The 72089-nt window shown below is 39.8% G+C and overlaps 2 protein-coding genes across 3 annotated transcripts; one reads left to right on the top strand and one right to left on the bottom strand.

Annotated features, from left to right (window-relative positions):
• The first annotated feature begins 34939 nt into the window (after window positions 1–34939).
• Window positions 34940–49165, top strand: ttc14 (tetratricopeptide repeat domain 14). Of its 2 annotated transcripts, none has more exons than XM_088912845.1 (13): window positions 34940–35064; window positions 35366–35549; window positions 38673–38794; window positions 39841–40040; window positions 41203–41287; window positions 42205–42334; window positions 42529–42669; window positions 44544–44615; window positions 44830–44949; window positions 45873–45995; window positions 46281–46398; window positions 47300–47409; window positions 47584–49165. In XM_088912845.1, exons 2-13 carry the CDS (start codon window positions 35416–35418, stop codon window positions 48500–48502), a joined length of 2274 nt encoding a protein of 757 aa, XP_088768971.1. In that variant the 5' UTR covers window positions 34940–35064; window positions 35366–35415; the 3' UTR covers window positions 48503–49165. The 2 variants fall into 2 exon arrangements, with proteins under 2 accessions (XP_088768971.1, XP_088768972.1); XM_088912846.1 differs by having other exon boundaries at window positions 34946–35064; window positions 35403–35549.
• On the bottom strand, window positions 49042–62739 carry ccdc39 (coiled-coil domain 39 molecular ruler complex subunit). The gene is made up of 20 exons (XM_088912847.1): window positions 62650–62739; window positions 62036–62155; window positions 61372–61518; window positions 60192–60350; window positions 59710–59802; window positions 59217–59345; window positions 57266–57457; window positions 56519–56622; window positions 55912–56044; window positions 55550–55744; window positions 54852–55016; window positions 53945–54082; window positions 53535–53743; window positions 53045–53168; window positions 52674–52833; window positions 52380–52486; window positions 51341–51481; window positions 50817–50996; window positions 50293–50384; window positions 49042–49452 (listed from the first exon to the last, which is right to left on the bottom strand). The coding sequence occupies exons 1-20, from the start codon at window positions 62737–62739 to the stop codon at window positions 49263–49265; spliced, it is 2868 nt and encodes a 955-aa protein (XP_088768973.1). The 3' UTR covers window positions 49042–49262.
• Window positions 62740–72089: the final 9350 nt, after the last annotated feature.

Below are 72089 nucleotides of genomic sequence, written 5' to 3'. Positions count from 1 at the left end.
TTGTTTCCCACTCATTCCTTTTGGTTTGGGAAACATGTCAAAATCCCATGCCCAGAGAACTTCAAGTAGAGTTCGCGGAAATGCTCAGTGGACAACCCAGGCAGGGTAAGGATCAGTATTTCCACACTACTCAGAGAATTTTTATTTTCAAGGATGGATTTTTAGCCCAATTCAAGTTGAAGAAAAGTGGTTTCGTGAAAATCGCAGAAAATTTTTTTTCAGAAACTCCGGGGTGCCTGGAGGTCGCGGTGCACCACGCGACAGTTGTATTCCAAAACTGAGTCACTCATGTCACACGAGTACCCAAGCATGCTTGAAACACATTCAAATGCAAGAGCTTCTATCTGTTGTCTTGATTGTTTCCCACTCATTCCTTTTGGTTTGGGGAACATGTCAAAATCCCATGCCCAGAGAACTTCAGGTAGAGCTCGCGGAAATGCTCAGTTTACAACCCAGGCAGGGTAAGGATCAGTATTTCCACACTACTCAGAGAATTTTTATTTTCAGTGATGGATTTTTGCCCAATTCAAGTTGAAGAAAAGTGGTTTCGTGAAAATCGCAGAAAATTTTTTTTCAGAAACTCCGGGGTGCCTGGAGGTCGCGGTGCACCACTCGACAGTTGTATTCCAAAACTAAGTCACTCAGATCACACGAGTACCCAAGCATGCTTGAAACTCATTCAAATGCAAGTGCTTCTATCTGTTGTCTTGATTGTTTCCCACTCATTCCTTTTGGTTTGGGGAACATGTCAAAATCCCATGCCCAGAGAACTTCAGGTAGAGTTCGGGGTAATGCTCAGTGGACAACCCAAGCAGGGTAAGGATCAGCATTTCCACACTACTCAGAGAATTTTTATTTTCAGGGATGGATTTTTAGCCCAATTCAAGTTGAAGAAAAGTGGTTTCGTGAATATCGCAGAAAATTTATTTTCAGAAACTCCGGGGTGCCTGGAGGTCGCGGTGCACCACACGACAGTTGTATTCCAAAACTGAGTCACTCAGATCACACGAGTACTCAAGCATGCTTGAAACTCATTCAAATGCAAGTGCTTCTATCTGTTGTCTTGATTGTTTCCCACTCATTCCTTTTGGTTTGGGGAACATGTCAAAATCCCATGCCCAGAGAACTTCAAGTAGAGTTCGCGGAAATGCTCAGTGGACAACCCAGGCAGGGTAAGGATCAGTATTTCCACACTACTCAGAGAATTTTTATTTTCAGTGATGGATTTTTAGCCCAATTCAAGTTGAAGAAAAGTGGTTTCGTGAAAATCGCAGAAAATTTTTTTTCAGAAACTCCTGGGTGCCTGGAGGTCGCGGTGCACCACGCGACAGTTGTATTCCAAAACTGAGTCACTCAGATCACACGAGTACTCAAGCATGCTTGAAACTCATTCAAATGCAAGTGCTTCTATCTGTTGTCTTGATTGTTTCCCACTCATTCCTTTTGGTTTGGGGAACATGTCAAAATCCCATGCCCAGAGAACTTCAAGTAGAGTTCGCGGAAATGCTCAGTGGACAACCCAGGCAGGGTAAGGATCAGTATTTCCACACTACTCAGAGAATTTTTATTTTCAGGGATGGATTTTTAGCCCAATTCAAGTTGAAGAAAAGTGGTTTCGTGAAAATCGCAGAAATTTTTTTTTCAGAAACTCCGAGGTGCCTGGAGGTCGCGGTGCACCACGCGACAGTTGTACTGAAAACTGAGTCACTCAGATCACACGAGTACCCAAGCATGCTTGAAACTCATTCAAATGCAAGTGCTTCTATCTGTTGTCTTGATTGTTTCCCACTCATTCCTTTTGGTTTGGGGAACATGTCAAAATCCCATGCCCAGAGAACTTCAGGTAGAGCTCGCGGAAATGCTCAGTGGACAACCCAGGCAGGGTAAGGATCAGTATTTCCACACTACTCAGAGAATTTTTATTTTCAGTGATGGATTTTTAGCCCATTTCAAGTTGAAGAAAAGTGGTTTCGTGAAAATCGCAGAAAATTTTTTTTCAGAAACTCCGGGATGCCTGGAGGTCGCGGTGCACCACGCGACAGTTGTACTGAAAACTGAGTCACTCAGATCACACGAGTACCCAAGCACGCTTGAAACTCATTCAAATGCAAGTGCTTCTATCTGTTGTCTTGATTGTTTCCCACTCATTCCTTTTGGTTTGGGGAACATGTCAAAATCCCATGCCCAGAGAACTTCAGGTAGAGCTCGCGGAAATGCTCAGTGGACAACCCAGGCAGGGTAAGGATCAGCATTTCCACACTACTCAGAGAATTTTTATTTTCAGGGATGGATTTTTAGCCCAATTCAAGTTGAAGAAATGTGGTTTCGTGAAAATCGCAGAAAATTTTTTTTCAGAAACTCCGGGGTGCCTGGAGGTCGCGGTGCACCACACGACAGTTGTATTCCAAAACTGAGTCACTCAGATCACACGAGTACTCAAGCATGCTTGAAACTCATTCAAATGCAAGTGCTTCTATCTGTTGTCTTGATTGTTTCCCACTCATTCCTTTTGGTTTGGGGAACATGTCAAAATCCCATGCCCAGAGAACTTCAAGTAGAGTTCGCGGAAATGCTCAGTGGACAACCCAGGCAGGGTAAGGATCAGTATTTCCACACTACTCAGAGAATTTTTATTTTCAGGGATGGATTTTTAGCCCAATTCAAGTTGAAGAAAAGTGGTTTCGTGAAAATCGCAGAAAAATTTTTTTCAGAAACTCCTGGGTGCCTGGAGGTCGCGGTGCACCACGCGACAGTTGTATTCCAAAACTAAGTGACTCAGATCACACGAGTACCCAAGCATGCTTGAAACACATTCAAATGCAAGAGCTTCTATCTGTTGTCTTGATTGTTTCCCACTCATTCCTTTTGGTTTGGGGAACATGTCAAAATCCCATGCCCAGAGAACTTCAGGTAGAGCTCGCGGAAATGCTCAGTTTACAACCCAGGCAGGGTAAGGATCAGTATTTCCACACTACTCAGAGAATTTTTATTTTCAGTGATAGATTTTTAGCCCAATTCAAGTTGAAGAAAAGTGGTTTCGTGAAAATCGCAGAAAATTTTTTTTCAGAAACTCCGGGGTGCCTGGAGGTCGCGGTGCACCACACGACAGTTGTATTCCAAAACTGAGTCGCTCAGATCACACGAGTACTCAAGCATGCTTGAAACTCATTCAAATGCAAGTGCTTCTATCTGTTGTCTTGATTGTTTCCCACTCATTCCTTTTGGTTTGGGGAACATGTCAAAATCCCATGCCCAGAGAACTTCAGGTAGAGTTTTGCGGAAATGCTCAGTGGACAACCCAGGCAGGGTAAGGATCAGCATTTACACACTACTCAGAGAATTTTTATTTCAGGGATGAATTTTTAGCCCAATTCAAGTTGATGAAAAGTGGTTTCGTGAAAATCGCAGAAATTTTTTTTCAGAAACTCCGGGGTGTCTTGAGGTCGCGATGCACCACGCGACAGTTGTATTCCAAAATTGAGTCACTCAGATCACACGAGTACCCAAGCATGCTTGAAACTCATTCAAATGCAAGTGCCTCTATCTCTTTTCTTGATTGTTTCCCACTCATTCCTTTTGGTTTGGGGAACATGTCAAAATCCCATGCCCAGAGAACTTCAGGTAGAGTTCGCGGAAATGCTCAGTGGACAACCCAGGCAGGGTAAGGATCAGCATTTCCACACTACTCAGAGAATTTTTATTTTCAGGGATGGATTTTTAGCCCAATTCAAGTTGAAGAAAAGTGGTTTCGTGAAAATCGCAGAAAATTTTTTTTCAGAAACTCCTGGGTGCCTGGAGGTCGCGGTGCACCACGCGACAGTTGTATTCCAAAACTGAGTCACTCATGTCACACGAGTACCCAAGCATGCTTGAAACACATTCAAATGCAAGAGCTTCTATCTGTTGTCTTGATTGTTTCCCACTCATTCCTTTTGGTTTGGGGAACATGTCAAGATCCCATGCCCAGAGAACTTCAGGTAGAGCTCGCGGAAATGCTCAGTTTACAACCCAGGCAGGGTAAGGATCAGTATTTCCACACTACTCAGAGAATTTTTATTTTCAGTGATGGATTTTTGCCCAATTCAAGTTGAAGAAAAGTGGTTTCGTGAAAATCGCAGAAAATTTTTTTTCAGAAACTCCGGGGTGCCTGGAGGTCGCGGTGCACCACTCGACAGTTGTATTCCAAAACTAAGTCACTCAGATCACACGAGTACCCAAGCATGCTTGAAACTCATTCAAATGCAAGTGCTTCTATCTGTTGTCTTGATTGTTTCCCACTCATTCCTTTTGGTTTGGGGAACATGTCAAAATCCCATGCCCAGAGAACTTCAGGTAGAGTTCGGGGTAATGCTCAGTGGACAACCCAAGCAGGGTAAGGATCAGCATTTCCACACTACTCAGAGAATTTTTATTTTCAGGGATGGATTTTTAGCCCAATTCAAGTTGAAGAAAAGTGGTTTCGTGAATATCGCAGAAAATTTATTTTCAGAAACTCCGGGGTGCCTGGAGGTCGCGGTGCACCACACGACAGTTGTATTCCAAAACTGAGTCACTCAGATCACACGAGTACTCAAGCATGCTTGAAACTCATTCAAATGCAAGTGCTTCTATCTGTTGTCTTGATTGTTTCCCACTCATTCCTTTTGGTTTGGGGAACATGTCAAAATCCCATGCCCAATGAACTTCAAGTAGAGTTCGCGGAAATGATCAGTGGACAACCCAGGCAGGGAAAGGATCAGTATTTCCACACTACTCAGAGAATTTTTATTTTCAGGGATGGATTTTTAGCCCAATTCAAGTTGAAGAAAAGTGGTTTCGTGAAAATCGCAGAAAATTTTTTTTCAGAAACTCCGGGGTGCCTGGAGGTCGCAGTGCACCACGCGACAGTTGTATTCCAAAACTGAGTCACTCAGATCACACGAGTACCCAAGCATGCTTGAAACTCATTCAAATGCAAGTGTTTCTATCTGTTGTCTTGATTGTTTCCCACTCATTCCTTTTGGTTTGGGGAACATGTCAAAATCCCATGCCCAGAGAACTTCAGGTAGAGTTCGCGGAAATGCTCAGTGGACAACCCAGGCAGGGTAAGGATCAGCATTTACACACTACTCAGAGAATTTTTTATTTTCAGGGATGGATTTTTAACCCAATTAAAGTTAAAGAAATGTGGTTTCGTGAAAATCGCAGAAAATTTTTTTTCAGAAACTCCGGGGTGCCTGGAGGTCGCGGTGCACCACGCGACAGTTGTATTCGAAAACTGAGTCACTCAGATCACACGAGTACCCAAGCATTCTTGAAACTCATTCAAATGCAAGTGCTTCTATCTGTTGTCTTGATTGTTTCCCACTCTTTCCTTTTGGTTTGGGGAACATGTCAAAATCCCATGCCCAGAGAACTTCAGGTAGAGTTCGGGGAAATGCTCAGTGGACAACGCAGGCAGGGTAAGGATCAGCATTTACACACTACTCAGAGAATTTTTATTTTCAGGGATGGATTTTTAGCCCAATTCAAGTTGAAGAAAAGTGGTTTCGTGAAAATCGCAGAAAATTTTTTTTCAGAAACTCCGGGGTGCCTGGAGGTCGCGGTGCACCACGCGACAGTTGTATTCCAAAACTGAGTCACTCAGATCACACGAGTACCCAAGCATGCTTGAAACTCATTCAAATGCAAGTGCTTCTATCTGTTGTCTTGATTGTTTCCCACTCATTCCTTTTGGTTTGGGGAACATGTCAAAATCCCATGCCCAGAGAACTTCAGGTAGAGCTCGCGGAAATGCTCAGTGGACAACCCAGGCAGGGTAAGGATCAGTATTTCCACACTACTCAGAGAATATTTATTTTCAGTGATGGATTTTTAGACCAATTCAAGTTGAAGAAAAGTGGTTTCGTGAAAATCGCAGAAATTTTTTTTTCAGAAACTCCGGGGTGCCTTGAGGTCGCGATGCACCACGTGACAGTTGTATTCCAAAACTGAGTCACTCAGATCACACGAGTACCCAAGCATGCTTGAAACTCATTCAAATGCAAGTGCTTCTATCTGTTGTCTTGATTGTTTCCCACTCATTCCTTTTGGTTTGGGGAACATGTCAAAATCCCATGCCCAGAGAACTTCAGGTAGAGCTCGCGGAAATGCTCAGTTTACAACCCAGGCAGGGTAAGGATCAGTATTTCCACACTACTCAGAGAATTTTTATTTTCAGTGATAGATTTTTAGCCCAATTCAAGTTGATGAAAAGTGGTTTCGTGAAAATCGCAGAAATTTTTTTTCAGAAACTCCGGGGTGTCTTGAGGTCGCGATGCACCACGCGACAGTTGTATTCCAAAATTGAGTCACTCAGATCACACGAGTACCCAAGCATGCTTGAAACTCATTCAAATGCAAGTGCCTCTATCTCTTTTCTTGATTGTTTCCCACTCATTCCTTTTGGTTTGGGGAACATGTCAAAATCCCATGCCCAGAGAACTTCAGGTAGAGTTCGCGGAAATGCTCAGTGGACAACCCAGGCAGGGTAAGGATCAGCATTTCCACACTACTCAGAGAATTTTTATTTTCAGGGATGGATTTTTAGCCCAATTCAAGTTGAAGAAAAGTGGTTTCGTGAAAATCGCAGAAAATTTTTTTTCAGAAACTCCTGGGTGCCTGGAGGTCGCGGTGCACCACGCGACAGTTGTATTCCAAAACTGAGTCACTCATGTCACACGAGTACCCAAGCATGCTTGAAACACATTCAAATGCAAGAGCTTCTATCTGTTGTCTTGATTGTTTCCCACTCATTCCTTTTGGTTTGGGGAACATGTCAAAATCCCATGCCCAGAGAACTTCAGGTAGAGCTCGCGGAAATGCTCAGTTTACAACCCAGGCAGGGTAAGGATCAGTATTTCCACACTACTCAGAGAATTTTTATTTTCAGGGATGGATTTTTAGCCCAATTCAAGTTGAAGAAATGTGGTTTCGTGAAAATCGCAGAAAATTTTTTTTCAGAAACTCCGGGGTGCCTGGAGGTCGCGGTGCACCACACGACAGTTGTATTCCAAAACTGAGTCGCTCAGATCACACGAGTACTCAAGCATGCTTGAAACTCATTCAAATGCAAGTGCTTCTATCTGTTGTCTTGATTGTTTCCCACTCATTCCTTTTGGTTTGGGGAACATGTCAAAATCCCATGCCCAGAGAACTTCAAGTAGAGTTCGCGGAAATGCTCAGTGGACAACCCAGGCAGGGTAAGGATCAGTATTTCCACACTACTCAGAGAATTTTTATTTTCAGGGATGGATTTTTAGCCCAATTCAAGTTGAAGAAAAGTGGTTTCGTGAAATTCGCAGAAAATTTTTTTTCAGAAACTCCTGGGTGCCTGGAGGTCGCGGTGCACCACGCGACAGTTGTATTCCAAAACTGAGTCACTCAGATCACACGAGTACCCAAGCATGCTTGAAACACATTCAAATGCAAGAGCTTCTATCTGTTGTCTTGATTGTTTCCCACTCATTCCTTTTGGTTTGGGGAACATGTCAAAATCCCATGCCCAGAGAACTTCAGGTAGAGTTCGCGGAAATGCTCAGTGGACAACGCAGGCAGGGTAAGGATCAGCATTTCCACACTACTCAGAGAATTTTTATTTTCAGGGATGGATTTTTAGCCCAATTCAAGTTGAAGAAAAGTGGTTTCGTGAAAATCGCAGAAAATTTTTTTTCAGAAACTCCGAGGTGCCTGGAGGTCGCGGTGCACCACGCGACAGTTGTACTGAAAACTGAGTCACTCAGATCACACGAGTACCCAAGCATGCTTGAAACTAATCAAATGCAAGTGCTTCTATCTGTTGTCTTGATTGTTTCCCACTCATTCCTTTTGGTTTGGGGAACATGTCAAAATCCCATGCCCAGAGAACTTCAGGTAGAGTTCGCGGAAATGCTCAGTGGACAACCCAGGCAGGGTAAGGATCAGCATTTACACACTACTCAGAGAATTTTTTATTTTCAGGGATGGATTTTTAGCCCAATTAAAGTTAAAGAAATGTGGTTTCGTGAAAATCGCAGAAAATTTTTTTTCAGAAACTCCGGGGTGCCTGGAGGTCGCGGTGCACCACGCGACAGTTGTATTCCAAAACTGAGTCACTCAGATCACACGAGTACCCAAGCATGCTTGAAACTCATTCAAATGCAAGTGCTTCTATCTGTTGTCTTGATTGTTTCCCACTCATTCCTTTTGGTTTGGGGAACATGTCAAAATCCCATGCCCAGAGAACTTCAGGTAGAGCTCGCGGAAATGCTCAGTGGACAACCCAGGCAGGGTAAGGATCAGTATTTCCACACTACTCAGAGAATTTTTATTTTCAGAGATGGATTATTAGCCCAATTCAAGTTGAAGAAATGTGGTTTCGTGAAAATCGCAGAAAATTTTTTTTCAGAAACTCCGGGGTGCCTGGAGGTCGAGTGCACTACACGACAGTTGTATTCCAAAACTGAGTCACTCAGATCACACGAGTACTCAAGCATGCTTGAAACTCATTCAAATGCAAGTGCTTCTATCTGTTGTCTTGATTGTTTCCCACTCATTCCTTTTGGTTTGGGGAACATGTCAAAATCCCATGCCCAGAGAACTTCAAGTAGAGTTCGCGGAAATGCTCAGTGGACAACCCAGGCAGGGTAAGGATCAGTATTTCCACACTACTCAGAGAATTTTTATTTTCAGGGATGGATTTTTAGCCCAATTCAAGTTGAAGAAAAGTGGTTTCGTGAAAATCGCAGAAATTTTTTTTTCAGAAACTCCGAGGTGCCTGGAGGTCGCGGTGCACCACGCGACAGTTGTACTGAAAACTGAGTCACTCAGATCACACGAGTACCCAAGCATGCTTGAAACTCATTCAAATGCAAGTGCTTCTATCTGTTGTCTTGATTGTTTCCCACTCATTCCTTTTGGTTTGGGGAACATGTCAAAATCCCATGCCCAGAGAACTTCAGGTAGAGCTCGCGGAAATGCTCAGTGGACAACCCAGGCAGGGTAAGGATCAGTATTTCCACACTACTCAGAGAATTTTTATTTTCAGGGATGGATTTTTAGCCCAATTCAAGTTGAAGAAAAGTGGTTTCGTGAAAATCGCAGAAAATTTTTTTTCAGAAACTCCGGGGTGCCAGGAGGTCGCGGTGCACCATGCGACAGTTGTATTCCAAAACTGAGTCTCTCAGATCACACGAGTACCCAAGCATGCTTGAAACTCATTCAAATGCAAGTACTTCTATCTGTTGTCTTGATTGTTTCCCACTCATTCCTTTTGGTTTGGGGAACATGTCAAAATCCCATGCCCAGAGAACTTCAGGTAGAGTTTGGGGAAATACTCAGTGGACAACCCAGGCAGGGTAAGGATCAGCATTTCCACACTACTCAGAGAATTTTTATTTTCAGGGATGGATTTTTAGCCCAATTCAAGTTGAAGAAAAGTGGTTTCGTGAAAATCGCAGAAATTTTTTTTTCAGAAACTCCGAGGTGCCTGGAGGTCGCGGTGCACCACGCGACAGTTGTACTGAAAACTGAGTCACTCAGATCACACGAGTACCCAAGCATGCTTGAAACTCATTCAAATGCAAGTGCTTCTATCTGTTGTCTTGATTGTTTCCCACTCATTCCTTTTGGTTTGGGGAACATGTCAAAATCCCATGCCCAGAGAACTTCAGGTAGAGCTCGCGGAAATGCTCAGTGGACAACCCAGGCAGGGTAAGGATCAGTATTTCCACACTACTCAGAGAATTTTTATTTTCAGTGATGGATTTTTAGCCCAATTCAAGTTGAAGAAAAGTGGTTTCGTGAAAATCGCAGAAAATTTTTTTTCAGAAACTCCGGGATGCCTGGAGGTCGCGGTGCACCACGCGACAGTTGTACTGAAAACTGAGTCACTCAGATCACACGAGTACCCAAGCACGCTTGAAACTCATTCAAATGCAAGTGCTTCTATCTGTTGTCTTGATTGTTTCCCACTCATTCCTTTTGGTTTGGGGAACATGTCAAAATCCCATGCCCAGAGAACTTCAGGTAGAGCTCGCGGAAATGCTCAGTGGACAACCCAGGCAGGGTAAGGATCAGCATTTCCACACTACTCAGAGAATTTTTATTTTCAGGGATGGATTTTTAGCCCAATTCAAGTTGAAGAAATGTGGTTTCGTGAAAATCGCAGAAAATTTTTTTTCAGAAACTCCGGGGTGCCTGGAGGTCGCGGTGCACCACACGACAGTTGTATTCCAAAACTGAGTCACTCAGATCACACGAGTACTCAAGCATGCTTGAAACTCATTCAAATGCAAGTGCTTCTATCTGTTGTCTTGATTGTTTCCCACTCATTCCTTTTGGTTTGGGGAACATGTCAAAATCCCATGCCCAGAGAACTTCAAGTAGAGTTCGCGGAAATGCTCAGTGGACAACCCAGGCAGGGTAAGGATCAGTATTTCCACACTACTCAGAGAATTTTTATTTTCAGGGATGGATTTTTAGCCCAATTCAAGTTGAAGAAAAGTGGTTTCGTGAAAATCGCAGAAAAATTTTTTTCAGAAACTCCTGGGTGCCTGGAGGTCGCGGTGCACCACGCGACAGTTGTATTCCAAAACTGAGTGACTCAGATCACACGAGTACCCAAGCATGCTTGAAACACATTCAAATGCAAGAGCTTCTATCTGTTGTCTTGATTGTTTCCCACTCATTCCTTTTGGTTTGGGGAACATGTCAAAATCCCATGCCCAGAGAACTTCAGGTAGAGCTCGCGGAAATGCTCAGTTTACAACCCAGGCAGGGTAAGGATCAGTATTTCCACACTACTCAGAGAATTTTTATTTTCAGTGATAGATTTTTAGCCCAATTCAAGTTGAAGAAAAGTGGTTTCGTGAAAATCGCAGAAAAATTTTTTTCAGAAACTCCGGGGTGCCTGGAGGTCGCGGTGCACCACGCGTCAGTTGTATTCCAAAACTGAGTCACTCAGATCACACGAGTACCCAAGCATGCTTGAAACTCATTCAAATGCAAGTGCTTCTACCTGTTGTCTTCATTGTTTCCCACTCATTCCTTTTGGTTTGGGGAACATGTCAAAATCCCATGCCCAGAGAACTTCAGGTAGAGTTCGCGGAAATGCTCAGTGGACAACGCAGGCAGGGTAAGGATCAGCATTTCCACACTACTCAGAGAATTTTTATTTTCAGGGATGGATTTTTAGCCCAATTCAAGTTGAAGAAAAGTGGTTTCGTGAAAATCTCAGAAATTTTTTTTTCAGAAACTCCGAGGTGCCTAGAGGTCGCGGTGCACCACGCGACAGTTGTACTGAAAACTGAGTCACTCAGTTCACACGAGTACCCAAGCATGCTTGAAACTCATTCAAATGCAAGTGCTTCTATCTCTTGTCTTGATTGTTTCCCACTCATTCCTTTTGGTTTGGGGAACATGTCAAAATCCCATGCCCAGAGAACTTCAGGTAGAGCTCGCGGAAATGCTCAGTGGACAACCCAGGCAGGGTAAGGATCAGTATTTCCACACTACTCAGAGAATTTTTATTTTCAGGGATGGATTTTTAGCCCAATTCAAGTTGAAGAAAAGTGGTTTCGTGAAAATCGCAGAAAATTTTTTTTCAGAAACTCCGGGGTGCCTGGAGGTCGCGGTGCACCACGCGACAGTTGTATTCCAAAACTGAGTCACTCAGATCACACGAGTACCCAAGCATGCTTGAAACTCATTCAAATGCAAGTGCTTCTACCTGTTGTCTTGATTGTTTCCCACTCATTCCTTTTGGTTTGGGGAACATGACAAAATCCCATGCCCAGAGAACTTCAGGTAGAGCTCGCGGAAATGCTCAGTTTACAACCCAGGCAGGGTAAGGATCAGTATTTCCACACTACTCAGAGAATTTTTATTTTCAGTGATAGATTTTTAGCCCAATTCAAGTTGAAGAAAAGTGGTTTCGTGAAAATCGCAGAAAAATTTTTTTCAGAAACTCCGGGGTGCCTGGAGGTCGCGGTGCACCACGCGTCAGTTGTATTCCAAAACTGAGTCACTCAGATCACACGAGTACCCAAGCATGCTTGAAACTCATTCAAATGCAAGTGCTTCTACCTGTTGTCTTCATTGTTTCCCACTCATTCCTTTTGGTTTGGGGAACATGACAAAATCCCATGCCCAGAGAACTTCAGGTAGAGTTCGCGGAAATGCTCAGTGGACAACGCAGGCAGGGTAAGGATCAGCATTTCCACACTACTCAGAGAATTTTTATTTTCAGGGATGGATTTTTAGCCCAATTCAAGTTGAAGAAAAGTGGTTTCGTGAAAATCTCAGAAATTTTTTTTTCAGAAACTCCGAGGTGCCTAGAGGTCGCAGTGCACCACGCGACAGTTGTACTGAAAACTGAGTCACTCAGTTCACACGAGTACCCAAGCATGCTTGAAACTCATTCAAATGCAAGTGCTTCTATCTGTTGTCTTGATTGTTTCCCACTCATTCCTTTTGGTTTGGGGAACATGTCAAAATCCCATGCCCAGAGAACTTCAGGTAGAGCTCGCGGAAATGCTCAGTGGACAACCCAGGCAGGGTAAGGATCAGTATTTCCACACTACTCAGAGAATTTTTATTTTCAGGGATGGATTTTTAGCCCAATTCAAGTTGAAGAAAAGTGGTTTCGTGAAAATCGCAGAAAATTTTTTTTCAGAAACTCCGGGGTGCCTGGAGGTCGCGGTGCACCACGCGACAGTTGTATTCCAAAACTGAGTCACTCAGATCACACGAGTACCCAAGCATGCTTGAAACTCATTCAAATGCAAGTGCTTCTACCTGTTGTCTTGATTGTTTCCCACTCATTCCTTTTGGTTTGGGGAACATGACAAAATCCCATGCCCAGAGAACTTCAGGTAGAGTTCGTGGAAATGCTCAGTGGACAACGCAGGCAGGGTAAGGATCAGCATTTCCACACTACTCAGAGAATTTTTATTTTCAGGGATGGATTTTTAGCCCAATTCAAGTTGAAGAAAAGTGGTTTCGTGAAAATCGCAGAAATTTTTTTTTCAGAAACTCCGAGGTGCCTGGAGGTCGCGGTGCACCACGCGACAGTTGTACTGAAAACTGAGTCACTCAGTTCACACGAGTACCCAAGCATGCTTGAAACTCATTCAAATGCAAGTGCTTCTATCTGTTGTCTTGATTGTTTCCCACTCATTCCTTTTGGTTTGGGGAACATGTCAAAATCCCATGCCCAGAGAACTTCAGGTAGAGCTCGCGGAAATGCTCAGTGGACAACCCAGGCAGGGTAAGGATCAGTATTTCCACACTACTCAGAGAATTTTTATTTTCAGGGATGGATTTTTAGCCCAATTCAAGTTGAAGAAAAGTGGTTTCGTGAAAATCGCAGAAAATTTTTTTTCAGAAACTCCGGGGTGCCTGGAGGTCGCGGTGCACCATGCGACAGTTGTATTCCAAAACTGAGTCACTCAGATCACACGAGTACCCAAGCATGCTTGAAACTCATTCAAATGCAAGTGCTTCTATCTGTTGTCTTGATTGTTTCCCACTCATTCCTTTTGGTTTGGGGAACATGTCAAAATCCCATGCCCAGAGAACTTCAGGTAGAGTTCGGGGAAATACTCAGTGGACAACCCAGGCAGGGTAAGGATCAGCATTTCCACACTACTCAGAGAATTTTTATTTTCAGGGATGGATTTTTAGCCCAATTCAAGTTGATGAAAACTGGTTTCGTGAAAATCGCAGAATTTTTTTTTTCAGAAACTCCTGGGTGCCTGGAGGTCGCGGTGCACCACGCGACAGTTGTATTCCAAAACTGAGTCACTCAGATCACACGAGTACCCAAGCATGCTTGAAACACATTCAAATGCAAGAGCTTCTATCTGTTGTCTTGATTGTTTCCCACTCATTCCTTTTGGTTTGGGGAACATGTCAAAATCCCATGCCCAGAGAACTTCAGGTAGAGCTCGCGGAAATGCTCAGTTTACAACCCAGGCAGGGTAAGGATCAGTATTTCCACACTACTCAGAGAATTTTTATTTTCAGTGATGGATTTTTGCCCAATTCAAGTTGAAGAAAAGTGGTTTCGTGAAAATCGCAGAAAATTTTTTTTCAGAAACTCCAGGGTGCCTGGAGGTCGCGGTGCACCACGCGACAGTTGTATTCCAAAACTGAGTCACTCAGATCACACGAGTACCCAAGCATGCTTGAAACTCATTCAAATGCAAGTGCTTCTATCTGTTGTCTTGATTGTTTCCCACTCATTCCTTTTGGTTTGGGGAACATGTCAAAATCCCATGCCCAGAGAACTTCAGGTAGAGTTCGGGCTAATGCTCAGTGGACAACCCAAGCAGGGTAAGGATCAGCATTTCCACACTACTCAGATAATTTTTATTTTCAGGGATGGATTTTTAGCCCAATTCAAGTTGAAGAAAAGTGGTTTCGTGAATATCGCAGAAATTTTTTTTTCAGAAACTCCGGGGTGCCTGGAGGTCGCGGTGCACCACACGACAGTTGTATTCCAAAACTGAGTCACTCAGATCACACGAGTACTCAAGCATGCTTGAAACTCATTCAAATGCAAGTGCTTCTATCTGTTGTCTTGATTGTTTCCCACTCATTCCTTTTGGTTTGGGGAACATGTCAAAATCCCATGCCCAGAGAACTTCAGGTAGAGTTCGGGGAAATACTCAGTGGACAACCCAGGCAGGGTAAGGATCAGCATTTCCACACTACTCAGAGAATTTTTATTTTCAGGGATGGATTTTTAGCCCAATTCAAGTTGATGAAAAGTGGTTTCGTGAAAATCGCAGAAATTTTTTTTCAGAAACTCCGGGTTGCCTGGAGGTCGCGGTGCACCATGCGACAGTTGTATTCCAAAACTGAGTCACTCAGATCACACGAGTACCCAAGCATGCTTGAAACTCATTCAAATGCAAGTGCTTCTATCTGTTGTCTTGATTGTTTCCCACTCATTCCTTTTGGTTTGGGGAACATGTCAAAATCCCATGCCCAGAGAACTTCAGGTAGAGTTCGGGGAAATTCTCAGTGGACAACCCAGGCAGGGTAAGGATCAGCATTTCCACACTACTCAGAGAATTTTTATTTTCAGGGATGGATTTTTAGCCCAATTCAAGTTGATGAAAAGTGGTTTCGTGAAAATCGCAGAAATTTTTTTTTCAGAAACTCCGGGGTGTCTTGAGGTCGCGATGCACCACGCGACAGTTGTATTCCAAAATTGAGTCACTCAGATCACACGAGTACCCAAGCATGCTTGAAACTCATTCAAATGCAAGTGCCTCTATCTCTTTTCTTGATTGTTTCCCACTCATTCCTTTTGGTTTGGGGAACATGTCAAAATCCCATGCCCAGAGAACTTCAGGTAGAGTTCGCGGAAATGCTCAGTGGACAACCCAGGCAGGGTAAGGATCAGCATTTCCACACTACTCAGAGAATTTTTATTTTCAGGGATGGATTTTTAGCCCAATTCAAGTTGAAGAAAAGTGGTTTCGTGAAAATCGCAGAAAATTTTTTTTCAGAAACTCCTGGGTGCCTGGAGGTCGCGGTGCACCACGCGACAGTTGTATTCCAAAACTGAGTCACTCAGATCACACGAGTACCCAAGCATGCTTGAAACACATTCAAATGCAAGAGCTTCTATCTGTTGTCTTGATTGTTTCCCACTCATTCCTTTTGGTTTGGGGAACATGTCAAAATCCCATGCCCAGAGAACTTCAGGTAGAGCTCGCGGAAATGCTCAGTTTACAACCCAGGCAGGGTAAGGATCAGTATTTCCACACTACTCAGAGAATTTTTATTTTCAGTGATGGATTTTTGCCCAATTCAAGTTGAAGAAAAGTGGTTTCGTGAAAATCGCAGAAAATTTTTTTTCAGAAACTCCGGGGTGCCTGGAGGTCGCGGTACACCACGCGACAGTTGTATTCCAAAACTGAGTCACTCAGATCACACGAGTACCCAAGCATGCTTGAAACTCATTCAAATGCAAGTGCTTCTATCTGTTGTCTTGATTGTTTCCCACTCATTCCTTTTGGTTTGGGGAACATGTCAAAATCCCATGCCCAGAGAACTTCAGGTAGAGTTCGCGGAAATGCTCAGTGGACAACGCAGGCAGGGTAAGGATCAGCATTTCCACACTACTCAGAGAATTTTTATTTTCAGGGATGGATTTTTAGCCCAATTCAAGTTGAAGAAAAGTGGTTTCGTGAAAATCGCAGAAATTTTTTTTTCAGAAACTCCGAGGTGCCTGGAGGTCGCGGTGCACCACGTGACAGTTGTACTGAAAACTGAGTCACTCAGATCACACGAGTACCCAAGCATGCTTGAAACTAATCAAATGCAAGTGCTTCTATCTGTTGTCTTGATTGTTTCCCACTCATTCCTTTTGGTTTGGGGAACATGTCAAAATCCCATGCCCAGAGAACTTCAGGTAGAGTTCGCGGAAATGCTCAGTGGACAACCCAGGCAGGGTAAGGATCAGCATTTACACACTACTCAGAGAATTTTTTATTTTCAGGGATGGATTTTTAGCCCAATTAAAGTTAAAGAAATGTGGTTTCGTGAAAATCGCAGAAAATTTTTTTTCAGAAACTCCGGGGTGCCTGGAGGTCGCGGTGCACCACGCGACAGTTGTATTCCAAAACTGAGTCACTCAGATCACACGAGTACCCAAGCATGCTTGAAACTCATTCAAATGCAAGTGCTTCTATCTGTTGTCTTGATTGTTTCCCACTCATTCCTTTTGGTTTGGGGAACATGTCAAAATCCCATGCCCAGAGAACTTCAGGTAGAGCTCGCGGAAATGCTCAGTGGACAACCCAGGCAGGGTAAGGATCAGTATTTCCACACTACTCAGAGAATTTTTATTTTCAGAGATGGATTATTAGCCCAATTCAAGTTGAAGAAATGTGGTTTCGTGAAAATCGCAGAAAATTTTTTTTCAGAAACTCCGGGGTGCCTGGAGGTCGAGTGCACTACACGACAGTTGTATTCCAAAACTGAGTCACTCAGATCACACGAGTACTCAAGCATGCTTGAAACTCATTCAAATGCAAGTGCTTCTATCTGTTGTCTTGATTGTTTCCCACTCATTCCTTTTGGTTTGGGGAACATGTCAAAATCCCATGCCCAGAGAACTTCAAGTAGAGTTCGCGGAAATGCTCAGTGGACAACCCAGGCAGGGTAAGGATCAGTATTTCCACACTACTCAGAGAATTTTTATTTTCAGGGATGGATTTTTAGCCCAATTCAAGTTGAAGAAAAGTGGTTTCGTGAAAATCGCAGAAATTTTTTTTTCAGAAACTCCGAGGTGCCTGGAGGTCGCGGTGCACCACGCGACAGTTGTACTGAAAACTGAGTCACTCAGATCACACGAGTACCCAAGCATGCTTGAAACTCATTCAAATGCAAGTGCTTCTATCTGTTGTCTTGATTGTTTCCCACTCATTCCTTTTGGTTTGGGGAACATGTCAAAATCCCATGCCCAGAGAACTTCAGGTAGAGTTCGCGGAAATGCTCAGTGGACAACCCAGGCAGGGTAAGGATCAGCATTTACACACTACTCAGAGAATTTTTTATTTTCAGGGATGGATTTTTAGCCCAATTAAAGTTAAAGAAATGTGGTTTCGTGAAAATCGCAGAAAATTTTTTTTCAGAAACTCCGGGGTGCCTGGAGGTCGCGGTGCACCACGCGACAGTTGTATTCCAAAACTGAGTCACTCAGATCACACGAGTACCCAAGCATGCTTGAAACTCATTCAAATGCAAGTGCTTCTATCTGTTGTCTTGATTGTTTCCCACTCATTCCTTTTGGTTTGGGGAACATGTCAAAATCCCATGCCCAGAGAACTTCAGGTAGAGCTCGCGGAAATGCTCAGTGGACAACCCAGGCAGGGTAAGGATCAGTATTTCCACACTACTCAGAGAATTTTTATTTTCAGTGATGGATTTTTAGCCCAATTCAAGTTGAAGAAAAGTGGTTTCGTGAAAATCGCAGAAAATTTTTTTTCAGAAACTCCGGGATGCCTGGAGGTCGCGGTGCACCACGCGACAGTTGTACTGAAAACTGAGTCACTCAGATCACACGAGTACCCAAGCACGCTTGAAACTCATTCAAATGCAAGTGCTTCTATCTGTTGTCTTGATTGTTTCCCACTCATTCCTTTTGGTTTGGGGAACATGTCAAAATCCCATGCCCAGAGAACTTCAGGTAGAGCTCGCGGAAATGCTCAGTGGACAACCCAGGCAGGGTAAGGATCAGTATTTCCACACTACTCAGAGAATTTTTATTTTCAGGGATGGATTTTTAGCCCAATTCAAGTTGAAGAAAAGTGGTTTCGTGAAAATCGCAGAAAAATTTTTTTCAGAAACTCCTGGGTGCCTGGAGGTCGCGGTGCACCACGCGACAGTTGTATTCCAAAACTGAGTGACTCAGATCACACGAGTACCCAAGCATGCTTGAAACACATTCAAATGCAAGAGCTTCTATCTGTTGTCTTGATTGTTTCCCACTCATTCCTTTTGGTTTGGGGAACATGTCAAAATCCCATGCCCAGAGAACTTCAGGTAGAGCTCGCGGAAATGCTCAGTGGACAACCCAGGCAGGGTAAGGATCAGTATTTCCACACTACTCAGAGAATTTTTATTTTCAGGGATGGATTTTTAGCCCAATTCAAGTTGAAGAAAAGTGGTTTCGTGAAAATCGCAGAAAATTTTTTTTCAGAAACTCCGGGGTGCCTGGAGGTCGCGGTGCACCACGCGACAGTTGTATTCCAAAACTGAGTCACTCAGATCACACGAGTACCCAAGCATGCTTGAAACTCATTCAAATGCAAGTGCTTCTACCTGTTGTCTTGATTGTTTCCCACTCATTCCTTTTGGTTTGGGGAACATGACAAAATCCCATGCCCAGAGAACTTCAGGTAGAGTTCGTGGAAATGCTCAGTGGACAACGCAGGCAGGGTAAGGATCAGCATTTCCACACTACTCAGAGAATTTTTATTTTCAGGGATGGATTTTTAGCCCAATTCAAGTTGAAGAAAAGTGGTTTCGTGAAAATCGCAGAAATTTTTTTTTCAGAAACTCCGAGGTGCCTGGAGGTCGCGGTGCACCACGCGACAGTTGTACTGAAAACTGAGTCACTCAGTTCACACGAGTACCCAAGCATGCTTGAAACTCATTCAAATGCAAGTGCTTCTATCTGTTGTCTTGATTGTTTCCCACTCATTCCTTTTGGTTTGGGGAACATGTCAAAATCCCATGCCCAGAGAACTTCAGGTAGAGCTCGCGGAAATGCTCAGTGGACAACCCAGGCAGGGTAAGGATCAGCATTTCCACACTACTCAGAGAATTTTTATTTTCAGGGATGGATTTTTAGCCCAATTCAAGTTGAAGAAAAGTGGTTTCGTGAATATCGCAGAAAATTTTTTTCAGAAACTCCGGGGTGCCTGGAGGTCGCGGTGCACCACACGACAGTTGTATTCCAAAACTGAGTCACTCAGATCACACGAGTACTCAAGCATGCTTGAAACTCATTCAAATGCAAGTGCTTCTATCTGTTGTCTTGATTGTTTCCCACTCATTCCTTTTGGTTTGGGGAACATGTCAAAATCCCATGCCCAGAGAACTTCAAGTAGAGTTCGCGGAAATGCTCAGTGGACAACCCAGGCAGGGTAAGGATCAGTATTTCCACACTACTCAGAGAATTTTTATTTTCAGGGATGGATTTTTAGCCCAATTCAAGTTGAAGAAAAGTGGTTTCGTGAAAATCGCAGAAAATTTTTTTTCAGAAACTCCGGGGTGCCTGGAGGTCGCAGTGCACCACGCGACAGTTGTATTCCAAAACTGAGTCACTCAGATCACACGAGTACCCAAGAATGCTTGAAACTCATTCAAATGCAAGTGCTTCTATCTGTTGTCTTGATTGTTTCCCACTCATTCCTTTTGGTTTGGGGAACATGTCAAAATCCCATGCCCAGAGAACTTCAGGTAGAGTTCGCGGAAATGCTCAGTGGACAACCCAGGCAGGGTAAGGATCAGCATTTACACACTACTCAGAGAATTTTTTATTTTCAGGGATGGATTTTTAGCCCAATTAAAGTTAAAGAAATGTGGTTTCGTGAAAATCGCAGAAAAGTTTTTTTCAGAAACTCCGGGGTGCCTGGAGGTCGCGGTGCACCACGCGACAGTTGTATTCGAAAACTGAGTCACTCAGATCACACGAGTACCAAAGCATGCTTGAAACACATTCAAATGCAAGTGCTTCTATCTGTTGTCTTGATTGTTTCCCACTCATTCCTTTTGGTTTGGGGAACATGTCAAAATCCCATACCCAGAGAACTTCAGGTAGAGCTCGCGGAAATGCTCAGTGAACAACCCAGGCAGGGTAAGGATCAGTATTTCCACACTACTCAGAGAATTTTTATTTTCAGTGATGGATTTTTAGACCAATTCAAGTTGAAGAAAAGTGGTTTCGTGAAAATCGCAGAAAATTTTTTTTCAGAAACTCCGGGGTGCCTGGAGGTCGCGGTGCACCACACGACAGTTGTATTCCAAAACTGAGTCACTCAGATCACACGAGTACTCAAGCATGCTTGAAACTCATTCAAATGCAAGTGCTTCTATCTGTTGTCTTGATTGTTTCCCACTCATTCCTTTTGGTTTGGGGAACATGTCAAAATCCCATGCCCAGAGAACTTCAAGTAGAGTTCGCGGAAATGCTCAGTGGACAACACAGGCAGGGTAAGGATCAGTATTTCCACACTACTCAGAGAATTTTTATTTTCAGGGATGGATTTTTAGCCCAATTCAAGTTGAAGAAAAGTGGTTTCGTGAAAATCGCAGAAAATTTTTTTTCAGAAACTCCTGGGTGCCTGGAGGTCGCGGTGCACCACGCGACAGTTGTATTCCAAAACTGAGTGACTCAGATCACACGAGTACCCAAGCATGCTTGAAACACATTCAAATGCAAGAGCTTCTATCTGTTGTCTTGATTGTTTCCCACTCATTCCTTTTGGTTTGGGGAACATGTCAAAATCCCATGCCCAGAGAACTTCAGGTAGAGCTCGCGGAAATGCTCAGTTTACAACCCAGGCAGGGTAAGGATCAGTATTTCCACACTACTCAGAGAATTTTTATTTTCAGTGATAGATTTTTAGCCCAATTCAAGTTGAAGAAAAGTGGTTTCGTGAAAATCGCAGAAAATTTTTTTTCAGAAACTCCGGGGTGCCTGGAGGTCGCGGTGCACCACGCGACAGTTGTATTCCAAACCTGAGTCACTCAGATCACACGAGTACCCAAGCATGCTTGAAACTCATTCAAATGCAAGTGCTTCTACCTGTTGTCTTGATTGTTTCCCACTCATTCCTTTTGGTTTGGGGAACATGACAAAATCCCATGCCCAGAGAACTTCAGGTAGAGTTCGCGGAAATGCTCAGTGGACAACGCAGGCAGGGTAAGGATCAGCATTTCCACACTACTCAGAGAATTTTTATTTTCAGGGATGGATTTTTAGCCCAATTCAAGTTGAAGAAAAGTGGTTTCGTGAAAATCGCAGAAATTTTTTTTTCAGAAACTCCGAGGTGCCTGGAGGTCGCGGTGCACCACGCGACAGTTGTACTGAAAACTGAGTCACTCAGTTCACACGAGTACCCAAGCATGCTTGAAACTCATTCAAATGCAAGTGCTTCTATCTGTTGTCTTGATTGTTTCCCACTCATTCCTTTTGGTTTGGGGAACATGTCAAAATCCCATGCCCAGAGAACTTCAGGTAGAGCTCGCGGAAATGCTCAGTGGACAACCCAGGCAGGGTAAGGATCAGTATTTCCACACTACGCAGAGAATTTTTATTTTCAGGGATGGATTTTTAGCCCAATTCAAGTTGAAGAAAAGTGGTTTCGTGAAAATCGCAGAAAATTTTTTTTCAGAAACTCCGGGGTGCCTGGAGGTCGCGGTGCACCATGCGACAGTTGTATTCCAAAACTGAGTCACTCAGATCACACGAGTACCCAAGCATGCTTGAAACTCATTCAAATGCAAGTGCTTCTATCTGTTGTCTTGATTGTTTCCCACTCATTCCTTTTGGTTTGGGGAACATGTCAAAATCCCATGCCCAGAGAACTTCAGGTAGAGTTCGGGGAAATACTCAGTGGACAACCCAGGCAGGGTAAGGATCAGCATTTCCACACTACTCAGAGAATTTTTATTTTCAGGGATGGATTTTTAGCCCAATTCAAGTTGATGAAAAGTGGTTTCGTGAAAATCGCAGAAATTTTTTTTTCAGAAACTCCTGGGTGCCTGGAGGTCGCGGTGCACCACGCGACAGTTGTATTCCAAAACTGAGTCACTCAGATCACACGAGTACCCAAGCATGCTTGAAACTCATTCAAATGCAAGTGCTTCTATCTGTTGTCTTGATTGTTTCCCACTCATTCCTTTTGGTTTGGGGAACATGTCAAAATCCCATGCCCAGAGAACTTCAGGTAGAGTTCGGGCTAATGCTCAGTGGACAACCCAAGCAGGGTAAGGATCAGCATTTCCACACTACTCAGAGAATTTTTATTTTCAGGGATGGATTTTTAGCCCAATTCAAGTTGAAGAAAAGTGGTTTCGTGAATATCGTAGAATATTTTTTTCAGAAACTCCGGGGTGCCTGGAGGTCGCGGTGCACCACACGACAGTTGTATTCCAAAACTGAGTCACTCAGATCACACGAGTACTCAAGCATGCTTGAAACTCATTCAAATGCAAGTGCTTCTATCTGTTGTCTTGATTGTTTCCCACTCATTCCTTTTGGTTTGGGGAACATGTCAAAATCCCATGCCCAGAGAACTTCAAGTAGAGTTCGCGGAAATGCTCAGTGGACAACCCAGGCAGGGTAAGGATCAGTATTTCCACACTACTCAGAGAATTTTTATTTTCAGGGATGGATTTTTAGCCCAATTCAAGTTGAAGAAAAGTGGTTTCGTGAAAATCGCAGAAAATTTTTTTTCAGAAACTCCGGGGTGCCTGGAGGTCGCAGTGCACCACTCGACAGTTGTATTCCAAAACTGAGTCACTCAGATCACACGAGTACCCAAGAATGCTTGAAACTCATTCAAATGCAAGTGCTTCTATCTGTTGTCTTGATTGTTTCCCACTCATTCCTTTTGGTTTGGGGAACATGTCAAAATCCCATGCCCAGAGAACTTCAGGTAGAGTTCGGGGAAATACTCAGTGGACAACCCAGGCAGGGTAAGGATCAGCATTTCCACACTACTCAGAGAATTTTTATTTTCAGGGATGGATTTTTAGCCCAATTCAAGTTGATGAAAAGTGGTTTCGTGAAAATCGCAGAAATTTTTTTTTCAGAAACTCCTGGGTGCCTGGAGGTCGCGGTGCACCACGCGACAGTTGTATTCCAAAACTGAGTCACTCAGATCACACGAGTACCCAAGCATGCTTGAAACACATTCAAATGCAAGAGCTTCTATCTGTTGTCTTGATTGTTTCCCACTCATTCCTTTTGGTTTGGGGAACATGTCAAAATCCCATGCCCAGAGAACTTCAGGTAGAGCTCGCGGAAATGCTCAGTTTACAACCCAGGCAGGGTAAGGATCATTATTTCCACACTACTCAGAGAATTTTTATTTTCAGTGATTCATTTTTGCCCAATTCAAGTTGAAGAAAAGTGGTTTCGTGAAAATCGCAGAAAATTTTTTTTCAGAAACTCCGGGGTGCCTGGAGGTCGCGGTGCACCACGCGACAGTTGTATTCCAAAACTGAGTCACTCAGATCACACGAGTACCCAAGCATGCTTGAAACTCATTCAAATGCAAGTGCTTCTATCTGTTGTCTTGATTGTTTCCCACTCATTCCTTTTGGTTTGGGGAACATGTCAAAATCCCATGCCCAGAGAACTTCAGGTAGAGTTCGGGCTAATGCTCAGTGGACAACCCAAGCAGGGTAAGGATCAGCATTTCCACACTACTCAGAGAATTTTTATTTTCAGGGATGGATTTTTAGCCCAATTCAAGTTGAAGAAAAGTGGTTTCGTGAATATCGCAGAAAATTTTTTTTCAGAAACTCCGGGGTGCCTGGAGGTCGCGGTGCACCACACGACAGTTGTATTCCAAAACTGAGTCACTCAGATCACACGAGTACTCAAGCATGCTTGAAACTCATTCAAATGCAAGTGCTTCTATCTGTTGTCTTGATTGTTTCCCACTCATTCCTTTTGGTTTGGGGGACATGTCAAAATCCCATGCCGAGAGAACTTCAGGTAGAGCTCGCGGAAATGCTCAGTGGACAATCCAGGCAGGGTAAGGATCAGTATTTCCACACTACTCAGAGAATTTTTATTTTCAGGGATGGATTTTTAGCCCAATTCAAGTTGAAGAAAAGTGGTTTCGTGAAAATCGCAGAAAATTTTTTTTCAGAAACTCAGGGGTGCCTGGAGGTCGCGGTGCTCCACGCGACAGTTGTATTCCAAAACTGAGTCACTCAGATCACACGAGTACCCAAGCATGCTTGAAACTCATTCAAATGCAAGTGCTTCTATCTGTTGTCTTGATTGTTTCCCACTCATTCCTTTTGGTTTGGGAAATATGTCAAAATCCCATGCCCAGAGAACTTCAAGTAGAGTTCGCGGAAATGCGCAGTGGACACCCCAGGTAGGGTAAGGATCAGCATTTCCACACTACTCAGAGAATATTTATTTTCAGGGATGGATTTTTAGCCCAATTCAAGTTGATGAAAAGTGGTTTCGTGAAAATTGCAGAAAATTTTTTTTTAGAAACTCCGGGGTGCCTTGAGGTCGCGATGCACCACGCGACAGTTGTAGTCCAAAACTGAGTCACTCAGATCACACGAGTACCCAAGCATGCTTGAAACTCATTCAAATGCAAGTGCTTCTATCTGTTGTCTTGATTGTTTCCCACTCATTCCTTTTGGTTTGGGGAACATGTCAAAATCCCATTCCCAGAGACCTTCAGGTATAGTTCGGGGAAATGCTCAGTGGACAACCCAGGCAGGGTAAGGATCAGCATTTCCACACTACTCAGAGAATTTTTATTTTCATGGATGGATTTTTAGCCCAATTCAAGTTGAAGAAAAGTGGTTTCGTGAAAACCGCAGATAATTTTTTTTCAGAAACTCCGGGGTGCCTGGAGGTCGCGGTGCACCACGCGACAGTTGTATTCCAAAACTGAGTCACTCAGATCACACGAGTACTCAAGCATGCTTGAAAATCATTCAAATGCAAGTGCTTCTATCTGTTGTCTTGATTGTTTCCCACTCATTCCTTTTGGTTTGGGAAATATGTCAAAATCCCATGCCCAGAGAACTTCAAGTAGAGTTCGCGGAAATGCGCAGTGGACACCCCAGGTAGGGTAAGGATCAGCATTTCCACACTACTCAGAGAATATTTATTTTCAGGGATGGATTTTTAGCCCAATTCAAGTTGATGAAAAGTGGTTTCGTGAAAATTGCAGAAAATTTTTTTTTAGAAACTCCGGGGTGCCTTGAGGTCGCGATGCACCACGCGACAGTTGTATTCCAAAACTGATTCACTCAGATCACACGAGTACCCAAGCATGCTTGAAACTCATTCAAATGCAAGTGCTTCTATCTGTTGTCTTGATTGTTTCCCACTCATTCCTTTTGGTTTGGGGAACATGTCAAAATCCCATGCCCTGAGAACTTCAGGTAGAGTTCGCGGAAATGCTCAGTGGACAACCCAGGCAGGGTAAGGATCAGCATTTACACACTACTCAGAGAATTTTTATTTTCAGGGATGGATTTTTAGCCCAATTCAAGTTGAAAAAAAGTGGTTTCGTGAAAATCGCAGAAAATTTTTTTTCAGAAACTCCGAGGTGCCTGGAGGTCGCGGTGCACCACGCGACAGTTGTATTCCAAAACTGAGTCACTCAGATCACACGAGTACCCAAGCATGCTTGAAACTCATTCAAATGCAAGTGCTTCTATCTGTTGTCTTGATTGTTTCCCACTCATTCCTTTTGGTTTGGGGAACATGTCAAAATCCCATGCCCAGAGAACTTCAGGTAGAGCTCGCGGAAATGCTCAGTGGACAACCCAGGCAGGGTAAGGATCAGCATTTCCACACTACTCAGAGAATTTTTATTTTCAGGGATGGATTTTTAGCCCAATTCAAGTTGAAGAAAAGTGGTTTCGTGAAAATCGCAGAAAATTTTTTTTCAGAAACTCCGGGGTGCCTGGAGGTCGCGGTGCACCACGCAAGAGTTGTATTCCAAAACTGAGTCACTCAGATCACACGAGTACCCAAGCATGCTTGAAACTCATTCAAATGCAAGTGCTTCTATCTGTTGTCTTGGTTGTTTCCCACTCATTCCTTTTGGTTTGGGGAACATGTCAAAATCCCATGCCCAGAGAACTTCAGGTAGAGTCCGGGGAAATGCTCAGTGGACAACCCAGGCAGGGTAAGGATCAGCATTTCCACACTACTCAGAGAATTTTTATTTTCAGGGATGGATTTTTAGCCCAATTCAAGTTGAAGAAAAGTGGTTTCGTGAAAATCGCAGAAAATTTTTTTTCAGAAACTCCGGGGTGCCTGGAGGTCGCGGTGCACCACGCGACAGTTGTATTCGAAAACTGAGTCAGTCAGATCACACGAGTACCCAAGCATGCTTGAAACTCATTCAAATGCAAGTGCTTCTATCTGTTGTCTTGATTGTTTCCCACTCATTCCTCTTGGTTTGGGGAACATGTCAAAATCCCATGCCCAGAGAACTTCAGGTAGAGCTCGCGGAAATGCTCAGTGGACAACCCAGGCAGGGTAAGGATCAGTATTTCCACACTACTCAGAGAATTTTTATTTTCAGGGATGGATTTTTAGACCAATTCAAGTTGAAGAAAAGTGGTTTCGTGAAAATCGCAGAAAATTTTTTTTCAGAAACTCCGGGGTCCCTGGAGGTCGCGGTGCACCACGCGACAGTTGTATTCCAAAACTGAGTCACTCAGATCACACGAGTACCCAAGCATGCTTGAAACTCATTAAAATGCAAGTGCTTCTATCTGTTGTCTTGATTGTTTCCCACTCATTCCTTTTGGTTTGGGGAACATGTCAAAATCCCATGCCCAGAGAACTTCAGGTAGAGCTCGCGGAAATGCTCAGTGGACAACCCAGGCAGGGTAAGGATCAGTATTTCCACACTACTCAGAGAATTTTTCTATTCAGTGATGGATTTTTAGACCAATTCAAGTTGAAGAAAAGTGGTTTCGTGAAAATCGCAGAAAATTTTTTTTCAGAAACTCCGGGGTGCTGGAGGTCGCGGTGCACCACGCGACAGTTGTATTCCAAAACTGAGTCACTCAGATCACACGAGTACCCAAGCATACTTGAAACTCATTCAAATGCAAGTGCTTCTATCTGTTGTCTTGATTGTTTCCCAGTCATTCCTTTTAGTTTGGGGAACATGTCAAAATCCCATGCCCAGAGAACTTCAGGTAGAGTTCGGGGAAATACTCAGTGGACAACCCAGGCAGGGTAAGGATCAGCATTTCCACACTACTCAGAGAATTTTTATTTTCAGGATGGATTTTTAGCCCAATTCAAGTTGAAGAAAAGTGGTTTCGTGAAAATCGCAGAAAATTTTTTTTCAGAAACTCCGGGGTGCCTGGAGGTCGCGGTGCACCACGCGACAGTTGTATTCCAAAACTGAGTCACTCAGATCACACGAGTACCCAAGCATGCTTCAAACTCATTCAAATGCAAGTGCTTCTATCTGTTGTCTTGATTGTTTCCCACTCATTCCTTTTGGTTTGGGGAACATGTCAAAATCCCATGCCCAGAGAACTTCAGGTAGAGTTCGTGGAAATGCTCAGTGGACACCCCAGGTAGGGTAAGTATCAGCATTTACACACCACTCAGACAATTTTTATTTTCAGGGATGGATTTTTAGCCCAATTCAAGTTGAAGAAAAGTGGTTTCGTGAAAATCGCTGAAAGTTTTTTTTCAGAAACTCCGGGGTGCCTGGATGTCGCGGTGCACCACGCGACAGTTGTATTCCAAAACTGAGTTACTCAGATCACACGAGTACCCAACCATGCTTGAAACTCGTTCAAATGCAAGTGCGTTTATCCGTTGTCTTGATTGTTTCTCACTCATTCCTTTTGGTTTGGGTAACATGTCAAGCTCCTATGCCCAGTGAACTTCAGATAGAGTTTGTGGAAATGCTCAGTGGACACCCCAGGTAGGGTAAGGATCAGCATTTTCACACTACTTAGACAATTTTTATTTTCAGGGATGGATTTTGAGCCCATTTCAAGTTGAAGAAAAGTGGTTTCGTGATCATACCTGAAAATTTTTTTTCAGAAACTCCGGGGTGCCTGGTTGTCGCTATGCACCGCGCGGCAGTTGGATTCCAAAACTGAGTCAGTCGGATCACACGAGTACCCAAGCATGATTGAAACTCATTCAAAAACAAGTGCTTCAATCCGTGGTCTTGATTGTTTCCCACTCATTCCTTTTGGTTTGGGGAAAATGTCAAACTCCTATGCCCAGTGAACTTCAGATAGAGTTCGTGGATATGCTCTGTGGACACCCCAGGTAGGGTAAGGATCAGCATTTACACACTACTTAAAGAATTTTTATTTTCAGGGATGGATTTTGAGCCCATGTCAAGTTGAAGAAAAGTGGTTTCGTGATCCTACCTGAAATTTTTTTTTCAGATACTCCGGTGTGCCTGGTTGTCGCTATGCACCGCGCGGCAGTTGTATTCCAAAACTCAGTCAGTACCAGTCACACGAGTACCCAAGGATGATTGAAACTCATTCAGATGTTCTATCCGTGGTCTTGATTGTTTCCCACTCATTACTTTTGGTTTGGGGAACATGTCGAAATCCTATGCCCAGAGAACTTCAGATAGAGTTCGCGGAAATGATTAGTTGTCACCCACGGTAGGGTTCGAGTTAGCATTCACACACTATTTACACACTTTTTAAGCTCAGGACTGGAGTTTGGGTTCCAAGGTAGGTTGAGGAGAAGTGGTTTTTGTCTCCTATCTGAATTTTTTTTTTCATAAACTCCCAGGGCCTGGATGTCACGGTGCACCGCTCATCAATTGTATCTGACAACTGAGTCGTTTGGATCAAAAGTTGTTACCAAGCATTATTGAATGGAAAAGGCCAAAACAGAAAGAGATCTCAACCTGTCCCAGTGGAAGATCCACTGCTGATCAGGGGAGGAAAAGATCAGCCTTTCCCGGTGGAGATACCCAGCGGAGCAGGTGAAAAGAAAAAGAAAATAAAACAAAAAAAAATGATGGCCTTATGTTCACTCGACAACAAAAGGGGGCTTTTGGGCCATGCCTATAACTGCATGTGCGCTACAGTACATTCCTAGCTCATGAATATTTCTTTTTCATGCCAACTTCACTCCACTATTGTAAGTCTGTTGATGTATTAATATAGTTGATGCATTTTAACTATCCTTTGCTGCTCCTTTCATCTCTTGGTCTTTCCAATATGCATTTTATACCTGCTATTACAATCTTCTAACTGGGTGCTGTTATATACAGTATACAGGTATATAGTTTTTAATTATATAAAAGAAATTCAGTTTAAATAAATTCATTCTACTTTTGAGCTTTTGAGCAAAATTTATTTTTTACAGTATGTGGACTTGGCCTGTATAGTTTCAGAGCACCCTGTATAATCATAGCTCCATTATTGCTCTTTCTTTCTCTCACTGCAGTTTGAGAAGAACACACCCCAGACATTCCTTCACTTACAGATTAACAGAGTGGTTTCCCATGACCAGTTTGCATGCTATTTAGATCAACACGGTTTTACAGAGAAAATAAATATAACAGAACCAGAATATGTTGACTTCTTCACAGTTAACATCAACTGCATGTATACTAACCTTATAATAATACACCTAATTTTATATCACATCTTTAAAAGTGGCTTCTCAAAGCACTTTACAGTAAGAAAAAAATGACAAAATGAGAGGAGACAGCAAAATTGCACAATTTCAGTGAGGATTTGAAACACAGTGGGAAATCAAACAGGCATACAGGAAGAGTTAAATAAAAGTCCTTCTAAAGAAGAATGTTTTGAGTCTTAATCTGAAGGTGCTCATGGAAGGGATAGAATTCTAGAACTTTGGGACACAGCAGGAGAAGGCCCTGTCACCCACAGAGTGTAAATAGACTTGGGGGACAGACAGGAGACCAGAATTAGATGAGTGAAGGTTGTGAGGTGGAGAGTAGAAAGTAAGTCAGGTGCTGAGGTGCCGAGCCATGTAGAGTCTTAATAAGTGAGCATGACGATTTTTATGTCGACATGAAACCTGATAGGAAGCCAGTGCAAGGACTCCAGGATAAGAGTAATGTGATCAATTGCACTAGACATGGTCATGACTCTGGCTGCAGAATTCTGGATATACTGAAGTTTGTTCAGTTTGTATTTACTGTAGATACCTCAGTGAGTAGGGCGTTATATTAATCAATTTGAGAGAAGACAAAAGTATTGACGAGCTTTTCAGCTACAGTTAGAGACAACATAGGACGTAATCTGGTGATATGTCTGAGCTGGAGGTTTTTACAATTTTGCACATGTGTGTCAAACGTCAAGCCTGGATCAAATATCGCCCCCAAGTTTTTCAATTTAGATTGAAATTCAAGTACAGTGCCATCCACAGATAGGAATACTGCATTGGCTTTATCTAGTTGAAGGAATGTGCCAAGAAGCATCACTTCAGTCTTGTTGTAGTTTAAGGAAATGTTGAGTCATCCTGAGCATCAGACTTAACAAGCCCAACATTTAAGAGCAATGTCAGAAACTCCAAACAGCTTTGGTGTACTGAGAGTGAACAAAACATGGCAGACAGACAGCTGTGGTGAGGACTACAGTGTTAGAGGGCAAGGCAACCTGTGGTGCCAGGAATGATGGAAGAGGAGTAAAGTCACATTCAGGTAAAGAACTGAAAAAATCAAGGTCTCCATCTGAAGTGGTAAAACTTAAATGATCAAAGCGCATAGTGTTAGCTGTGTGCAACAGACCATCAAATTTATTCAGATACCTATTTTAATGCAGTCTTTCCATGAAATTAGTCATGTATAACTGAAAGTAATTCTAGTAGATTTTAACTAATCTGAAAATTCTGGATACGACAAATGCGTTTTTACTCAGTTTATCTGAACATATATTAGAATGAGTTAAAACAATAAACAATCAATTCCATTTAAGTAATGGGAGTACAACAAACTACACTCTACAATAAAAAAGTGTATTTTTGTTGGCACACACTCACACCTAAAGTAATAAAAAATCTACTCCCATAGAACCCATCTGTCCATTTTCTGAACACTTCTTCCAGTACAGGGTGGGATGGCAGCGGAGTTGAACAACAAGCTCAAGACAGGATACATCCTGAATGAGACACCAGCCCATCAAAAACACAGACACATTCACATCCTGGCCAGTTTTCCCAGATGCCAATTAACCCATCAATATTTCTTTGGGTTATGGGAAGAAACCAGAGTACTTGGAAGACACCCACTTGAAAACAGGGAGAACATACAAACTCCACACCAATAGCACCCCAGAAAGTGAACTCAGGGCCCCAGCGCTACAAGGCAGCGATGCTGCCCAATGCAACACCCTACTGCCCAAAACTGCAGGTACGATCTGAACTTGTGCTCCTGGAAACAGGACATTTTGGCCATTCGATTAAGTGATTTAGCCTATTGAGCTATATTTGATCTCCTATAGTAAAAAAATGTAAGTTCTACAATATTAAGCATTAATTCCATTGCTCTAGTAGATTGTCTACTTCGCTACAGCATTCGCAATTTTAACATTTTCCTTTTTTCCCCAAAGACTCTTTTGTTTCCGACTGCTCTCCCCTTGATCTAGGCCTCTCTGACCACTTAGCCATTATTTTCAATCTGGAATTACCTGTTTCTAACATTCCCCCCCCCCCCACGCTCTGTAAATTTCTGCATCTGGCGATCAATTGATCACCCAAGGTTTGCAAATTCTGTTCTGTCCTCCTTATCTTGTTTCTCTTCCTCTGACCCTCTAGAGGACAAAATACGGTTACTTGACAGTGCTCTTTTATTTACCCTCGACACCTTTGCTCCTTTAAAAACTCAAACCATCTCCTTCTCTTGCCCTGCCCCCTGGTACAATGACCATCTGCGATCCATGAAGGCAGCCTCTCGCAAACTTGAGCATATGTGGCGTCTTTCTGGCCAAAATGTACATTATCAGGCTTGGAGAGATTACTTATCTGAAGGTTACTAAGGTTATAAGGTTACTATAGAGTCTGCTAGACCCACCTAATTCTCTCACATCATTGAAAATCACCAAAACAAATCCAGACATCTTTTCTTCACCATCAACAGCTCAAGCCAAACTCCCCCACCACATTACTTGCCTCATCACAACTTTGCAACACATTCTTAGATTTCTTTAGTTCTAAGATTGACAACATCTGGCATCACATTCTCTCCACTATGCATATCATTTCCATACCTCCTCCCTCCTCATCCAACTTCTCTGGTTCCCTTCTCTCCAGCTTCTCTCTTCTTGACTCAGCATCTCTCAATAAACTAATTACACACATGAAACTGACCACATCTATTTTAGATCCCATTCCCACCACTTTATTTCCGTCCTGTTTCTCTTCCCTCTGTCCCATTGTCCTCAATATTATACATGAATCCATGAGCACTGGCATTGTACCAACGGTCCTCAAAACTGCTGCCATTACCCCCATGCCAAAAAGGCCTAACATGGCTCTCGACAATCTTAACAATTTTCGCCCCATCTCCAACTTACCCTTTCTTGCTAAAATTCTAGAACGTGCTGTCACACTTCAGTTACATAACCACCTCATGACAAACAACCTTTTCAAACCCCTCTAATCTGGCTTCCTTCAACTTCACAGCACAGAAACTGCCCTGGTCAAAGTCACTAACAGTCTTCTAATAGCTTCTGATTCTGGTTCTCTTTCTATACTCATCCTTCTTGATCTCAGTGCTGCTTTTGACACTGTTGACCATAACATCTTACTTTCTCGTCTTGAGACTGTGTTTGGAGTTTCTGACACTGCTCTCAAATGGTTCAAATCTTATCTCACTGATCACTGTCACTTTGTCTCTCTTAATGGGTACAGGTCTGAAATTGGTCTTGTTAAGTTTGGTGTTCCTCAGGGCTCAATACTGTGTCCCTTGCTCTTCAGCATTTGCATGTTTCCACTTGGTCAGCTTTTAAGATCACATGGCCTCAGCTTTCATTTTTACGCTGACGATACTCAAATATACATCCATTCCAAACCTGACACTGATGTGGCTGTCTCTATTCTATCTAATTGCATATCTGACATAAAAATTTGGATGACTCAAAACTTCCTTCATCTTAACTGCGACAAGACTGAAGTCATGCTTATTGGCACCCCCCATCAACTTTGTAAAGCCAGTCCTGTAACCCTATCTGTAGATGGTTCTGTACTTGAGCTGCAATCAAAATTGAAAAACCTTGGGGTTATATTCAATTCTGGCTTAACATTCGTCCCACATGTGCAGCATACTGTCAAAACATCTTTTTTTCACCTCAGAAATATCGCTAGACTACACCCTATGCTATCACTAACTGTGGCTGAAAAGCTAATCAACACATTTGTGTTCTCTCGAATTGACTACTGTAATGCTCTACTCGCTGGGGTATCTAAATCTACTCTGAACAAACTGCAGTATGTCCAAAATTCAGCAGCCAGAATCCTGACCAGGTCTAGTGCAAGTGTTCACATTACTCCTATCCTGGAGTCCTTGCACTGGCTTCCGGTCAAATTCCGTGTAGATTTTAAAATGCTCATGCCCACCTATGAGGCTCTGCATGGCTTGACACCTCAGTACCTATCTGAACTATTATCGCCCTACTCCCCACCTCACAACCGTCACTCTGCTAATTCTGCTCTCCTTACTGTCCCCCAAGCCCGTCTACATTGTATGGGTGACAGGGCCTTCTCCTGTTATGCCCCCAAGCTCTCTCCCCAAGGATACCAGAGACTCATCTTCTCTAAACTCCTTCAAATCCAGACTCAAAACCCTCTTCTTCAGAAAAGCCTTTACTTAACTGGTTCCATTCTTCACCCGTCTACTTTTCTTAGTACCACCATCCACAGTTTCCTCTATATATTGTAATTGTGTTTTATCTTGTGTATTCTTCTTATTTATTGTTTGTTGTCATCCTGTCAAGTGCTTCGAGAAGCCACCTTTAAAGGCGCTATATAAAATAAAGTTTATTATTGTAACGCAACGGGGGCTCAGGCGGGCACCCTTGCCGCATTAGGTCGGCCCCCCACCGTTGGGGGCTCGAACCCGGGACTCCCGCGTCACTCAACAGGGACCCAGCCGGGTGAGCTAAAGAGAGATCTCCCCACAGCCCAGCGGCTGTGGTCCTGCTATTACAGGGAAGACCGGTGACGTCACCGCTCTGGTAAGCCGGCTCTTACACAGTACCTGTCGGCCGTATGCGTTACAATATAAAAAGTACGCTGATAGATCGCGTTAAGATGAGCAGATGCTTTTCACTGCAATTAGATGAGTCTGTAGTCGATTTGGCCAATTTGCTCGTTTATTTGCACCCCTCTCACTGAAATGGTGCTTTTTTAATTGTTTCTTTTTATTTGTTGTTCCTGTTTTTTTTTCTGTAAAGCGCTTTGAGAAGCCACCTTTAAAGGCGCTATATCAAATAAAGTTTATTATTATAATATTTATTATATGTGTATAAGAGTGTGTGCACACACGTGCGCTCATAATGGTCATAGAGATTTTCTGGGGTTCCTATGAGAAGATGACTTGTAGATGGTACTTCGATGCTTTTGTTTGATCAGGGGTGGTACTTGGTCGAAAAGGTTTGAGAACCACTGGTCTAGATTTTAGACGCTCTAAGCAGGACCAGGACTCTGTGACACTTCCGGTGCGCTGCGGAGGTTCCGGTTAGAGAGTAATGCAGTGAGTCGCCAGAGAAGTTCTCGCATTTCATTTTCTTTATTTTGCTTTAACGTTGGTAGGATGCGTTTATAAGCCACAGTTCGTGTTCCGTGTAAGGATTGTTTTTTTTATTATTAAGCGTTGTAAAAGAATAAAGCAGCCTTGTTACGTTCTGGCTGCTCGGTTGTATATATTTGGCATCGCGTGTTCTAATGTTTACTTAAATTAAATGTTGTTTGTCTGATACACTGTACAGTCTATTGAAATTAAGATTATTTTCGGCCCAGGAAATAATACTATATATTTAATTAAAACAGATAATTTATGTTATATCGTAGCTGCAGTGCGTTACATGCAATTGTCTGGCCTCGTGGTAAATCTCAAAAATATAATTAGCATGTTTGGTATTTCAGAACGTCCTGTGCTTTAAAATGTCCTTTTACCGGGTAGCTGGAGCTTCGTGATGGACAGCGAGCTATTGCGGCAGTCGGTGTCTTATCACGGACACAACCTGTTCTCCCTTTTGAAATGCGAACAGCTCGAAAACCCGGGTTTTAAATTCATCGCAGGAGATGTCTCAAAGGCATTGAATCAGAGGTACGTTTTTTTAATGTTTTAACTTTTCCTTTCAGAGTACACGCTTTTTCACCGTGGGGAAAATCAAGCACATAATAGGGGCTACTACTGCATTATGAAGTCAGTTCTGGTGTAAGAGTACAGTGCTGAGAAAGTTTGTGAGCTCTATAAGTTTGTTCATATTCTCGTATATCGTATTTTATTTTATATTTAGATATAAATAAAAGTCTTAAAGCAATCCGAAACACGCCTTCCCCTTCTCTCGGTGATACACTAATTTGTTTTGAGAACGTCTGTATTCCTTAACAGAGTTCAGCTCTTTGCAACGTCTTGGGCCAGATCTCCCGTTCACATCTGTTCTGTTCGGCACCCTGGCATTTTCTTCATTTTTTCCATCAAAAAATGTGATTGCATACTATTTCTAAAAAACCCATTAGTTTATTAATAAAATTGCAAGTCTCTACAACAGGCCACCTGGCCTGTATAAAACTGCTGGAAACCCTGTTAACTCATTCTTTCTCACAGAACTGCTTCAACTTGGTGACATTTAAGGGTTTCTTCATATGAACAGATCCTAGCATAACATTGTTGTGGGGTTAAGGTCCAAAATTCAAAATCTCTTCCTCAGCTGTATTCTGTTGTATGTTCGGGATTATTGTCTTGCTGCGTGACCCACTTGCATCATAGCTTCAGTTAAATGGATGGCCAGATGTTCTCCAGAATTTGCTTATACAGTGCCCAATCCATGGTTGTGCCAAGGATGACTGACAAACCATCTGGGTCATGAGGACACAAAGCAGCTCCAAACCATGATGCTCTCACTACCATGCTTAACTGTAAGGACAAGGATCTTCTGTTAGATGGTGGTGTTTGGTATAGAGCACACAAAACACTTCTCAGTATGGCCGTGAAGTTCAATTTTTGACTTGACTGCCCCCAGAGAACATACTTTGGATAGTTTGGTGTATAGTCCAATTGCTTTTATTGGCAATCTTGAGAAGGGTAAGGGTTAAAAAGACAGTTATTTTTAGAGTGTAGTAGGGCACCTGGCTACTCTCCCATCAAATCCATTCCTATTCAGTCTTTTCCTGATGGCTGAGGCATGAACTTTGGCACTTGCCACTTCCAGTTGACATAGGCATAGACATTTAGTTATTGTAAGAGAGGTGTGTTGATCCTTAGATGTTACTCTGGGGTTCTTTGTGACCTCAGTGTTCTGATACTGCGACACCAATGGGTGAAAACAGATCATGGCCAGGGTTAATAGGGTCCTGAAGTATAGCTCGTGCCCGGTTGAGGCATTGGTCGAGATATATCTGGTCAATGAGGGTAGCTCAGTCCCAGTGATTTTCTGTGCGGACCTCACAACCCTCTGTATGGCTTTTCTGTCTTGTACTGTGGCTCCACCATACCACACCGTAAGTGAGTGTTGTCTTGCTCATCCCCCACTTCCTTAACTCTCAGGAAGTGAAGGTACTTGTGGGCTTTAGTGAGGATGGCACCAGTGTTCTCTGGCCAGCTCAGCCTTTCAGTGATCTGGAGGCCGAGGAACCTGAATGTGCTGACAGTTTCGACTGGAGCCCCGTGAATGATGATGGGTGTTTGACGTCCTCCGTGCCTCCTCAAGTCCACTATAATCTCTTTTGTTTTGCCGATATTAAGTGTGAGGTTGTTGTTGTGGCACCACTCCACCAGCTCTTCTACCTCACTCCTGTAGGCGGTTTCATCATTTTTGCTGATTAGACTGATTACTGTGGTGTCATCAGCAAACTTGATGATGCAGTTACTGTTAAATCTAGCCACACAGTCATGTGTAAATAGAGAATACAGCCGTGGGCTCAGGCAGCAGCCCTGGTGGGTCCCTGTGTTGAGGATCAGAGGGGATGAGGTTTTGTTTCCAATCCTCACCACTTGGGGTCTGCCTGTCAGGAAGTCCAGGACCCAGTTGCAGATGGAGCTGCTGAGACCCAGACCCCTGAGCTTGACCACCAGCCTGCCTGACACAATTGTGTTGAAGGCTGAGCTGAAGTCAATAAATAACATCACCATTGTCTTGAATGTTTTACATCTGTACACTGACTGGCAGTGGATGTTTAGACATGGTTTGTTACCTTCTCCAGACTCATGAGCATCATCATCAATAACTGCTCTTTTGTTGTTGTTCTCCACAGTCTCATTTGATTTGATGAAGTACAAACTTACAAGGTTTTTGACCATTGTGTAGGACAGGACTCCCTAAAGTGTTACAATCATTTAACCACCTGATTATAATCGCTATTATAATCAAATTAGGGATTTATTATTTTCACATGCACAGGTTCTATTAATTTGTTTCTTATCATATACCATTGCATCTCAAAACTAAAATTGAACATGTAGCTATAAAATCTTTTAGTAAAGACCCTTGTTTAGTTGAAACTGGTACCAATGGTATGAAATTATATTCACAATAACTGTATTGGGGGTTCACAATCTTTCTCAGCACTGTCATTCCTACTGTACTTTTCAAATAGAAATCAGAATTCAAAAGCATTTACTATATGCAAAGGCAGCATCTCCCACAAATGAGAGGACACATTGAACTCCCATGCTTTTGGACAACAGTATATTTCTTTCCTGCCAGCCTGTTTGCATATGTTTTTTCAGAAACATTTAAAAGTTTTGCAGTCAACTGTGGTGGATAGATACACCATGTCTGTTCTTTCATTTTGAGGATTTTTAAGTAAATGATATGATTCAAAAGATATTATTCATAAGTAACTCTTAAGTAAATTAAGTACCTGTAGCACCAATCTACGGTAAATTAGATGTCGAAGTGAGAAATGTCTTCAGTTGAGTTGAGAAGAAAATTGTATTATGGCCAGATAGTGCAAACACTGATTGGAATTGAGTAAGGAAACCAAGATTAAAACCTCTGTTCTTTCAAATTACATCTCTTTGTAGCATGAAGGTTTTTTAATTGTTTTATTTAACACAAAAGTAAAAAGAATTAACGTGTTTTTTTTACCAGCTGGTATATTTTGACTTTGTGATCAACAAACAAACTATTGATGTTTAATGTCTATTATTTGTTGTACTTACATATTATGCTATAATTTCATAAGTTGTTTGTGCCTTTTAAACCAACATGTTTGTGTTCTGTAGAAAAGAGAGAGAATATAACAATGTTGCAGTGGAACAGTTCATTGCAAGGAAAGCAGATCTTCTATTTGCACCTTCATGGAATTCCGGTACAGCAGTAAATTATATTCAAGAGGAAACTGAAGGTAATGTTATACATACTTCTGTAGTTTTCAATTTATTAATAGAAGACATGACTTTACTGTATGATTCATAGAATATATTTGAGATACCGAAGGCAAGAAACAGGCTCTTTACTAGTATAGTTCTAGCCTCAGGTTTGTTAGAAGTAGATCACAAGACATTTCTCTTTTAAGTAGTTCAAGTGGGTAGCTGTGTCAGCATGTGTAGGCTGCAAAGGACCACGTAAAATTTTATTCCATGCTGAAAAGAGAAGAAAAGAAACATAATGTTCCTTCTCTTTTCAGCATGGAATAAACCTTTACTTGTTCCCTTTCTCTTTTAAGTTGTTTTTGACATAACACCATCAATCCATGTCTTAAAATTGCCAAATGACTCAACTCTGTGCCTCATACATTCACATGACAGTATTTTCCATCATCTTAACTGGTATTTTCTGGGTTAAGCATTTTACCCCTGGGGGGTTAAAGGCTTTTGATTAGATGTGTATAAACACTTTATCTCATTTGACACTTCCCCACTACTGAACAGTGCTAAATATGGCACTTGCGCTTCTGAATGTCCAAGCCACAGATGTATCGTTGCCAGAGATTTAACAATCTTCAGTCCCTATGAAATCAGCCTAATATGACATTTTCCAGTGCAAAGTTTTTTCCTGTGTATAAGATTTAAATTCTGCTGTTTGTTCCAGTCTACGACTCTTACTTTTAAAATAACCTAATGGTTCTCTTCGATTTTGCTAGCTCTTTCCTGGTCATTTCCAAAGAGTAGAATTCAAAACAAGTGATTCTTCTTGTCTGAGAAGTAATTGTTTAATTTTATTTTCTTATTTTCCCTGAACAATACCTCGTAAGTCCTTGCTTATACACTTTCAGATTATGCAGTGCATTATCACGTATGCGGCTGTCGGCAGGAAAAAAAGAATTGACACAAAATTGAGTCTTAATTATTCCCCTAATTTGAGGTCTTTGACAGTAAAATGATTTCATGTTTATGAGTGGAATTGTTTTATAAGCTGAAGATTACACCTGTTACTTTTCTGTATTCCTAGACCTTTATTCCATCATGCCACCTCTGGAACAGTTCATGGATATCCCATTCAGTGAAAGAAGAGACTTGTTCTACCGTGATATTGAACGTGGAGACATTGTGATTGGGCGGATCACGTCTATTCGAGAATTTGGCTTCTTTGTCACACTTATATGTTTGGGTGGAGGATTTGTGAGAGACATTGAAGACCTGGAAATAACAGTGAGTATTGTTGTTGTAATGGACCATATCAAGACAAAGAGTCATCCTTAAGGACAGTCCTGGGACAACCTTAATAAGAAGGAGTGCAGGGGCATTACTAATGTTCTGTGTCTCTGGTTTTACTGTTTATTTTCCTAATTTTAAAAAGTAAAGTAAAATTTATGTTGAGTCCATAAAAAGTATATTCTATGTATTTATATCATGGTGAAAACTGTATATTTTTTTTTTGCTTTGATGTGTACTAATTAAGGTTTATAGCATAGCTTTATACTTTACCCACCAATCTGAAGCTAAGCACTGTATGTTCCTGTTACTAAGCATGAAAGCAGTGTTATAGAAGTATTGGAAACTGTCTTACAATACAGTTTTTTGTTTTCTGATATTTGTTTCTGCAGCAAATATTTTTCTTGTGTAAATAAGTAATTCTGTGTCCAAACAAGCATATATATAGGGACTATAATGAGCATAGTTTTCATACAGTTTGATTGAATGACCTTGCTAAACCCAAAGTGAAAACCAATAGAAAACCTAATACAATAGAACCTCATAGCTACAAGGATCAGAGCTGTGAACAGATCAGCTGTATCAGCTACTCAGAAATGTCTTGCTTGAAAGGAAAGAAGTGCTTGAACATCACAGGAAACTTTGGGTACTTTTGTGTTATAAAGTCTACTATTTTTGCAATATTGTTTTCATTTTTAGTGAGGATAGTTTAATCTTACATTTTATTTTTCTTCTTGTGGATACATGAGACAGACTCCACCTGAGAAGTAAAGACTGGCTTCACTTGAAAATAGAGTAGTAAAGGAGAAAGGGCCAAAAGCTTAACATATAGTCTGCACCCATAGTCATCAGGGGTCTGTACTAATCATGTACATCTTGTGAAGAAACTGGATGTGTGTTTGGGTCACTGTTAAAGAAGGGAAGCTAAATAAATCTTTTGTGCTGAATTTGTTTCTGCATAATAACTTTAAAAAGATACATATAATGTTATTGAGTTTTACTTTGATTTTCTGTTTCCTGCATTTAATTAGAAGCATAGTAAATGTAGTAGAACTGTGGAATACTCCTACATAGCAGATGTTAAGAGTGCTTTAGGAACACAAAGGAACAAGAATTATTGGTTGATGTGGACATTGTTTTTTTATTTTGTCCTATTCAGGCACTCTGTCCTGTACGAGATGTGCCGTGTCATGGCAACCATGATGATCCTCTGTCCTACTATCAGACTGGAGACCTAATAAGAGGTCATTATTTTATTATTTTGATGCCATATGTACAGTTTGTAGGTTTTCCCATTTTTTAAAATGCCTAACAGGGGCACATGATTGCTAGAATGTTGGGCCATAACATATGGCTGAGTGCACAACATCCAAAAATCAGATGGAAAAAATAACCTAGTCAAAAGAATAGAAAAGGATCTTTTTTCCATGTTAACTGCACAAATATTGATCTTCATGTGCAAAGTTCTATATGTGCAGTTGCCAGAAAAACAAATGCACATTTAAAATAAATAGAGAAATGAGCTCAAGTCATCGGTTCTTTAAGCATTGTTCTTTAGTAAAATACATTTAGAAAATGAAGCCAGGAACTGGTTTCAAAAAGACAGAAAAGGCATGGGTACACAATTTGTAATGCGGGTGCCTCAATTTAAAACTGATGGCTAACAAATTATTTTTTTAGATGTTATAACTGTTTTATTAGGAATCTAAATGTGTAATAAAATAAAAAAAAAATGCTTAATCTTTTAAAATGACAAATGTGCTATAAATTATGGAAAACAGTTTACCTGTAATTCTCTATTTTTCTAACTGCAACATACTATTTTCAACTGTGTATAGCTGTGCGGAAATGTTTTTATCCACTAATTAATTTTATTAATGCTAAGCTATACTTGTTAGACATAAATTTATTACCAGTATCCTGGTTTGTTTAAACAAACAGCTGGATTATAACTTCACGTTGGAAAAATATATTGATAGGGTATGGTTTAATAATGTTTGTTAAACAGTGAACAAATTATTAGAATTGTTTCAGGTAAAGGGTGGCTAATTCACTATAAATTTTTCATTTTCTTTGTATAATTATTCTTATACGTATTATAGATATTCACTTGTATCTAATTGTACATGTAAAGCAAATATTCTTTATTTTTTTATTGTAGCTGGAGTAAAGGACATTGATCGCTATCATGGGAAGCTGACAGTGTCCTTGCATAATTCTTCTATCTCACCCCACCTTTCAAACCTGAAGCTTGGTGTTATAAGTGCTGATGACATGCCTTCCCATTACAGGTGAGACAACACATGTACCTGTCATAGTTACATTGCTGCAAGGAAATAAACGAAGGTTCTGTAAAATAATGTACAGTGAAATGTGCTTGTTAATCTAATTATTTTAAGGTAATTTGGATACCCCTATATATTTTTGTCTTAAGTTATGTCTTAATGCAGTTTTTCATGTTTTGTTCTTTTACCCGTTTAAGTAGCTTGAGCAACAATGAACAAAGCTATGAGAATGTTTTAGAGCACAAGCTGGGGTTTGCCAATCCATCCACTGTAGAGTTTCTTTTGGGAAAGCTGGGAATCAGTGAAGAAGAACCCCCTACATTAATGAGGGGATTACAGAGGTATGTATTTTATTTTCATATCCTCCAATAAACCTTTCTGCATAATAAAAGCCTGACCTTATTTACTGCTTTTTGTCTGAAAATCTGAAAAGTGGCATGAAGTATCATATTGTAGAGTGTTATTGTGGGTACTTTTTTACCATGTATCAGATGTAAAGCCTTTCTTTAGCTCAAATCATTTAGGAGTTTATTTAAAAAGTAATGGATCATGAACTAGAGAACGTAATTAGAAATTAAGGAGAAGTGCATTAAAAAATAAAACAGATTGTGGATGTCTATAACAAACTGTCCAGCCATGTTGTTGAAGTTCCTCACATGAACGGCTGGATGAGACACTCAGGTCAGTTAGCTACTAGCAATCAAATGAGCTAGCTGAGCCAAATGATTGTGGTTTTTCATCTATGTGCCTATTTAGTTTTGATAGATTACTTCTCCCATTTTTGTTGTATTTACCATTGTATATTAGATTGGTTTTATTAAAATTCATACCCTTAGTCCCTGAATATGGTATAATATTTATAGGTTCACAGTACTTTTTTAAGTAATTAGACCTTGTAAAAGCATGATATTCATACTAAAAACAACTGTAGGGCTGTCAAATGAATGGGAGAAGTGCAGTTTCTCAGCAACCCAGGTGTTTGAATCAAATAAAGTGTTCACTTTAATGCTGTTTTCCTGAAGTTCCTAGTATTAGACTGGATTGGGTCATGGGCAGATAGTAACTAGAGTACCTAATGTAGTGGCAGACTTTTGGGTGAGCATGGCTGGGTCCCCCTACCTGGGCTTTAGTTTGCCACGGTTTGTTGAGGATTCAATTTAAGTCTGTTGTTCCTCAGGGCTCAATACTGGGCCCCCTACTTTTCAGCGTTTGCATGTTTCCATTTGGTCAGCTTTTAAGACCACATGGCCTCAACTATCGGTTCTATGCTGACGATACTCAAATCTACATCAGTACCAAACCTGACACTGATGTGGCTGTCTGTATGCTCTCTAATTGCATCTCCGACATAAAAACATGGATGACTCAAAATGTCCTTCCTCTAAACTGTGACAAGACTGAAGTCCTGCTTCTTGAAACCCCTCATCAACTTTGTAAAGCCAATGCTGTAACCCTCTCTGTGGATTTTACTGTACTTGAGCTTCAGTTTAAATTGAAAAACTTGTGGTGATATTTGATTCAGGCTTGACGTTCAACCCACATGTGCAGCACATTGTCCAAACATCCTTCTAACACCTCAGAAATATCACCAGACTACTTCCTATGTTATCACTAACTGTTGCTGAAAAGCTGATCACCACATTTGTCTTCTTCCGAATTGACTAAAGTAATGCTTTACTCACTGGGGTTTCTAAATCCACATTGAGCAGACTCCATTATGTCCAAAACGTGGCGGCCAGAATCCTGACCAGGTCTAGTGTAAGTGATCACATTACTCCTACCCTGGAGTCCTTGCACTGGCTTCCTGTCAGGTTTTGTGTCGACTTTAAAATTCTCATGCTCAACTACAAGGTGCTGTAATGGCTTGGCACCTGAGTACCCATCTGAGCTGTCATCGTCCTCCTGCCCACCTCGCAACCTTCTCTCTTCTAATTCCCTCTGCTCCTACCATATCCAGAACCCCCATCTACTGTCTGCTCTCACTGTGTATTTTGAATGTATATATCTTGTGTATTTGTTTAATCGTTGTTGTCATTCTGTAAACACTTTGAAACCTACCTTTAAAGGTGCTATTATCACAAACTCAGACAAATGGCTCAAGTAGGTGGACCTGGTAGGTCCGATAAAGGGCTGAAGTGAAGGGGACTTGCTACAAGCTCAATCTGTTAAACAAATGCCAATGTACTTTTTAAAAATCCTTTGCTGTTTTTTATAGCAAATATTTTTTGGAAGAAGATTATGGAACATTCATCAGAAAAAAGCAGTCAGCTTCCTGGGCACTGAAATGGTATGTATGTCATTTCTTCGTGTGCAGACTGTGTTAGTTTATGTAAAAACCTGATTTTTATAAAAACAATAAATAGCATAGTTAAGCTAAAATTTGTTGGAAAAATTCCTAATTAATTTATTTGCATTTATGATTCTGAAGTAGTGTACATGTTGATGGTGCTTTGTACAGATGGATAATGTGGTGTTCTTCCTTTGGAATATGTCCCTTTCAGTGTGAAGATTGGAGTTGATCATTTTAAATCGGGACACCATGTGGAAGCAATGAATGAGTACAACAAGGCCCTCGAAATAGATCTAAACAATGTGGAAGCATTAGTAGCACGAGGTGCATTGTAAGTATTTCTGAACATAAATTCTGTATTTAGCTGCGTTTTAAACAAAATTTAATGGTGGGTGGATCTGAGAGCACACCCCTGTCTGGACAACATTCCCCAGAATCCTCTGGAACTCGGTGGGAATGAGCTCCAGCTCTGTCTCTTCCCAGTGGCTCCCAATTGCTTAACAGTAATATAGTCAGGTGACAGTTTACAAAGCAGGTAGTGGAGGCTGTCTCATTTGGTCAGGTTGTGCAAGCTTACGGAGATCCACTGCAGTGCACATTCGCCAGAGGGATGGGAGAAAGCAGCAAATGAGAAATGAATTGAGTTTTGAGAACTTCAGACACGCTTAAAGTGAGACTAAGTCTTTCTACACATTTTTTTCTCAAACCTAATTGTTTATGGGTGAAGTCAGTAAGCAGCTTAGCTAGATAAGGACTCTGTGAAGAAGTTTGTTTAGTAGTTCAGGTGGAGCTTAGGTTTTATTTTTGGTGTTTGTTTGCTTGGATGTCCCTCTCTGTAAATAAAGAGCACTGTGTTTTTTTAACCTTACAGCTGTAGAGTATGTGTACTTGACCCATGTATTTGAAAGAGTCCAAGTGGACAGGCCCATGACAATCTCCAGCATTCTCATGGAGTGGATATAATTATTTAAGAAATGTATATTCAAAACACAAATAAAAAGCAAGAATTATGAATTTTGCGGCAGAGATGCTGGGAATGAGCATGAACACAAAATAAGCTCTCGACATTAGTAATGTAGCCTGCTGTTTGTAATTTGTACTCCTGGATGTTTAATGTGTTAAGGTGAATTGGTATTCAACAAACTTTGAAAATATACCATTGATAAGCATAATGTTTGTTTATATATATATTAAACTAGTAAAAGCAAAATACACCAATATTTTTATTGGTATATATCTTGTTTCATATTCCAGGTATGCAACAAAGGGTAGTCTGACTAAAGCCATTGATGACTTTGAGCTGGCTTTGGAGAGTTGCCCAACACACAGGAATGCTAAGAAATACCTCTGCCAAACATTAGTAGAAAGAGGTGGCCAGTAAGTTTTTCATTTTGCTTGTATGAAATGTTACATATTTTCTTTTTTAAAACCTTCTCAATATCATTTCATACCACAGATTTTTAAGTAGTAAGCCACAAACTAACTGCACTTCTAAGAAGTACATCAACCTAAAATATTTGTTAATAATTTGGAAAATACAGAATGATTCAGTTTTATGAATGGTATATGATGCATTCACCTATATATATTTATAAAATAATTTCTCTCATTTCTGTTCCTCTGAGAGGCATGTAATTCAGTTTTTTTTATTTTGTTCGTCAGGTTAGAAGCAGAAGAGAAGCTTGTGACTGCAGAGGGCTTGTACAGAAAGGCACTGACTTTAGATGAGAGTTTCCAAGAGGCAGATGAAGCTTTGAAAAGAATACAGCTGCACATCCAGGTGAGATTACCCAATCATCAAAATGCAGTTTTTGTTAGCTAACATGTATAGTGAAAATAACATTGTGGTCTTACAATATGAACCAGAGTTTTTTTTCCTTATTGTGAATACATAATTATGGAATTACAGGTGACAGGATTACAGTTCATTTGTAGTAATTTGTCCAGTTTGTTCTTTTTAGTAATTTTTACTTTTTAGTAATTGTAATCCACTGGGTCTCATTTCTCACATAAGATTTAACTATTCAATATGGTCCCTCTAAAAATGTAGTAGGTCTGGGTGGTAGCATCCTGAAACTATAAGCACATTTTAGTTTCTGCCTATTCTAAAAGAAAGGAGTCTATTTGTTGTAATACTGATGAAGTGTTGTTTTGTGTACATGTCTTGGTGATCTGGGACATTGCTTCTTGGCTGTACTGGGATGCTGCAATATCTCACTCACTCCCCTGGTGAAAACAATTGGAACTCTGGATGGAAAATGGTTTGTATTTGGAATATGAACTTCATCTGGTAATGCAAATATTTATTTTCCAAACAAATATTGGAACAAAAAAATGATTTTTTGTTTTTTAAATTAAAACAAATTGTTTTTTTTCAAATTGTAAAACATTTTGCTTGGACTTCCATATCATTTAAAAAAATGTTTGCTATTTTTGACCACCTTTGATTGTAAAAACATTTCACTCTTTTATAACTTGCCCACCTGACATAAATCAACCTTATTTTTTTCAAATGTTTTAATAAATGAATTCTCCTTAAAAATACTTTATTTAAATGTCATAAAATATGCCCCTCAATGATACACCTTTTAAATGCTATTGATGTCTTCCATGTACATCTAATATGTGCACATCTTACGTCACTCATTTGCTGTCTTACTCGGTTATTAACTGCATTAAAGAAAACTCTGAAACTGAAAGAAGAAGAAGAAGCGACAAAAGAAAAGGAAAAATCTAAAAGTGTGGAGACAAGTGCAGAAAAATTACGTAAGATATTAAAAGAAGAGAAAAGGTAAATGTTTGATTTTACTGTAAATCTGTGATGTATTCATGGAATGCCCATGACCAATTTTTCTTTAGCCACTGAGACTGAAGAGTTCTTATATTATTTTGCTTGGATGTTGGGACTATTAATACTCAATTCAGTGAATCTTAAGCAGAGCAATGATGATTTCTTCTTTCACAGAATGAAAAGAAAGAAGAGGAGAGCTTCTTCCTCCTCAACCAGTAGTTCTTCAGATTCTTCATCTTATGGCCGCAGAAAAGCCAAGAAAAAGAAACAGAAACATTACCGCCACAAGAAACATTCTCACAGGATATCTTCACATGAAGACAAAAGGTTTGATGGCAAAGAAGAGTGGTGCCCTCCTCCAGTGAACACATCTGCATCTTTCTTGAATCAAAACTATGAGGTGACTAAATTGCTGAAGGAGCAAGACAGACCAGTTGATTGTAAGTCTCAAGCTAAAGATAGATGGTACCATCGCTCCATGTCTTTGTCTTCTGTTGAGATCTTGGATGACGGTGGAGGTAGGTCTGAAGAAGAATCTTTTCATACAGCTCCACTCCAATCAGAGAGTAGCAAAGGAAAAGATTGCTCAGGTGAAAATAAATATTACCTTCCTTCCAAGTGTAACTTAAAGTCTAGTGACAGAAAATCAAGTGGGAGGGAGAGAGAGGTGGTAAAATTTCCTCAGAGGATGGATGATGGAAATATTATCCAACAAGACTTCAATACTGGCTCAGAGAAAAAAAGACATAGAAAGTATTCTTCCTCCTCAGCAGGTTCTGAGTATTCTCGTAAATCTGATAGATATATTAAAACAAAAGACTGTTCTTCCCAGGGATATAGTTACAGCAGATCAGACAGTAGCAGATATGATTCTGTAGAAACTGGAAATAGAAAGAGTGGTCTTAAGATAGAGGAGGAGATGCAAGGGCCAAGGTCTGAGAGAGATGAAAGCCAGTCTTCAACGGGCAGATCTGAAAATGGTAAGGAGTCTGCTGAAGGCAATGTGAAAAAGAATCTACCATCGAATTTGCTTGATATATTTAGCCAGATTGCTCAATTTGAAAGGGAGAAGAGTATTAAACAGAAAAAATAGATTCTCTTGTTTTACGTCCTGTGTGCAGTCTTAAAGAATGGTAATTTACGTTTGAAAGTGTTCATGAAAATAAAATGTAAATGACTTAAAACCATTTACATATCAACCTGCAATCATAGACTGAAACTCCTGAAGTCCATATGTAAAGCAAATTGTAATGCCTTCAACTCTGTTTTTGAAGAGTTCCTTTTTGAACTTAATGTGCTTTTGTTACGAATATTTCGTAATGTTACGATTATCAGTTTCATTAATCTGAAAATGAAGATACATTTTTTAAGTTTATTCTGACATAGAGCACATTAAAATGGAGCCAAATGCTTTTCAGTGAAATTAGTGATATTATAGACTAGAAATAAAGGTCTTACTGAAAGGCTCTTAATGCAACTCCTATTAAAATATATAACTCTTACACTGTTTCTACCAACAAATGTTGTCAAGCAACTATTGCACATATTAACTGAATGTGCTTTTCTACCACAAACAGAAGGAAACATCCTGTGCTAGCCAAGGAAAAAACAAATGTGCCAAGTTCATTGATGTGGAAATCTCTATTTTAATGTTCATCTCCCAGTGGGTGCTGGGGTGCTGCATTACAAATTCCAAAACCATTTTTTTTAATCAGACAAATGCACATCTCTGTAATAAATATAAATCAAATACCCATTGAAAGTGTTTCTTTTGTTCATTGGTACTAAAGACACTTGTTTTTCCAAGTATAACTAGAACTAGATTTGTATTTCTTATTTTAAGTAGAAGAGCGCTACTTTAAACTCTTCTGGCTGCGAATGCTGCTGCTGCTGCTGCTAGCAGCACTGCTTGGATGAGACTGCCTTGGAGATGTAGCTTGGATAGGAGGTGATGTCACAGACAGCCCCAGTCCCAAGTCCACTGTCTTCACAGGTGATGACTGCGCAGCAGCACTGCTGTGACTGCTTCTGGAAGAACTTACCCTAAACACACACCAGACATGATCAGCAAAACGCACCTCATATGAGAAAATATAAAAGACAACAAATAGAAAACCTTGACTTCATGGAATGCATGGTAATAGTTAAAGGCGTTGATTTAATAGAATTCTATTAAGCTTAACGTAATGAGGTTATAGCATTATAATGGAAATTGTAAAAACAGGGGTATTGTATAAATATTGTATATTTTATTACACCGATATATGGCACAGCTGCCTTTAATTTAAAACACAGGGAAAACATTTGTGATAAAGGGCATGGAAATTTAGTGTTGTGTTAATAAAAAAAAAATTGAACCCTAGAAGAGAATATCATTATTAATTCAAGTAGGCAGCTGCATAGCAAAGCCTTCTTCAGGTGCTGACCCCTTCAGCTGACACCCAAAGAAGGCTCCACAAACGAAACATTGTTTCTTTTCTTCTATTTTCAGCATGGAATAACCCTTTACTTGTTCCTTTCCTATTATTATTATTAATATCTAGTCTGTTAAGCCATTTCTTTTTAGATTAGTCATTTAGGAACAAGCATGCAAAGAAAAATGTTAGATTTCAAAAAGTGTTTTCAGTTTTCACATAATGTGAAATTAAATTTTTATAATTTCCAAATAATTTTTTTTCACATTTGTTGAACATCTTAAATTACATGTGTTATATAGTTACCCGCTAGTTTATATCTAGACAAAATCAAATGTCTGTCTACACAATCGGCTGTCTACTGCCAACTGTCAGCAGTTTTAATTTACTTAAGCTGAAGAGAAATTACAAAGCAGTGCCCATTTTCTTAGAGCAGCAGCAATGCCCTGAACATTGCACAGTTACTTGCCTTCTGGAGGACACAGAGCTCTGTGCAGAAGGAGGCCTAGAGCTCTGCCGACTGCCAGGCATAGAAGCAGACATGGGCAGGGGCAGATTGGCCTTCAAGAGAAGGAGGGGCAAGATGAAAGACTGGTTTGAAACAACTGCACAAACTTTCAGAATGTCATCTCGCACAAATGGTATGTATGTACATTCTGACAGTATTCCAAGACCTGGAAGATGATTGTGGGTGACTTCAAACTAGGATTAAAAACTTACAACGTAAGCAATTCTATGTATGAATATTTGTTGGTTGCAAATAAGGGTGTATAATGCTAGTACCGCGATTTGCTACTACATGCGATGTGCTGTAGAACAGATGTGCATGATGGACTTGTAAACTGCAATCCACTGTACTTCCATACTGAAGTCTTTAAAGCGGCAGTGTAGTGAAGATCTACCTGAAGTGTACATTTTTGTATTTCTGGAAAACATCACTTTCAAACTCTTGGATTATCTTACATGCTTCGAAAATAATTTCATGGATGATACCTGTTGGAAGTACATCTGCAGTGCTAATGCCAAGTCCGGGTGTTCTTCCATGGCATCAAGCAGCATCTTGTTGACAGACCTGTTAAAGTCCTTTAATTCACGCAGGTCTATGTCACGCTCTTCTTGTGTCTCTCCTCTGCTTTTCTTGGCAGAACGAATCTCTCTGGACAACTTTGAGCACTGTTACCACAGAGACAACTTTAATTTGTGACGAAAATTGGAATAAGTCATGTAAGAAATTTAACAGGGAAAGATTAAAGTCAGATTGATTAAATACCAGTTTCTTTGATGTAAAGGCATGAATATGTGTGACATAGAGGCATACAAAAAACATTCTAAGTCTTAGTGTGGTCATGTAATAAAAACAGCAAAATATGGGCATGAAAGCTTATTTTCAAACATGCCGGACCTCAAATGTCAAGCAGTGAAGCCGTACCTATTCAGGCTTTGTAAAGGCTTCCACGGACTGATCACTGAGATACTCGTCGACAACCAGCTTCCCACACCAAAGCTTGTCAGCTCACCTGTTTCGTGACCCTTTCTAATTTTTCCTTCTGCGACTCCAGTTCCCTATTCAGTGTCAAGATCCTTGATTGCATATTCTCGTTTTTTTCATTCTCAGCGGCTTCTTCTTTGAGTAGGTTGTCGAGAGTGCTGTTCATACCCTACAAAAAAATGAAATCTTGCTTCTTAAAATGAATTTGCTGACATTGAGTAATATAAAATTAGCCAGTTTTCAAATGCGTAGACTTTTGTAATATTGAAAACTAATAAACAGGTTAAAAAGTATCACAAAGTAAAGCTTTTGAGATTGACAAAGTAAACACCATACTAAATCCTAGCTCCCACAACAACCCTAACATTTCAAGAGCTAAAGCCCTAACCCTGACTCTTAACATCTCCAAACCTAAACTTAACTGAAAACATAGTCCTAACTATACCCTTGACCTTAGACAATACCATAGCTAAAACCCCAGCTCCAGCTCTTATAATAGAGTTCCCTCTTAGTCGAAGGGACAGTTAAAAAATAAGACATTTAACAAAAGTAGTTAATGTTGGTTATTAGAAAATTATTTTTCATCTAGCAGTTTCTTTTGAAGGATTCTGTTCTTATTGTAGAAAGCTGTTTTTGTTTCATTCCAAGAAACTTGATTACAAATAAAACTTTAAAGTTTGCATTAAAGACATACTGTGATTCTGAAATCTTTTATATGCCTACAGTAGCTATTAAAGTTACTATCGGTAATGATCTGACAGTAATGACCTTTCCACCTTTCACAGTACATCTTATTTTTTCCAGGTCAGTGAGCAAGATAAGTACAAATATAATCTCACCAGCAACATTTTTAATTGGTTCAGTGGAAATATCATTTTGAACCCATAGTTCTTTTTCTAATTCAGGTTTATTCACTGATCTCAGTAAAGCAGTCTTTACACACAGAAAATGAAGACCATCAGGTTACGCAGAAGTCAAGTGTTTATAATGTGTTGCAGAAGTATGCAGTTGGGAGTGCTCATTTTAACAAGTAGGCTAGAGACACTTTAAAACAAAATCACACATACCTGAATGTCTTCCTGCAGTTCTTTGATTTGTCTTCGCTTGTACTTGTACTTTTCCTCAACTGCTTTCCTTTGCTCTTCAAGTTTTACCTTCTCTTGATATTCTTCACCTGAAAAGAACAAGGGGTTTAAAACATCTCTCTGTCAAAATGAGTAAGAAAAAACAGTCTTTCTTTCATATAATACAGTATCTGGAATTAAGGAGTGCAATGCAGTATTTATAATACAAATCGATTTAAAGTTCTATAAAGTTCAGAAATTAATACTACAGTGCAAGCATTAAGTGCTCATGCATACTTGTCTCAGTAACTTTGTTGAATGATTTTCTGTAGGTGGTATTACGGCTGTTGATGACATGAAGGGTGTTTTCTAAAGCTCTGATTTCCTTCTCTGCCTTGCGAATTTTTCCATCTAAGTCATCTCCTTGCTGTTGTAGTTCCTCTTTCTCTTGTGCAGCCTGTTAGAAAAATAATTTGGAAAATTATGCAAGGAAAATCATACATTCAAGACTTAATACACGAAGTGCAGATGACATCCTGTTATTTGGGACCTTTTTAATCTTGGGAATTGCTAAGGAGAGAAAGGCAAAGTTTACAAGAGACAATTTTACAATGGAATTGATAAAAGTTAAAAATAACAGTGCACCTCAGAAAAAGTACTTAACCTACCTTAATCACATAATATGCTTGAGATTTCTCCTCTTCTCCCTCAGGAGTTGCCATGGAAATCATTAAAATCTCATACCTCTTCTTCAGCTTATCAATTTTGGAAAATCTCTCATGTAGTTCTGCACTGATTTTAAAATATTTAATTGAATAAAAAGTACAAGTACCTATGGGATATGTTATGATTTTAAAACTTGTAACTTGACAAAATGACAAAAGTACTTTTAACTATTACATTAAGAAAACTATTCATAGAAGTTTAGATAAAAGTTAACCTTGCAGATTTAACAAGATTTTTGTTAATGCCTTTTTTTAACCTTACTTCATTTATACTATATCCTTCATACTGAAAAACATCAACATACATTTAGTGAGATGGAAGTAACAAAGACTGGTATTTTTAGGGTGGTGTTTTCATGAAATGTTAATCAACATCTGTGAAGTGTGTAAAAGGTGTGAAAGTTTTAACTGCTTGAACAGTTATGAAATGTACCTGATACCCTGGCGCTCTTGATCAATAAGCTTGATCTGAGTCTGCAGCATATCTCTGTGAACCTTTATCTCCTCCTCCCTTTCTTTCATAGCTGTCTGCAGCTGAAGTCTCCGCTTCTCTAAGGAGAGAACGTTATCTGCCTTATTATATAGCAAGTCCCGCAAGCGTTTAACCTCCAGTTTCAGGATGTTGTCCTCCACCATTGTGTCCTATAATTAAAAACAGTACAAAGCAATAAGAATAGAAAATATATCACGTTATAGCAGGATCCAGACATTCTATGCAACTAGCCAATCTTTGTGCTAATAGCCATCTAAAATCTTTGAGATTCGTATCAAAATGTTGCAGGAACTTGACATCAGATAAAAAAAATTCTGTACTATACTGTAGTACTGTACATTGTAATTTACCTGCTTTTGTTGCCTGATCTTCTTGAGCTCCTTCTCTGAATTCTCATTAAAAAGGTTCAGTTCCTCAATTTTACTAGTAAGATCACTCTTGTCTGCACCAGTCTTTTCCATCTCTTTTTTTATATAGCGTATATCATCCTGGGAAAAAATAATCAAGAGTTAATTACTGTTAGTATGTCTTTATGTAAATGTGATAAAAATATGTCCCTCTATTTACACCTATGTATTGAGCATGACTTAAGAGTTACTATCATAATATGAACTGAAGAAAAATAAATTTTGATGTACTTCAGGTAAAGAATAAAAACCAAGTACAACAACAGTTAGTAGTTTTAACATAAAAAAGGAGGAAACGGATCACTGTTGCATCTACTCAGACTAAGACATGCTACACTTAACAAGACTAATCATTCACATTTATAGTTTATAGTGAACCTGTCCGCATTTTGTTTTGATTTCCTTCCTTATTTTATACTTAATAGGTGCTGAAAAGTAGATACGTTCTCATTATTTTAGAGCCTTTCAGTGTGCATTATGTTTTTGGCTGGGTATTTTCAGACATTTTTAAAAATACATAGTCGTCTTTCCTGCAGAACACAAAGACAACAAAAATCATTGGCTTTGCAGTCCTAAGTGTGTTTAGCATATTATAAGCAGATGCAACATCAGTGGTGGTTATCAGACATTTTCTTATAAATTAGGTTTAGGATGTTTTCTAAAAATGTCTTTATATAGGGTACATGGGATCTTTAGTACCCTAATCATCAGGGCTCAAGAGAAAAGCAAGATTAAAAACTAATTCTTCCAGGCTTAATATTTTGGCTTGCATAACATGTTCAGAAGCAGCTTTTAATTTCTTGGAAGATTCGATGAGAGAAACCTGTTTATTAAAGAAGAGTCTTATCACCTGAAGCTTTTTGAGCTGAGCCGTCAATAGGCTGGCAATCTTCTTCTTCTCCTCTAGTGAATGGGTCAGCTCTGCCACCCTGGCCTCCAGAGCTTGCTTCTCTTCAGTGTTCACCTCTCCCTTAAGCCGAGACATCTTTCTCTCCAGCATCTGAATCTGAAAATCCTGTTGTACAACAGATTAAACATTATATATATATGTTATGCAAAATAAAGGACATCTAAAAAACCTTCTCAGTCACTCTTAGTTTGAAAAGAGCACACATGAAAAATGGTAAGCTTTTCCCTTTGTTATCTACCCATTATCGGAAAGCTGCTTTTTTCTGGTAAAAATCGCAATACAAAATCCCTCCAGGAAGCACAAGACATTGGTACATCCTGGACAGAATGCTAATCTATTACAGGACGTGCACACACAATTTTTCCTGTGTAAGTGTGGGTAAAATATTTCTGACTGTGATCATATTACTGCAGTTCTTATATCCATGTAATACTACTGTGAAATAAAAGAAAGAAAATGTCCAAGTATTGTTCTCTCAGTTGTGAAAACACCATTACTTGGTCAACTGTAAAATCAGGATTGTACTGTCATAAGCAGCTTTATCAATCCATGGATGAAAGTGTGAGACACATTTGCTAACTGCTGTCTTTGGCGATCTATAGTATATACTGTATTACAGACATATATCTGGACCTTACCTGGTTGTAAATAATCTCCTGTTGTTTCAGCGAGTCATTATCAAGTTTATTCAAACGACTCCTGAGATTTGAGAGAGCAGCCTTACTCCCAGAAATCTCAGCCACTGTATTCTTCTCTTTGGTCTTCAAGTCTTGTAACTCCTGAGTCCTCTTGAAAAGCAGTTCCCGAAGGCGATGTAACTGACAGTCTATCTCCTACAGGACCAAAAAAACTTTAAAAATCAAATCCAACAAAAGAAATGTGCATTTATTGCCTTTGGAAGTTGTATCACTTATTAACAAATTAACTTTGATATTTTCTGGCAAAGTTGTTTCTTAATTTTCTGTACCCACTTATGTTAACAGTTCATTAGAAAAAAAACCTTAATGGTTTGTTCCTCTTCCTTCAGCATCTGCTCCATTCGTATTGCCCTCTCTTCCACGCTCACTGCTGCATCTGTCACGTACTGTAGCTTTTCTTCAAGAGCCACGTTCTGCTGTCTGGATGCTTTCAGCCTGGCACATAAAGTGACAGCAATGAATTCTCAGAATACCAGCCAAAAATTATTACTCGAGTCATTCAATATTTTGTATATTTGCATTGTTACAAAAAAGTACTTTAGCTATAATAGAACACAGGTTCTTTCTTTATATTATTATCCCATTTTTTTCCACAAATCCAGGACAGGCTACAGGTTACTGCAAACAATACCTGGAACAAGAATAAGAGACTTTCTGATAATGCACTTATTAGGAGATAAAGAATACAGTTTAATAAGTCTACTTAAATTGTTACAATTGGAGCTATCATTATGAAAACAGCTAAGGAGTAACTCCGAGCACAGTGATGAGGGACACCATACAAAGCAGGAATGCTGGAGTACTGATGACCCATTTGTATCTAAAGCCAACTGATATGAACAAGGGGTTTTTGTATTTCGTTAATGAATATATTAACCAAAACATATTATATACTATATATTTGCTTACTTGTTATTTTTGTCTTGGATTTCTTTCTTCATATGAGCCAACTGAGATCTCATAGCTTGCAGATCGGTGGCTGTCCTGTCCACAGTCCCCTTCAAGCTTTCCAGCTGACCAAATATGAAGGGGAAAGATGGGTTAAGGACTTGCTATAAAATTAAGAAACTTCAGAGAGAAAAGCACTTCTAGCTCTTTCTATTTCTAAAGTTGAAATGAAGTTAAACAGAAAATGAAATACTGCAATACAAAACATTTCCAAGAGTCTTCCATGATTTCCAGAAATCTCTCTGTTTTTTTAAATAGATGCATAAAGTAACATTTTACAATTGAAAAAAACAATTGAACTTAAATATTCAGACTACATCATTATTTTTTAATTTGTAACCCTGCAATAAAACGGTATTTACTGGGCATCAAGTTGAGACACTAAATCTCGGAACATGGTACAGTAGTGTTTCTAGTATGTTGATATTGGTGATCGTGCAAGGTTGAAGAAGTTCAAGTAGGGAGCTGCATCAGCATGCATAGTCTGCAAAGGAACAGGTAAAGTTTTACTCCATGCTAAGAAAAGAAAGGTGTCACACCTGAAGAGGTCTACACAGAAAAAACATTGTGTCTCTTCTTTTCAGCATGGAAATAACCTTTAACTGTTCCATCATACAAGGCTGCTGTGTGCAGTTAATATCCCCCTGTTGCCAAGCTCTTGGTCATTAAAGAAATGGATTGATCACAATTATTTGGTTTTCTACCCACCTCATCCTGTAGCTGCATGCGGTTGTTCTCCTGCTCCTGATACTCTAGCCTGAGTCTAGCAGCCAGTCGCTCGGCACTTGAAATCTTTTTCTCGTATTCCTTGTTATTTTCCACCTCACGTTCCAGAAAGTTCTTCTTTTCCTTGATGACAGCATCCCTCTCTCTGATCTCCTTTTTCACCTGGGCAAGTAACTGCAAAGACAACAACTGCAGTAACTCATTGTGCAAATGCTGAGGTTCACTAGTTCAGTCAATCCCCAATTCGTACAAGCAAGGACATTCTGCATAGTGATAAAGAAAGAAAAAGACAAACAAATAAATATATATGAACAAGAACATTCAGAATAAAATCTAAGCCATTCAGGTGCAGCCCCTATAAAAAGGTGATTTTTTAAGTTTAGATTTGAGAAGAATCAAAGAATTTCTCTCTCACAAAGAAGGAGGAAGGACCTTCCATAACAATGGAGAGAGACTGAAAAAGTAAAGAGATGTAGTCTTAGGTACACGGCTGATGTTTGAATAGGGAAGCCATCCACCATTTCTGCTTTGTCACTATTTAACTTCAGGGAATTTGATGTGAACCAAAGTTTGATGTCACTCTGACAAGAGATAGGTGATAGAGGCAGAAGATCAGAGGGGGAATAGGTTTTAAAGTAAATCATAAGGCAGAATGCAGGAATTAACAAATTTGTATGCTGTATTGGCTGAACTCGCCTGGCTAAGGAGAACAGTCAGGTAAACTTTAAAATGAGAAAACCTGAGATCCTGTTCATAAAAAGATGCCTTGCCAAATCTATCTGCATGCTGGTCACAAGAAAAACAGGAATATGATTAAAAACTGTCCAGCAGTGATATCACTCTGCAACTCACAACTGGCAGCCCCAGTGACACTAAGCAGGTGTGAGCCTGGTCAGTACCTAGATGGGAGACGGCCTGGGAAAAACTAAGGCTGCTGCTAGAAGAGGTGATAGTGGGGCCAGCAGGGGGTGCTCACCCTGCGGTCCATGTGGGTCCTAATGCCCCAGTATAGTGACGGGGACACTATACTGTAACCAGGCGCCATCCTTCAGATGAGACGTAAAACTGAGGTCCTGACTCTCTGTGGTCATTAAAAATCCCAGGGTGTTTCTCGAAAAGAGTAGGGGTGTAACCCCGGCATCCTGGCCAAATTTCCCATTGGCCTTTACCAATCATGGCCTCCTAAAAATCCCCATCTATGAATTGGCTTCATTACACTTCTCTCCTCCCCACTGAGAACTGATGTGTGGTGAGCGTTTTGGCGCACTATGGCTGCCATCGCCTCATCCAGGTGGATGCTGCACATTGGTGGTGGTGAAGGGGAGTCCCCATTACCTGTAAAGCGCTTTGAGAGGAGTGTCCAGAAAAGTGCTATATAAGTGTAAGCAATTATTATTAATTCATTATTATTAAAACTAAATAACATTCAAACCCAGATGACGTTACTTCCAGGCAAAAAGTTTATTTTGATATAGCTGTAAAATTATGTTTTAAAACAGTTAAATCAGCTAAGTGTAAACTCTGAAACATTTTTTGCCTTAGACTCAGGAGAACCTTCAGGAAATATGCACTTTTCCTTTCGAATACTTTCAGATGAAAAGACAACGATGTCGGTGTAGAAATGCTTTTCTCAATTATGCTCTAATGGCTATGTTAACAGAAAAGAAGTAGACCTGTACTACCCACAAAGCTCTCACTGAGTCTTTAAGGGGTGAGGCTTGCTCTCATCACATCATTGAAAGCAAATCCTCACACACAAAGACAACCTGGCACCTCTTTGTACAACAGGGCATATTTCATTACCCAAGCAAAACACTTTGCTCAAGGGTGCAAAAGCAATGTTATGCATTGGATTCGAACACATGAGCTTCCAGTTTTAAAGTCAGAACCCTCATTGCTTCTCAAAACTGCTACCCAGACGGATGACATTTACCAGTGAGCATTGATCCATTTCCTGGTCTCTCTTCTTCATTTGTTCAATGGTGTTCTCCCACTGACATATCAGCTCCTGCCTTTCCAGGTGGGCTTGACGAAAATCCTCTGCTGTTTTATCTAGCTCAATCTGGTAGGAAAACAGAATACAAATTCTAATCTATACTAAATGTTATTAAGAAACCGTTAGTACAAAATATTTTCTTATAGATACTTAATTTAGTAACTGCTTATCTAAATTTATAATCACCAATTATTTGCCCTTTTATTTAATATCCTAACAGTTAGTTGTAATTCCTCAATTTCCCTTCAGGATCAATAAAGTCTATCTATCTAATTCAAACCTAGCTGATCTAGTAGATATTCCGTGGAATTCACAGCTGTAACAGTAATGCTTGGGATCATGGCAGGGCATCACATGAGCTGGAAGCAATAGGATGTGACATCTACATGAATGCACAACTGAACTGTATTAATATCAAGCATTAAAGCACCTGGGCTGTTATTGTTTCAGTCAGTTCATTATCGAGAATCTTGCGCTTCTGGTTTGCTTCGACTGTCATCTTCTCAATGCGCAAAGTCAACTCCTGTAGAGCATAAGACAGATATTCAATTCTTTAACTTTCAGAAATCCTACAGCTCATAAAAAACATGTCAAGCAATCAAAACTCCCAACAGCATGGATCACACAAAATTAAAAACAAGAAAATAACCAATAACAAGTATTTGCAAAAATTTCTGAGCATCAGAATTTAAAAATGTAGTAGAGAGATAAAGGGTGGAATAATCATAGTATTGCAGCCTTACTCAACAGGCTAAATTAATGTGATGGCTACCAAACAGAAAATAAAAGCAAACAACCTCAGTCTAAGACCCCATGAGACCATGAGACTGTTTATACCTTAAAGAAGACGCCACAGGTGGAATTTCCTATAGACTTAGAGATATTATTCATTATTAATGTTATTAACCACACCTTTATTTTCCCTTCATCTTGCTGGGCATATTTTAGGATCGCCATTGAGTCCTCGTCTTTTTGTGCAGATTCTTCTAGCCAGGCCTCCAGCGTCTGCTGATCCCAGTTCAGCTGACACTTAAGCCTCTCCAGTTTCTCCGTCGCTTTAAAAATGTTGTTCTAAGAAAAAGTGGTTCAAAATATATATAATATAGTAAACTCTGATTTCATCCCAGAAATCTGCTGGGTTTTTTTTTCCAATGTACGCTTTCACTGAAGAGTTGAGGTAGGATGACAGATTTTAGGCTTTAAACCTAATTTAGGAAGGGAACCTAATTTGGCTTAATTTGACCATGACATAGAGGTTAACATTTTCTGGAACTGCCAAAAGTACTGCTGGATCCTAAATGTTCCCAATGTGTAAAGGACCTTGTTTAAAATCTCACCTTTAACAGATCTATTTTAAGGGTAGCATGAATTACCTTTTTTCAAACCTACATTTTTTAAGATCCTGTGTTTCGCTGGAAAGTAACTTGGGGGATACTGTTCGACCAGAATTGTGGAACATTAAAGATAAACCATTTCTCTCCTACAATCTGACACAGTAACTATAGACTCCAGCTTTTATATTTTCTATTCTACAAAAAGATTCTCTCTCTGATATCTGTAAAGTCACAGGTGCAACACCAGTCTCCAGCCTAAAGCTGCAGACAACCCTTGCCTGGCTTCGATTCTCTGTGACTGCTGAAATTGTTGGAGTGATAATGCTCTGTTCCCAGCACTGTGGTTTAACATCATCACTATAGCATCTTTTACTTCATTATACATCTCACATATAAAGACATCTGCACAACAAAAAGTGTCCTGACGCAATCAGACTTTGAAAAGACCGAAGTCATTGAAAAAAAAATGCAACAAAGACAGAGAAAAAATGTACTACAGTACGTAGTATCTGAAGTTAATGTCTGATCATTACAAAATTCTGAAGCGCATAAAATGGCCAACTGTGGTGAATCCTACAAGAGTATGAAGGTCCCTTTAATGAGGGAATAGGCCATTATTCAGCAGACTGGCCTGAGGGGGAAGTAAGGAGGAGCAGGTGGATGTTGAACATGGCACCGTTGCGTGACTAGTGCAGCGCTCTACTGCATACGCTATGCAGACTCGAGTTTGTGTGGGCATGCGTTTCTGTGAATCTTGCCTCTTGAATGTTTCTCTTTTCTCTCAGTGCAGCCAGACTGTTCTCCAGCTGCACAATCTCCTGCTGCAGGCGACCCTTCTCTCTCTGCGCCAAAGCTCTGAAATGCTCCTCCGATTCAGTTTCTTTCTCTCTTGCTCTGCAAAGAGCCTGCAGACACAAACATACTGAACAGTCACTTCCTGCTTCGAAAAAGGGAAAATGTATTGCCTCTGACTTGGCTATGCATCACGCATCACATTGTCATTCAGTAACAGTGAAGTTGGACAACTTCAGAAAGATGGGCATCAAATGTCTTAAAACGCAGTGCCTTATTCACAGTGTCATTTCATGTCTGTGACTGGTCTATCAGAGGACAGCTGCTCTAAGACAGGGTGATGTACTGCTCTAGAATGGAATCAACAGAATATCATACTGTTGTGATTTAAAGAGGGATCTGTAGAAGGAATAACCCAATATTTCAAATCAAAGAAATTCACATTTATTCTGTATATTTATAAATTGTGTTAAAGAATTTCTCAAAAGTGTTAACTTGTACTCATTTCTAACATTTCTCTTGGTTTATATCTTACTGTCTTCACTACCAGTACCTTCATTATATAAAATATCTGTTTAATAAAACAGATTTCTTCCAACAGGTGAGCCGATCGCATTCAGAAAGTTATACCTGTGTATGTAGCAGCTCTTGCTTGACATTTTTCAAATGATCAGTCATTGCTTGAATTCTGTCTTTGTATTCGCTGAGCCTGTTCTCCAAGTTTGTCTTTTCCTTTTGCTTTTTTTGAAGCTGTAAATGAAACAAAAAAGACAAATAATAGAGGTAACAATCAAAATGAACTCTCAATGTTTTGTTATTCAAGAAATTAAACTTAAATTAAAGCAACTCTGCTCTCCTGAACAAACCATTATTTTTGCTGAAAAGACGTATTACATTTCCTCAATAACTCACCTATAACTTCATATTTTACAGTACAGCGGGGAAAAAAAACTTTAATCCACTGCAAACAACTGCGAAATAAGCAAGCGACCAATTTGTTTTAATTGGTAGAATTTGTTTAACTTCTTTCAAGTAAAATTCAGTATAACAACAAGTTATATAAATTTGAAATGTCAATGTAATAGTACACAAACTAAAAAAGCAGGTCAGTATATTCTAGCAAAAAAAAATGCAGGGTGCACATATATTCGGTAATGATGACAATGTTTAAACGTCACGTCTTTTTTTAATACCAGTATGAATGTATATTCACAATTTCTGTTTTTTCACTCCACTTTACGTACTTCATTCTCCAGCGCTTTATTTTCGGCATTTGCCACGGGAATGGCGAACCCTTCATCCCATCCGACCTGCTGTAGAACTGCGTCCGACATGATGGATCCGGCCGAACCGAACCAGCTGCGCGACTCCGCACGGCGCTGCTCCTGCACTGTTGTCAGCGGAGCCCTTGGCAACCGCGGTGGGGAATGGCAGGACCCGGATGACGGAGGTGTACCCAGAGATATGTATTTCCTCCAGTAGAGGGCAGTGTAACACTAACATTGCCTACCATTGAAACTTCATCATTATAATCCTTCCAGCCATCAATTTTCTAACCACCTTATCCAATATGGGGTCTGAGGAGGGAGCCATAGCTTACCCCAACGAGCAACTTGCACAAGGTAGGATACACCCTGGATGGGACGCCAGTCCATCACAGGGCAGACAGACACAGAGACACACACACTCATGCGTTTCCCAGAAGACAATTAGCCTACCAGTATGTCTTTAGGTTATGGGAGGAAAATGGAGGACCTGGAGTAAACTCATGTGTACACAGGGAGAACATACAAATACCACGCAGACAGCACCCCAGGAATTAAACCAAGGCAGAGATGCTAACCACTGTGCCACCCTGCCTCCCAGTATAGTCCTTCCTCTCATCTAAAATCTGTTGACAAGGGTTGCCATACATTAGCAGAGTGCTGAGTGATTGCTGGGGTCCATGTGTACTGATCTTGTATTACAGTATACCCACTTCTATATTTGTAAACAATTTTATCAAATAAAAAGTTAAGCCATGATCTTCCAATCAAAATCTGATTACATTAAAAACCATTTAAACCCTTTTCACGTGCATAAAACCTGAGCTATATTTAAAATGTGAAAATTACATTGATTGGCTTAGAGGATACAATAAATTCATTATATATTGTATATACAGTGTAAAGCTTTAAATTATTGACTATGTGAGCAAGATATACTTGTTTAGTTTATATTTTAAACAGCATTGACTGCTATTTGTTTGGATAGTAAAACATCAATTACTTTTTCGGGGAAGAAGACATGCCTACTATTATTGAAAGTGCAGTTAAAAAATATGTGTATTGAGCATTAAAAGACATGTTTTACTCTTTTATAGAATTCCTTAGAAAAAATAACTGTGTTCTGGGTAAAGTACTGTAAATACCACAGGTGTACAGCTTGTACTGCTTCGAATGACAGGCACAGCCTTTGTCTTTTCACAGGAAAGACCTGTTGATCAAACACTGATCAAATAAATACATATTAATCATGCCATCATAAATCATACATATTAATGTCTTGTCTGTTCAACAAAATGTCAGTTCACCTGCTACAGAAAAGATTTAGTCACTTTCATGGAAACATGCTGTGTTCAGGCATCAAGATGTGAATTTGCAGAACTTGATGTTGTGCAACAAAATCTGAAGTATGTACAGTACATTTGTTGCTGTATTTTCTGTTTTTCTATAGACTATAGACAGGTGTTCCAATTTCCTTGATCTAAAGACATTTTGTTTGGATAAATTGGTGTCATTTAATTGTCTTCATGTTCAGGGTGTAGTCCCATCACCATATCTGGTGGTCGTCACCTGCATGTCTGAGATATGTTCCTGTGTGCTGCAAGACATATCAGGAACAATGCTTGCAGGTGCTTGATATAGACTTCTGGCATAGTCATGCTGAAAAGAGTAGAAAAGAAACACAACGTTTTGGCTGTGGAGCCTTTTTTGGGTGTGGCCAAAACATTGTGGTTCTTTTTTTCTCTTGGAATAAACATTTTCTTTGAACGTTTCTTTGCAGCCTACACATGCTGACGCAGCTACCTACTTGAACTACTTCTTGTATAGTCTATAGATTCCACTAGGTGGTGCTGTTCTGCCAAACAATGACTTCAAAACACTGTTTGCTTCCAACATTCAAGATCGGTAATTTAGCTATGATTACAGTGAGTACAGTTTTTATATTTCTTTTGTGCGTATGATCTCCTTATCAATTACAATTACACATGAAAAACATCAATGTATTCTCCTGGTTGATGATATTAGTATTTTTTTTTCTGTTTTCAAGTGGCATTTCTAGTTACTTGTTTTAATCCGTAATTAACCTAGATCAGTGGTTCTCAGCTTCCTTTTCTGGATGACCCACCAGTATGTGTAAATTAACTGGAAAAGTGCTGCTTTTTGACTCAGTAATTAAATATGATTCATAGCTAAAAAAATATCCAAAGAACTCAAGAAGTGTTGATAGTGGTGAGGTTGTATGCGGTTCGTGTCTGTGCCTGTGAAGAAAATATACTGTTCACACTAGTACATTGATGACACAGGTCCTGCCTTCGTTCATGCTGGGTTCTCACTGAGGAGTGATATACAGTTTTTCTTCCACAAAAACACTGCTACAAAGTGGTGAATATGATTTTCAAATTTAATCTTTTAAACAAACTTTAAGACAAACTATGACGACACACCTCAGCATAACTCATTAACCACCACTGGGTTCCACCACACTGACTGAGGAGAGAATATTTGCAGATTTGCAGTAATATCATAGGTGATTACTCCAGTGAGTGGGTGGTTACACACACACTGTGGTGTAACTAGCAAACCCAGGGAAGGTGTTATATAGATCTTTTACCTTTTAAAATGTGGTTTATGTGCATCTGTGCTCCTGTAAAGCAGAACTCCTCTCCAGTGAATTCAGTACATCTGCAACTACTGATATTGCCATCAGTTTGTAATACAGTCCAGAACTACTATAAGCAATGTTGATATGTTGGGATTTTGTCCAAAATAAATGTACTAAACAAGTTCCAGTATTTCTACCAGTACCACAAAAGTAAAAATGATCAATCATATTATGTTTCTGAGGCACTTACACATAACATTTTAAATAATGAGTCAATAAGAAATGAGCATGCTTGAAGGAAAGTTACACTCTAAAAATCTACAGCTTTGCATTGTAACTTCTATTATATAATAAAAGTAAATGATAAATTTGAAACATAACCATTGTTATATCTCCAGTAGCCACAGAAAAGAAACTTGGTTTAATTAGAAAGGAATAAATGTGACACTGAGGAGCAGCTGTCCTTGAGTGTACAGTATAGTTCACATTTGCTTTACCTTGGCTCACAAAGCAATGTTGCTCTATAAAGGAATAACAGAGTCCTGCAAGTGGGCATTGTGCCAGAAAGCATTACTTGCACAAATGAAAATGGAATTCCACCTACTGTTTTATTGCTCTGGCCTTCATGGCGGTAGGTAAAAGCATCTTTCTCCTGTGAAGTGCTTTAGAGACTGTGGATGCAAGCACATGGCAATGAACTCAGGTTCAATTCCTAACAAAACATATGAGGCCTTTCAGCACATCAACACAAGGAGTATGTTTTATCAAAGAATACTTACATTGTGAGGATCAGGCCAATCACAAATCACCCTTGCAACAATATTAATATCCAGATTACTAAATCTGTCACATATTTAAAGCTTTAGCAAAGTTACTCCCAACCTCTACACTTGTTCCAGTCAAGACTGGAGATGTTTGAACAAAGAAGAAGAAGGTAATGTGAATTATACTGTACTTAACAATCTGAAGGACATTTACTTGTGCCATGATTTTGAAACTGATATGCTTGCAGAAATGTGTGTTGTGCAGTACATATTTTTAATATTGTTGGTATATACAGTAAGTATACCCTAAATCAAGACTTGGTGGAAGCATCTTTCCTAGCAATTTCTGCTGTCAATATTACTGCATAGGTCCTATCAGTTATGCACAGTGAGATGGTGTATTTTTCCATTATTTCTAGAAAACGTGCTTCAGTTGGGACAGTAAGGACAGTAATATTGTCATCATTAACATTCGCCATGAATTGGATTTACATCAGGGTTTGACTGGACCAAGGAAATTTGCTCTTTCCTTGTCATATTCTTGGGTTCAGGTTATTGATCCCTTGAAATGTAAATTTCTAACCCATTTAGAGATCCTTGGGTGTTGCAAGGAGGTTTTCTTCTAGTATTTGCCTGTTTATTGCACCATCCATTTTGCCTTGTGTGGATAGTGTCTTGGTGGCATACTTCACACCACACTTCTTAATGATAGACTCCACTCTACTCACAGGGATAAGTGACCTTCTCATGATCTGTGCCTCTTTAGTGCTTTGTCCCCGGATTGATTTGAATGTTCCTGAATTTTCAAGACAGATTTGTCATAATACTGTGTCTTGGAATTTACAGAGACAGACCCACCTTTTCTGAAAAAAAGTGAATGATTTGATTGCACACAGGCAGACCATGACACTAATTTAGTGACCATTAAAACTATTCAAGTGGTTGCCATTGCAAGAATACTTCTGCAATTGAGATCTTTTAAATTTTCTAAAAATATATAATATATTTACATATTATCAGCATGTTTTCTTTAGCAGTTTGGAGTAGGTAGTGTTCATTCTACATATAAAGTCCTGTGTGAAAGTACCACAACTCACACCAGTGCAATTTTTTCCAGAAGCCAGTGAACCTACTGTACCAGCATATCTCTGGACTGTGGGAGAAACATGAAGAGAATATACAAATTCCACTCAGACAGCACAGCAGGTCCAGCACTGCTGTGCCACATTAGGTGAATGTAACAATACAAATTTCACTTGTGAGTATTAAGGAATGTTCTGCACTTTGCCTTTCAGTTCCTGCAGTAGCACCAAAACTCACTGCACTCAATGTGATACCAGAATTCCAGAGGGCAGCAGGTCATAGCCTTATTGTTATCCACATGTAGCAGATTACTTCTTTATGCAGAGATAATCTTGTTACTTTTACTTTCTTGGAAACAAATCATTACAACAGAACAGTCTTTTTTAGACTGGGCTGTTTTTAGCCCTTCCCTGCCAAGGTCCTGACAATTGCTCTGTTTTGACAGTTGTGTGACATTTTCACTATTACCTATTACCTATCAGCCTGAAGTGTCAGTGAGTCCTCTTTGACATCACTGGGTCTCTTGCATTTCAATTTCAGCACAGCAGTATGCAAGAGAAATGTTAAACTGATAAAGTAAAGCACCATATGTAAAGCTTAACAGAATAAAACTTGTGTCTCACGATACATAAAATGACAGCTACCCCATCTGCAATGAGTTGCTAATTAAGTTGAAATGACAAAAATAGTGGTATTTCTGAGATGGAATATAGAGGACAAGAAGAAAGAACATAAGAAAGGTATTGAATGCGTAGAAGCTATCTGGCTCACCTGGCTCTTTGAGTTGCTAGTATCTAATTCATTTGAGAATCTCATCTAGATTTTTCTTGAAGGAAGCCAAGATTTGAACTTTAAAACTTGGCCAAAATTTTCCAAGCTTCCATAACTCTTTGTTCAGAGAAACACAAACTGCTGTTTCCTGTCTTCAGTACACTTCCACTTAACATCAGCCACATCCTGGATGGTTCAAGCCGTCTTAGTTGAGGCTGATGTTTGACTGCATGAGTGTGCCATTGTGGTCTTTTCTGTTTCTCCCCATGTGAACTTTAATTTCCTCTTTGAACACAATCCAGCATTTGATTCATAAGTGGAGAAGTGGAGAATTACAATCTTCACTGAATTTGGAAAAGCATGGGCTTATTTTCGCTTGTTCAGTGATTTGCACCGCAGTCTCCATATCTTGTGATCTAGATTCTAGCAGACATTTGTGCAGGTCCTGGTATTTTTACATACATTGCAACAATATGTCTGATCCCTTCAATCCATGTTACACAGCTCCCTCAAAAACGGGCCAGACTCTACTGGCACATCGGGTTTCATCAATAGATGTGCTTTTCGGCACTAGAAATATCAAAGGTCAATCGATCAATCTTTTTTTTTGCCATAGCACCTTCTCAATTAACCAGCTGTTGAAAAATTTGCACAGCAGCAGCAGGCCACATGGATCCATGACGACAGGTCTCGTGTCTTCTTTATTTTAGTTTGGCCTGATTTAACTTTTTAACTAATTTTTGAGTTTAGTATCATGCTCTTCTCTCTTGTTTGTTGAGAAAGAAAAAAAAAACATTTTTCACAAAGCTTCTGAGAAAAAAATATGATGGTAATTTCACAGTCTACGTTACAATCAATTAGGTAATTCCTGACCACTCTTTCGGATCAGTGTTGCCTGACAGTTGGGGAATAACTTTTTAACCCATTTCCCACACGTGGGTTTTACGGTATCTATAGCACTTTCAATTTTTTAGTATTTCATACATATACCATCAGCAAATTTATTCTGATTTTGACATTATTTCAATGGATTAAGAAGGGTTTTTCAGTTTTCTTCTTCTCTATCCTATAAGGTAATAAGCATTCAAAGAGCTCAATTAGATTGACATCATTCAAATGTTATAATTTGAAGGTTTTCCTTTTCAGAATTAGACCAACAGCAGATGCACAAGTAGTAAAGCAAAGAAGATAGGGAAATTCAAATTAAGCAACAAATAATTTTGAATATATATGTATATTAGAGAATTCTGAGAATTCCATTAAGCTTGTAAAATAGAAATGATTTAGGTTAATTTTGTAAAAACAGGGGTCACAGCATTTACAACAGAGGTACAGAAATATAGAGAGATACAAAAAAATTCAAGAGAGCAGAATTTGTAAAAACGCTGACTCTGTCTGCTACAGCCCTGCCTTGGCTAAATCCAGTTGAGAGATATGAAGACTTTCTAATTTGCTTTTCCCCTATTTTAATAATAGCTGTGCATAAGTAATTTATGAAAGGCCAACCAGGCAGTGGGCAACAGAAAATTAAACTCATTTTATCTGAAAGCAGGTGGATTTCTATATATCATTAGCATGCATAGAATTTGCACAATGTTATTTCTCGTACTGATGGAATGTAACCAAATAATATATGAGTTTTTTGCTTATGCACGAGTGAAATTTTTAGATAAAAGTGCCAGCCTATTGCAATTTTCTGCAAACGGAAACTAATTCTGGGAAGCTTCTTATTATGGGAAAGACTCATTTGGTTTGCATTAAAGACTGACATAAGTGACATTAGGATTTTTCAAACAGATTTGATGAGATGCACTGTATTCTGTAATATCATTAGTGTGTCCCCGGTTAAACAGAAATAAAAAGTAACCAGTTAAAGATTTCCTGTCTGCTATTAAAGAACTATCATAAGGTAATTAATTTCTTCAACATATTAAGTTGCACATTTTTTCAGTTCACACAAAATCACATGTTCCAAATGCAAATTGGATGATGTGTAAACAGTCTGCACTATTTGGCTGGGCAACAAGATTTCTGGGATTTAAAAATACAGCTGATTAAATTGTCTTAGCTGGATCTTAATCGTGTTAGATTAAAAGATTTTAAATGTTTAATTATCATAATTAAGATGGAAATTGACATTAATTCACTAATGAATAATGAAAGAATGAAGTGATGTGAATCAAAGTCACATTGCCTGATTTCATTGGTCTCTTCATGATAAAATTCCTATTTCCCTTTTATTCTTTATACTGTAAGGACCCAGTATGCAGTTAAAAAAGCATAATGCTTATTCTGAACAGTTCCACAGTTCTGAGTATGCCTTATGGTTTTTAATTGCGTGAGGTTATGTTGCATATAGTAATATCTACAACAATATTAACAATATTGCATGTACTAACACTTATTTTCTCTTTCTTAAAATATGAGCATTTTGCATAATGGACAATTAAAAATGCATTAAGATTCATCCACAATAGGAAACAATCTTTGCACTCAAATTACATACCAAGAGTACTGATTATCTCTTCTTTGTGATAAAGTCTGCAGGGCACTGAAAGACAACCTCCTGGATATACTATGTATTATATCGCCCTTTGTTAAACACATACACATGCTGGCCATATCATTTGCTTTATTATGTGTTTAAGAGGATTTGCTGTGGACACTTATAATGTTATAATGTTTTTAAGTCAAAATGTTTTTTTTCTGTCTATGTATTAACAGTATATAAAAATCACTAGTTTTCTTAACACAATAAAAAATATTTAAATATTTTACAATCCTGTCTTCTGTTAATTCCTGTGAACTCTCATGTTATTCTCAGACAAAATTTCTACTTCAACAACCATAATAATTAATAATAATTCCTTACACTATATAGCGCTTTTCTGGACACTCCACTCAGAGCACTTTACAGGTAATGGGTACCACTCCACCACCACCAGTGTGCAGCCCCACCTGGATGATGCGACAGCAGTACACTTCCCACACACCAGCTAGCAGGGTGGAGAGCAGAGTAATGAAGCCAGTTCAGAGAGGGGGATTATTAGGAGGCCATGCTTGGTAAAGGCCAATGGGAAATTTGGCCAGGACACCAGAGTTAACACCCTTATTATTTTTGAGAAACATCCTGGGACTTTTAAATTCACAGTTGTGTGTCAGCCAAAAACAAAATAATACTGTATTTATACTGAAGAGTAGAATGTACATACTTGATTTTTCTTTACAAAATAAAAAAAAATGTTTTGGGATTGGGTTGATAGGGTTTGGGTTGATAAATAGTACACCAATTTTCAAATGAAAAAATGTCACATTAATTCAAAGGTAAATTTAGAATTCACAGTAGATTGTTTTATAAAAAATATTAACAAATTCAATTCAGCTGATAAATGCTTCATTTAACATATTCTATATCTCTATATTATATATATGATACTCACACATGTATAATGTATGTACTGTATATTATATATGTATATAGAGAAATTCCTGTTCCTTAAAGCATGTCCTCATTCTCCTTGTTAAATGTGCAACTTTTGCTCGGTCATGAGGGTGTAAGACTTTCTTTAATGGAGGGAAATATTAATATAAAATGCATTTGAACCTCAGCCCTAAGTAGATTATAAACATTTATTATAGAGTGTTATCATAATATTCAGTGCAGCATATTGCAAACTTCTGTCACCCAGTTTTAGCCGTGCTGGTGAAGATCATAGTTAATTCTGCTGATTTATGGTAATGCTGTAGCAATATCACCGACAGCATCAGAAATACTAACAAGCTTAGTATAAGCTTTGGCTGAAATGTTATGAGGTTTGAATTTCTGGAACGACTATGAACTGCAGTGCAAAATCCAGGTTCAGCAAAAATAAAATGATTCCTCTGCTTAAAAATTAGTACTACTGCATATATTTTTGCAAGGAAAGACGGTCTGGCAGTTGTTGAAAATGCATTGCATATAAAATTCTGGGGAATCAACAATTTCCCATATACAAGTAATCAGTCAATATTTATAAAGCCCAGCAAACAGCATTATGTATTAAAAGGCTTATAAAATTGGTTCCAGCTAAACCTGAAATAATTGGTTGCTTATTTTTAATCTAGGTGTTGCATATATCCCCAAATTTAAATTTAAATTTCAGGTGGCCAAAAAAAGCCAGACACCTTTGATGTGAAGATACTTTAAGCTGGCACATGAG

The sequence above is a fragment of the Atractosteus spatula genome, chromosome 4 (assembly GCF_055471065.1).
Source record: "Atractosteus spatula isolate fAtrSpa1 chromosome 4, fAtrSpa1.hap1, whole genome shotgun sequence".
NCBI lineage: Eukaryota > Metazoa > Chordata > Actinopteri > Semionotiformes > Lepisosteidae > Atractosteus > Atractosteus spatula.
This window is presented reverse-complemented; position numbering and strand designations above follow the sequence as displayed.

Coding starts and splice junctions, on each gene's coding strand:
- ccdc39 (XM_088912847.1), bottom strand. CDS start 62,739: ATGTCGGACGCAGTTCTACAGCAGGTCGGATGGGATGAAGGGTTCGCC. Junction 56,623..57,265: donor GCATGCAGCTACAGGATGAG/GTGGGTAGAAAA, acceptor ATATTTGGTCAG/CTGGAAAGCTTGAAGGGGAC. Junction 54,083..54,851: donor CTCAGCTCAAAAAGCTTCAG/GTGATAAGACTC, acceptor ATTTTTTCCCAG/GATGATATACGCTATATAAA.
- ttc14 (XM_088912845.1), top strand. CDS start 35,416: ATGGACAGCGAGCTATTGCGGCAGTCGGTGTCTTATCACGGACACAAC. Junction 35,550..38,672: donor TCAAAGGCATTGAATCAGAG/GTACGTTTTTTT, acceptor TGTGTTCTGTAG/AAAAGAGAGAGAATATAACA. Junction 46,399..47,299: donor GAATACAGCTGCACATCCAG/GTGAGATTACCC, acceptor ACTGCATTAAAG/AAAACTCTGAAACTGAAAGA.